This window comes from Protopterus annectens, chromosome 15.part0, assembly GCF_019279795.1.
Source record: "Protopterus annectens isolate FY-2018-M chromosome 15.part0, PAN1.0, whole genome shotgun sequence".
NCBI classification, from domain to species: domain Eukaryota; kingdom Metazoa; phylum Chordata; order Ceratodontiformes; family Protopteridae; genus Protopterus; species Protopterus annectens.
Window position 1 is genome coordinate 787,706,302 of NC_056749.1, and position 72,089 is coordinate 787,778,390.

The window sequence follows — 72,089 nt, forward strand, 5'->3', positions numbered from 1 at the left end:
AAAAATACATCTCAGGTTTTTGATATCAGGATATTTGCTAATTGCAGTTCTGATTGGGCCATATATTTGGCCACTTGTAATTGCTCTGCATTTTACATTGGACAGACCTCTAGGTCTGTCAAACTGAGAATATGTGAACATATGAGTGCCATTAGGAACAGACGTACCACCAATGCTTTATATAAACACACTCTGGAACACCCTTCAGCCATTTTTACATTTGTTATTATAGATAGAATCATTTTACATCGCAAATTTAAAGCAGGTTGGCATCAGAAACTCAATGATATGGAGAACAAATGGATTATCAGGTTAGGGGGTCTTTTCAGGCCAGGACTAAACACATTAGAACCAATATATTGAGTTAAACATATTCATTGTATTTTATTTTATTTTTTGAAATTATGTTGATAACCATGCAAATATCTAAGATAAAATTATTCATTATGGCTAGTACTATTTATATTATAAAATAATACATGCCAACTATATATGTATTTATGTTAGTATTACATTTGAGGGGTATGGTATCCATATTGTTATTGTTTCACATCATCTGCACATGATAATATACATATGCAGTTATGTGTTTACATCTCTACATTTGTAATATGACATAATCTTGTAGGAGATATATATTTTTTTGTCCAACATGAGTATTGGTCTTATAATGTGTATTTTGTAATCCTAACATTAGTATTCTGCTTACAAATGGGTCATATCTCTTTAAGAGATAGACTATATAAAGGTTTCAATATGGTGGAAGTTTTAATTTACTTTATACCAAGCATTGATAAAGGCTAACATTAGCCGAAACCGGTTTGCTTCAGCAGAGCTTTTTACCGCTGCTGATATGGTGGTTTGTACAATTATGGAGCAATAAATATTATTTTATCATCCTGCAAGTGCTGGTCCGTTTTTGGGTTTTACACTTCTGCCTGTACCTTTGAGACATATATTCCAAACAGTAGGACTCCTAGGACTGAGTCCTGTGGGACACCAGTCGTGACTGGTCAAGAGTTGGACATGGAGACCACTAGTCGTACCATGTGGGTTCTGTGTGTAAGCCCGCTGGCAACCCAACTTTTGATGTATGGGTGTATTTACAGGCTTGTGTGTTTAGTAATAATAAGACACCAGTGGCCAGCATTTGCAGCATATAAACACTGTGCTGGCCACTGGTGTCTTACTATGTTATGGTATGGCCGAGCACACCGTACTTGCAAGGCGCTTTAGTTTTTAGTGTTTAGCAATAATACCTGAGTGGGGCATGGTGTCAAAAGCCTTGGCGAGGTCCAGGTAGTATGTGTGAACCACCTCCCCCATCATCTAACGTCTTGGTGACTGTATGTAAGACATCAAAGAGGCTCTGTAGGCATGAACTGCACTCAACCAAGCTGACCTGGGTTGGGTCACGTGTTCAGAGGTTACCAATGTCTTTGTTAATGAGTGCCATGAGGATGCAAACCATACCACTGCAGACCAGGCTAGTCAGGCTTATGGGGTGGTAGTTACCATGGTCAGTTGTGATTCCACCTTGATGGAGTGAAATAACCATTGCCATGCGCCATTGTATGGGCATGTAGCCTGTGGAGAGGCTGAGGTAGGAAAGCTTAATTAGGTGGGAGGCAGGTTGTCTTGTACATTTTGCAAGATGCAGTCTGGGACAACATCTGCCTCAATTGATGCTGTGTTCTGCTGTTAGAGAGGGCAATTTCCACCTGTGTGTCTCTGATGTGTGGGATACTGTACCTTTCGGGTAGTGTTGTGGGCTCTTTAGGGGGTGAAGTATGCACTGAATGTATCTGCAAGGATGTTGGTGATATTAGTAGGGTCAGCATATTTTGTGCTATATTTCACCGGCACAGTGCAAACCTGTGTGTCACCACGTAGATCCTTGAAATAGCCAACGAAGGCTTTGTGGTTATCTTTTAAATCCTTGCATATTCTCCTGCTGATGTTAGCCTTGGATGATGTCATGAGGGACCTACGTATCATACTAATAGTGGTCACGGATGTCTGCCCTTCGTGGGATTTGCTGTGTGTCTGGAACACTGTTCTACTTCTGTAGTATAGCCTGTTTATTGCAGACGTCCACCAGACTGGTGTCCTTGTCTAGGAGAAGTGAGTCTTGGTTTACCAGTGATGGCATGATTTATTCATCCATGTATGTGCTTATAGACTGTATTTGTAAATCTGTCTGTATCTTGAGTAGTGTTTCCCCTTTGCATGGGGGCTATGAAACCCCCCACCCTGTCACTAGTAGTGTAAATTTAGCTGCTGGAAAGGTATACACTGTGGTATCCGTGAGTGGGGGTGATGCTTGGGTGTGGAAACAGTGAATAGCTCATGGTCAGATCTAACCAGTGACCGGTTAACCTCTGCTGTGGTGCACCTGTTGCCCATGTTGATGATGACCACTTCTAGTAGTTTCCACCCCATGTTAGGGAGGTTACCACCTGATACAGGGCATATGAGGTGATAAATTCCAGGAAGCGCTGGGCCTGGAAGTGAGTACCGGAGTAAGTTTCCCAGTTAATGGTATGGTAGTTGACATTGACCAATGCCAGGATGTGTGTTAGGACTGTCATGTTCTCCACTGTCTCCAGGTAGGTGGAGGTCCTGGGTCATGGAGGGTGATCCGTAGCAGACCACAGTTTACATTGCACTTGTGGCTGATGATAGCTGCACATGGATGATTTCAGAGGTCTCATGCTGCCCCACTAACCTGGAGGTGTAGGTATCCCTGATGAATATGGATACAGCCCCTCCATGTCTGTCAGTCCATGTGCTGTGGCTGAAATGTGTGGTACGATTTGTAGTCCAGTAGTGCTGGTGTGCTCTCAGGAGCCTTAACACAGATTTCAGTTACTGCACAGATGTTGAAGTTGTCCATCCTGAGGAGTGCTGTGAGTGCATGCATGTTGTGATCACAACTCCTGGTACTGAGTAGCATAACTCTCATTGAATCTGCTATTGTGCTGTTTATAGAGCTGGTATTCACCTTCAAGAATCTACTAAATAAGGCCCCATGGGGGTGCCAATAGCCTTGGCCAGTATTCCAAAGCCTAAGGCTGACACATAGGCCAGTATGGTATCATTGCATGCATGTTCCCCATCTGTGCTTGTTTTTCATCTCCCCTGTAGGTAACCTACTGGTAAGCAATAGAAAGCCTTAAAGTTATACAAGTCTTCTAGCTTCCAAGATAGGCATTTGGAGTGAATAAGTACCAGTGTTCTCTATGTTCTTGCTGTACTTAACTGTTTCCTGACTACATGGTGATTTGTCACTGTATATTGTGATCTGAAGTTCTGTTTATTCACATATTATGGCTGTGATGGCCTGCATATTACAGTTTCACAGATAGCCTACTACCTATCTGCCCAAAGGCAATTAGAAGCATAGCTACAGTGTGTTGGCTTTCCCCGCACCATTGATGAAGTAACTGAGCCTCTGTCAAGCATAGCCAATGAAGCAATTCCAGGCAGAGGTGCTGGAAGCTGTTGAAGACTGGGGTTGTGGAGGGTGATAGGGGCACTTAGTGATCTAAAGAGGGCATGTTAATGTGACAATTCAACACCATTAAATTCCCCCAACAGGTCTCGCAGCTATCAAACTGGACAGGCTCCCTCCACCCTCTGGCTGTATGGTTCTGGGACACATGATCTCAGGGGTGTATACCCATTCACACAACAAGGTTTTCCTTGAAGTGTGTCAGTGAGGGGCTATGTCTAATGTAGTTAGAAATGTAATGCATTGTCTCACAGTACATTTGTTATATGTTGTTATTTCAAGACTACGTGAAGATCAGTGAGTTTGGGGGCCTCCGCCCTTTGCTTAGCCTAGCTTACACATAGAAATCATCTAAATAGGAAATAGGCGGAAGCAACATTAATGTCAACAGTGTAATGGTTACAGCATCTGCAAAGTATCTGTGCATTCGAGGTTACAATCCCGATAAAGGCAGAGATGTTTATCATGTGCAAAATTATACCTTAACCACAGCTTGCATATATAGGTAGTAATCATCTGTATAATAAACATTCAAAACACCCATTATAAACCCATGTGTGCTGGAGAGTACAGTCAACAGAGAATGTAATGTTATGCCAGCACATAGCATAGAGAGATGTTACTTCACTGCCATGTATATATCCTGAGTAGTTAGCGGATGTGGCCGTGTTTGCGCGCACAGGGTATACATTACAAAGTTTGTTTAACTGTGTTTAACCGCTGCTATAATGTCACACAAACACTTTAAACATGCTTACAACTGTTTAAATGAGCCTTATTCTGCAGTAAAAAACATTTGCAAAGCATTGCAGGTGTCAAACCCTGGACCATGCACACTATAGTCATGGGATTTACCACTAAGCCATCCGAGGTGTATATATATTTCATGGTCTTGAGACTATATTTTATACCATATGCATTTCACTGTAATGATCACAAATGGGACAGTCACTTTGTGTACATATGTACAGTACATTGTAATGCACTGTAGTTTGTGAACCAACACATTCCAGTCTACATATGTATTACCGTTGCAAACTTACAAACTAATACGAAATATATATATATATATATATATATATATATATATATATATATATACATGTCAGTGATGTCTGCACATACACACACACACACACACACACACACACACACACACACACACACACACACACACACACACACACACACACACACACACACATATATATATATATATATATATATTATACAGTTACATCAATAGCCATATATATCAACATCTATGAACATACTTCGTGACACAGAAGCACTCCAAAGGAATTGGAGTGCACACAAAACACATGCAGCTCTGGTATTATAACAATTAATATTAATCTAATTCACCATAGAAGGGGTGGTTGTTGTGTATGTGAAGATTGGGGTGGGGGAGGAATGATGGGTAATGCAATCATGCCTCATGGAGGGCCTGGGTCGGATGTCCAATAAGTGAACTGGAGGGGTATACATGGAGTATGGGGACAATATAAAAAGGACACAAAGCAAGAACCTTTCTCATTCATAATACACAATGTCATGTCACATTGCAACACCTAATTTCACAAACATATGAACATTAACATGTATCAGACATATGTACACCAACTGACGGTCACATTTGTTTTCAGTAGTGAGGAATGTCTGTAGTACAATGTATATTCTAAACACCATAACATTTGTACATATGTCAGATACCTTAGTGGTAAAACCAGTGACTGTGGTGTTCTTGGTCCCGGGTTCAAGACCTGCAAGGGCTGTTAGGTTAGTTTGAGGGCCAGAATAAGGGCTGTTGGATGCAGGTGGATTAAAGCACTCTTAAAGCAGTTGTAAGCGGGTTTGCATGATGGTAAGCAGTGCTGAAACACGGTAAACAGAGAAGCTCTTCACAGGTTTAACATTTGCTTAACGTCGCGCAGACCACAGGCAAACCTGCTTACAACCGCATACATGTGCATTATTCACACTTTCCCTACCAGTGCCTATTCTGAGAGGTAAAATAATGACACCTTCCAGGAGTAGAACCCACAACCATGTACTCCATCCTCAGAGTAACCTAACACTAAGCTACCTGAGATGTACCTATCCCAGTTGTGTATGCAGACAAGTTAAAACACAAAAGGGAGGAATGTGTTGAAATAGGACAACCCGCCATGTACCCAATTAAAAGTGTATTCTCATATATAGATATATATAGAGAGAGATACATAGAAACATGTCGATATATACAGATCTACATATAAATGTAGATATATAGATAGGTTAAAAACATTTACACGTCTATAGAGGTACAGATAAACATATGCAATGATATATATATATATATATATATATATATATATATATATATATATATATATATATATATATATATATACATATATATATATATATATATATATATATATATATATATATATATATATATATATATATATATATGTATATCTATCTATCTATCTATATATATATATATATATATATATATATATATATATATATATATATATATATATATATATATATATATACATGCACATACATACATGTCTGTAGACAGCATCCGAAGTGGTCTAAGGGATAGGTGTTCACATAGGGAAAGAACACCCACACACATATAGACGTTGTATAAAAGGGGTTCCTACACACCTGCCTGTGCTATGTACACCCACCAACATCTACCCCACAACCAAAATAATTACATCAATACATACTGTCGTACCATAACCAATTATTCAACTACAGTACAACATCTGCTGAAACCTTAACATACCTGGACACAGACACACTAACATGGCCCTATCTGAAATGGTTGCCATTATACAATTGAACAGCTGCTGATTTAACAGACTTTGTATGAACTAATCCCGTTTCAGAGGGGTGAATGGTTCGTACACCAGAAAGTGTTACCGAGTACTGATTATCAGCACAGTATGATACACAGTAACATCAAACTACATATGTCTGGTAAGCACACTGTAAACCCCCTAACATTATATGCATAGCTATGCAGCCTTGAGCTGGTCAAACAACCTGGCCAGTCTGAAACATATGCAGAAGTATTAGGTACAGACAAACCCTGCACATGTAGCAATGTTCAGAAATATAACAGCAGTACTCACATTTAGACCAAATCCTCTAGGCATTACACACAATATATTACTGTTTGTCTCCATACAGCTGTTGCAATAGATTCCAAACAACACTTCCACACTGTCTTCCTCACAAGTAAGGCAAAGGGACAACGCCCAGGTAGAGTACTCAATTATACTCCACTGTAGCCATGGTATTGGCTAAGGCAGTAGCAGCGCAGCTGATGTGCATGTAATTAGCTACTTAAGAACACCAATTGGTCATCAGGATAGCACATGTTACTGATCTGTAACTATAAAAGGTTGCCTTGTCACACATTCAAACCATCTGTATCTACCTGTAGGACAGTACAAAACACTGAAAGACGAACTGAAAATGAGTATTATACTAGTCAATAACACCTCCAATTACTAAGAAGGTATGTATAACATGTAGTATGTCTGTGTATGTACTACCTCTACTGGAAGAATTACAGTGTAATCAATGCATATAGTGGAAATAGCTATCTTGTAGTGATGTATTGTTGAGCAGTAGTAATGCTTGTAGTATTCTGTGTGTACTGCTGTAGGTCACATGGCAAACTCCGCATTCACCCCAAGGGATGATATGAGCTTGGAACCCACCAATTCGCTTCCAGCCATTGTCAGTGTCAGGATTGGTCCAACAAGTATGTGCTATAACAGGGGATAGTATATGTCGATATATTGTAACAGTCGACATATGTATGGGTGTATAAGTAAGATGAACATGTTAAAGGTGGGCTTACCATGCAAATATGGTGTGCATTGTGGGATATTGTGCCATTAACTGTGTAATGTACAGTATTCTAGGCAGAGCTGCATTCTATTCTGCATAGCAGTTCTGTTATGTTATGCAAACAGTAGTTATGTCTATTGGCAATTACAATACTCAATGACAGGATACATATCATTTATATTTGTCTAACAGTTTAGCAGCATGATAGCAAAGATAATCGGAAGAGCCAGGTAACTATCCATGCACATAACACATGTAATATCCACCTCTCTAGTATCGCTTGCAAGCAATAACAGCTGTGCATGTGTACATGTTATGCAAATGTGTAGTGACCCTTGTGACAGGGCTGGACCTCTCTAGTATTGTTTGTAAGCAATAACAGCTGTGCATGTGTACATGTTATGCAAATGTGTAGTGACCCTTGTTACAGGGCTGGACCCCTCTAGTATTGTTTGCAAGCAATAATAGTTGTGCATGTGTACATGTTATGCAAATTGTAGTGACCCTTGTTACAGGGCTGGACCTCTCTAGTATAATTTGCAAGCAATAACAGCTGTGCATGTTTACATGTTATGCAAATGTGTAGTGACCTTTGTTACAGGGCTGGACCTCTCTAGTATTGTTTGCAAGCAATAACAGCTGTGCATGTGTACATGTTATGTAAATGTGTAGTGACCCTTGTTACAAGGCTGGGCCAAATGGCTATGGGCACACCTACATAGAGTGGATATTGAGAGTACAGACACACTGGTTGAACTACCAGGTATGTGTAGCCCAGCCTCTCATTGCCAACCTAACAGCCACTTGCACATACTGCCTGTAAGGTAGTGCACAGCACTGGTAATGAAACAGGTTGCATATAATCTTTAACTCCAGTGTAACATCTGCAGTAGGAGTGTAAGATGTAGGAGACAGCTGCCCATGTGTAATAGCTGCTTCATAGATGATGGCTCACACTATTTGATTATATCCTGATCATGTTGATAGTGGCATCAGAGTCTATTGATACATGACTCTATTTGGAGAGTGGTTGTCTGTGCCCAATAGAGCTCATGGTTCTGATGGATATGTGAGTATATACCCAGGGAAGGAAACAGACCTGTAGACACTTGCATCATCTGTAATCAACTAACAGGATGTGATGTGCTCCTCAGAGGAGGATTGCTGCTAAAGGTAGCTACAATGTTTCCGTAATAGCCAGTGTTGTCACATCCATAACACAAATATTTACATGTGAGCATCACTGTCTAAAACATCTTCATAAGCAATACATAACATGAAAACACCACATAACATGTCTTGAACATCTTGAGTGTGTCACGACATGGAAGCATTCACCTATACAGTATCCAAATACATGCATGTTTTGCACAACATACACATACAACCACATGAAGCCACAGATACAGTACATTCACCTTGCTGGTGTCAGACATCACTGTCATGCCTGCTCCTTATGTGTGTGAGGTACACAGATGGCATGTGGGACATAGAGTACTGCTAACTTAGCCATGTGTGCACATAGTTGCCAGGCATCAGTAATATGGTTGCAGATGTGCAGGGGTGTCATCCGTATACCCTTTTGTGACCTATGTGTCACATTCCACATTAGGGTTTAGTGTGTATACACCTCAGTGACATGGGTCACATCCACATTAGATATGTATTTTATGTGAACATAGTCATGGGTATGAACTGTGTCAGTAGCTCACAATGTTAGCTCACACTGTATAGCAATTGTGAAGCTACATGATGCCCTGCAATGGCTATGCACATTAGCTCAATGTGCAGTATGTCCCTGCATATTTGTAGGGTGGACAGACAACATTGCATCAGCTGAAGGCCCATGTTAGTATAACATGTCCCTGCATTGGGACACCATTACCGTACTGTAGATTGGAAAGGATATCCTTGTGTTACACATGTATGCATGTCATTCAATACGTCAGCAGAAGACGTGTCATACTACATGTGATTGGCAAGGTCATATGCCACACAGCAGGCCGGGGTTCGGTAAACCTGTGCTGGTCTGTGGCACCATTGCAAAAGTAGGGACAGCCATGGCAAATATGTGAGTACAGCCTCATGCACAATGTCTAGACTCAGCTCAGTGGTAAGCAGAATAATGTTGAACAGACATGCACTGCTTTGGGGGAGATATGCAAGCTAGGGCTCAGGCAAGCATAGTATGCAGTTGACACACCCTACTGCTCATGTCCTCACACATAGGGGTGGTGGCCAACACAAAGCATCAGTGGCAGATGTACAAAGGTCATTGATGGTCTGTTAATATGTGGTGCATGTTGCACACACCATGGCAGTGCGGTGCAATGGTGCAAAGTGCATGCATTGTGTTGTAGGTATGGGGCATAGGCTACTAACACAAATGGTGCACAGGTATGTATGCTAACCACCACTATAATTGTGAAAGATGCATGCCGTCTGCTATAACACATGCATGCTGTTGTGTGCAACAGGGATGTATAACTACCACTATAATTGTCTAAGCTGAAACTATAATTGTCTAAGCTGAATAGCATCTGCCATATCGCCTGCATGTAGCATGTGTGTCTGTGTCTGTGTGTCTGATTGTGTGTCTCTGTGTGTGTCTATGTGTCTCTGTCTGTCTGTCTGTCTGTCTCTGTCTGTCTGTCTCTGTCTGGTCTAACTTGTAATGTACAGTTCTTGTCTTCCCCTCACAGGTGTTGATGTAGGTGCATTGCCCTCCTGTGGTCCACCTGATGTTAGTGTCCCCACAGACTCTAGCAGTGATGATGATAGTATGATTGAGGCACTGGCAGGGTTGTCAGGGACTGAATCTGTGCCATTGGCTGCCATTACATCTGTCTCCCCCTCATCTTCGCACACAGTTCCCCTGCCTGCACATACCCCATCACCACTGGCCATAGAAGAAGGACAGTTGGTGGGTGGTAGCATGGAACAGGGAAGTGTGGAGACTATGGAAGGTGTGCCTGCACACCATGATCCCAGTCAACAGACTGGTGATGTCCCACACAGGCATGTGCCCAGCGCTGCTCGTAGGAAGACCACTGGCCAACATGCCCCTGTGAGACAAAGCACATCTTCTGGAGTCACCAGATGCATATTTTGGGCTTTAATGGAGGCACAGGCATGTGCTGAATGGCACAACAGGGAAGGTCTGAGGCTTCAGAGCGCTGATGTCCGTTCATTAACTGACAACATCCAGGCACTTGCAAATGCTCACCGTCATCTTGTAGATGTTTTGGATAGATGATTGGGTGACATGGTGGGAGCCCTTGTCCGTGGCATGTCAATCCTCGAGCGTGGAATGTCTGTGCTGGAACATCTGGTGGGAGTGAGGCATTGGGCACATGGACATAGGTCAGCTACATCACCTGTTGAAGGTCTACATGAACATGCTATTGCACATGCCTGCTCCCATAGTGGTGGTAGCAGCAGCAGTGCAGATGGTGCTGTGCAGTCCACACCAGAACACAGCAGGCCATGTGCACATGGTCCTGGATGGTCCCAACAGGGACACGATTCCAGTGGACATGTGTCATCAGACACTACCCAATCTGGACCTCTGCCTGGTAGTGCCCATGCAACCCCTGGCAGGTGCAGGTCATGTGGCCGTGGCCGGACACCATGAACTGTGAAAGCTGCCTTGCACAGTCTGCAGCTATCAATAATACCCCTGTGTAGGCCAGCCACATGCCAGACCTGTGTGCATGCATACACACACACTTTAAACAAATGTAGGGCACCTCAACACACACACGCATAACATCCACACACGTCCAATGATATCACAGGCCCAAACACACACACGTGATGTCATCCAATGGTGCAGCCTAGGCCTCTGGCAAACACTATCACACTGTGCATATGATGATGCCTGTGCCTCATCCCTGTCATCCACACCATCGGTGCAGGGACATGTTCATATGGTCTGAAGCACAGGGTGAGCATACTAGGCAGACAATTGTAGATTAATATTGTTGAGTAGTATTGACAAGCAGCAGGCATACCATGTATTACAGTTTTAGAATACATTTTGTATGTTTGACAGTATGTATCATGTGTAACAACACTAACAGCATTCTGATCTTGACGTTCTGCCTTCCTCTTTCAGGTGTAGTTGCATGTGCCGGGGGATGTCGGTGTTTGTGGTTAGTGTCCCATATGTACATGTTGACTACCCACAGGTCAGTATGACAATACCTGCATGCACTTTGTAGCTTCCACATCACAGTTATATTCTCTCATGTTTCGGTTATGTTTACTGTTCTAATGATCCAAGAGCTTGATAGCTGTGTAGTAAGCTACTGTGTTTAGAGCCATCACATCAATAGTGTGTGACATCACAGGTATAGTTACCTAGAGCACGGAGGAGGTAAAAGAGTGGCATGCCGGATGACAAGGGTAAAGGCCAGTGGCTTCTCATTGGGAAGCAGTAATACCCACTGCCATGACAGCATGCAAACACAGACACACCCACACACTCAGGGATTCGCAGACACAGTAACACACACTCTGACACACACACACACAGTTGCCAATGTTCGGATGGGAACCCCTGCCTATGTGCATATCATCATTATAGTACTACGCAATTACAAGGCGCGCCACATAGATTACACATGTACAAGTAGTTGGAATGGCCTAAGATCGAGGCCATCGATAGGGATACTACAGTGCAGTGAGTGTATGTGGGGAGGGGTGGTCCATCAGTAGGCTATGTAACAACAGGTCACACCCCAGGGTGTACATGTTCACAGGCGGTTAGAATGCCCATCTATGATTGATGGTATCAACAGGGATGCTTGATTGCATTGAGTGGATGGGGGAGGGGGCATTAACATTTCACTAAAATACTGCCTCACTCCAGGGACCAGACAACCATACACATGGACAGCCACACACACACTCACACACACACACACACACACACACACACACACACACACACACACACACACACACTGTGGCATTCACAAAGATATACACCTATGTCACACACATACAGACACTTTACATGTGTGAGGTTTAACCACCTTCCTATGCCTTTCTTTCTACACTTCACTCTGTACTGGTGTCAAAAACAGTGTTCAGGAGAGTGATAACATGTGGGATGTATTCCCAACTATACGTGACATATACGGACACACACACCCACATGTACCAGTACTGTGAATCAAACACCTGCCTCTCTCATGATAAGTACTACAGATGTACGGCACTATCGCATCTGGTACAATGCTTACTGACTCTTTCCTTTGCCAACTGTGCTGATATATGCACAATATATGTACAGGAGAGGCATTACTGTTACAGGTGTCATGAGGTTTGCCTTCAGTGTCACCCTTACAGCATTCTACATTGTCTGTCTTCCACTTCAATTAACAAAACCTGACCTTAGCAGTTACACAGGTTATTGTAGGACTGGTTGTAACACACCAGTGAGCTGTCCTCAGTAATCATTCATCTGCAAATAAGCCCCACCACTTAGTGGTCATGTCCAAACATATGTCCGTACCTCATGTACGGCTTACTGTACTTAGAGCATATCACCATATACAGTTGGCAATGTTGAGGCTGTATTGCAACAACATGATGTACTAAGACAACAGCCACCTTCAGGCATCAGACACTGCACACACATGGAATCTATACAAACATCAATACATGTACACATATGTGGTCTACATCAGTAAGTGCACTAGCAGGTCAAGAGGATACATTCCACACCTTCCCCACACCATGTGTGAAACATAGCGAGCATTACACCATAATGGATGTTGTATTCATGTACTGGTAGGACACCACCCCTTTATCGAGTAGCCAAGTGTACATATATGACAACAGCACATATCAGTGAGACACAAACACAGCATTATTCCATGTCATGATCCTACAAACTGTTACTTGACAATGCCATGGTGAAGCCAGGGCACTGTAATGGTCAACAGTGAGCACATCATATTTGCACACACACCTCATGTTTACTGGAAGAATGCCAGCAATGTGCTCTGTTAGAGCTAAGCAGTACACTCATTCAAGCATGTGCGAGGTCTGTTGCTTATAAACATATCACCGCAGCATGTACTGGCTTTTGTGGTACTAAGGCTAATGTCCAGACAGCACACAGCATGCATGGATTGCAATTGTTGACATGGGGTATATGTAGGTGCTGTGGCCACAAATGGCTGTACATGTCATGAATATATCACCTGTGACTACTCAGGAACATACAGAGCAGAGCTGGATTTCCCTGAGTCTGTCAATACAGGCCTTGTGTAGGTCCTATGATCCTGTTATTTGGGTATGTTTGCAGGCATTGCATTAGGTGGACATGTCTAAAGGGTTCCCATTCAGAAGCCTGAAACATCATAAGCCTGAAAATCAAAATCCTGAAACCAAAAGCCTGAAAATTCAGAATCCTGAAATCTCAAAATCCTGAAAGCCCAAAATCCTGAAAGACCAAAATCCTGAAACTCAAAATCCTGAAAACACAAATAATGCTAATATGTCACTATAAAGACACTAATATCTACCAACTGACCTGACCCTAACCCTAACCCTAAGGTCCGTCACTATCGCACTCACCTGACCCGCGCCCTAAACCTAACTCACTTAAACGCCCCTAACCCCAATATTTGTCACTATTGCATACATGCCTAACCTGCGCCCTAACCCTAACTCACTTAAACCGCCTCTAACCCTAAAATAAAACCAACGCACACTTACCTGACCCCAACGCATGACCTAACACCACAGGGCTAACAATAGCAAAGCCACAATGACATCAGTATGTCTATTTTGTGTTTTCAGGATTTTGAGTTTCAGGATTTTGGTCTTTCAGGATTTTGGGCTTTCAGTATTTTGAGCTTGTTGGAACTTAACCCAAAAGGTAAAAAAAGGTATGACTTTAGAATACATTTTGTATGTTTGACAGTATGTATCATGTGTAACAACACTAACAGCATTCTGATCTTGACGTTCTGCCTTCCTCTTTCAGGTGTAGTTGCATGTGCCGGGGATATCGGTGTTTGCAGGTAGTGTCCAATATGTACATGTTGACTACCCACAGGTCAGTATGACAATACCTGCATGCACTTTGTAGCTTCCACATCACAGTTATATTCTCTCATGTTTCGGTTATGTTTACTGTTCTAATGATCCAAGAGCATGATAGCTGTGTAGTAAGCTACTGTGTTCAGAGCCATCACATCCATAGTGGGTGGCATCACAGATATAGTTACCTGGAGCACGGAGGAGGTAAAAGAGTGGTATGCCAGATGACAAGGGTAAAGGCCAGTGGCTTCTCATTGAGAGGCAGTAATACCCACTGCCATGACAACATGCAAACACAGAGACACCCACACACTCAGGGATTCACAGACACAGTAACACACACTCTTTCACACACACACACACACAGTTGCCAGTGTTCGATGGGAACCCTGCCTATGTGCATATCATCATTATAGTACTACGCAATTACAAGGCCACATAGATTACACATGTACAAGTAGTTGGAATGGCCTAAGATCGAGGCCATCGATAGGGATACTACAGTGCAGTGAGTGTATGTGGGGAGGGGTGGTCCATCAGTAGGCTATGTAACAACAGGTCACACCCCAGGGTGTACATGTTCACAGGCGGTTAGAATGCCCATCTATGATTGATGGTATCAACAGGGATGCTTGATTGCATTGAGTGGATGGGGGAGGGGGCATTAACATTTCACTAAAATACTGCCTCACCCAGGGACCAGACAACCATACACATGGACAGCCACACACACACTCACACACACACACACACACACACACACACACACACACACACACACACACACACACACACACACACTGTGGCATTCACAAAGATATACACCTATGTCACACACATACAGACACTTTACATGTGTGAGGTTTAACCACCTTCCTATGCCTTTCTTTCTACACTTCACTCTGTACTGGTGTCAAAAACAGTGTTCAGGAGAGTGATAACATGTGGGATGTATTCCCAACTATAATGACATATAATGGACACACACACCCACATGTACCAGTACTGTGAATCAAACACCTGCCTCTCTCATGATAAGTACTACAGATGTACGGCACTATCGCATCTGGTACAATGCTTACTGACTCTTTCCTTTGCCAACTGTGCTGATATATGCACAATATATGTACAGGAGAGGCATTACTGTTACAGGTGTCATGAGGTTTGCCTTCAGTGTCACCCTTACAGCATTCTACATTGTCTGTCTTCCACTTCAATTAACAAAACCTGACCTTAGCAGTTACACAGGTTATTGTAGGACTGGTTGTAACACACCAGTGAGCTGTCCTCAGTAATCATTCATCTGCAAATAAGCCCCACCACTTAGTGGTCATGTCCAAACATATGTCCGTACCTCATGTACGGCTTACTGTACTTAGAGCATATCACCATATACAGTTGGCAATGTTGAGGCTGTATTGCAACAACATGATGTACTAAGACAACAGCCACCTTCAGGCATCAGACACTGCACACACATGGAATCTATACAAACATCAATACATGTACACATATGTGGTCTACATCAGTAAGTGCACTAGCAGGTCAAGAGGATACATTCCACACCTTCCCCACACCATGTGTGAAACATAGCCGAGCATTACACCATAATGGATGTTGTATTCATGTACTGGTAGGACACCACCCCCTTTATCGAGTAGCCAAGTGTACATATATGACAACAGCACATATCAGTGAGACACAAACACAGCATTATTCCATGTCATGATCCTACAAACTGTTACTTGACAATGCCATGGTGAAGCCAGGGCACTGTAATGGTCAACAGTGAGCACATCATATTTGCACACACACCTCATGTTTACTGGAAGAATGCCAGCAATGTGCTCTGTTAGAGCTAAGCAGTACACTCATTCAAGCATGTGCGAGGTCTGTTGCTTATAAACATATCACCGCAGCATGTACTGGCTTTTGTGGTACTAAGGCTAATGTCCAGACAGCACACAGCATGCATGGATTGCAATTGTTGACATGGGGTATATGTAGGTGCTGTGGCCACAAATGGCTGTACATGTCATGAATATATCACCTGTGACTACTCAGGAACATACAGAGCAGAGCTGGATTTCCTGAGTCTGTCAATACAGGCCTTGTGTAGGTCCTATGATCCTGTTATTTGGGTATGTTTGCAGGCATTGCATTAGGTGGACATGTCTAAAGGGTTCCCATTCAGAAGCCTGAAACATCATAAGCCTGAAAATCAAAATCCTGAAACCAAAAGCCTGAAAATTCAGAATCCTGAAATCTCAAAATCCTGAAAGCCCAAAATCCTGAAAGACCAAAATCCTGAAACTCAAAATCCTGAAAACACAAATAATGCTAATATGTCACTATAAAGACACTAATATCTACCAACTGACCCTGACCCTAACCCTAACCCTAAGGTCCGTCACTATCGCACACTCACCTGACCCCGCCTCTAAACCTAACTCACTTAAACCGCCCCTAACCCCAATATTTGTCACTATTGCATACATGCCTAACCTGCTCTAACCCTAACTCACTTAAACCGCCTCTAACCCTAAAATAAAACCAACCGCACACTTACCTGACCCCAACGCATGACCTAACACCACAGGGCTAACAATAGCAAAGCCACAATGACATCAGTATGTCTATTTTGTGTTTTCAGGATTTTGAGTTTCAGGATTTTGGTCTTTCAGGATTTTGGGCTTTCAGTATTTTGAGTTTTCAGGATTCTGAATTTTCAGGCTTTTGGTTTCAGGATTTTGATTTTCAGGCTTATGATGTTTCAGGCTTCTGAATGGGAACCGTCTAAAGACATACATGCCACATGGGGTGTTATATGATATGATAAGTGTCATAAGTGACCAGTAGAGAGGGAATATTACCTCTGATAACATAGATATCAAACCTTATGTACTGTTAGCATGCTATCTGCCATGTGCATGTGTGTAATCACTGTAGCCACCTATATGTAGAAAGGATAATGACAGCTTTGGTAATGTCATTTATGTTGTATGAGTGTGGGATGTACATATCCAGGGCAGGTGCAGTTAGGTCATATCCAACCATGAGGGTGTTGTTTACTGGTGTACAGCAACAGTCAACCGTGTTAATACTGACAACATCTGAGGGACCCTAGTATGTGTACAACTGAGCTGGTTACAAACAGTGGTATTATTGAATTGCATAACACATTATGCAGCTGTGTCTGTACATGGGTAATTTGCACAGTTGATGTAGGCCTAGGTACAGTCCACCAATTGAGGGTTACCTGGTGGTCTACCATACTATGTCATACCACATATGGATGTGTGTTTGTAGTCTGGGGACAAGGTGGTAGATGTATATGAGGATATAACCTAGAATGCAGCATTTGCCACTGTCACCTGTACCTGACTCATCTGTGATGCGTTATGTCAGAGTAGTGGTCTTTACATGTGAGTAGCCTTTATGAATATGTGTACACCACCACCTGGAATAGTCCATACCACTGTTATGGCCCACATGTCTGGATCTGAGTTATATGGTGGTAGTGCAATTGTGCACTACAGAGCCTTCAGCCAGGTGTTCCTCACTGCACAGATGTCAGTATTCCCCATTGTAGGTTCTACATTGAGCAAATGGATTACTAAAGCCACACATCTAGCACTGGTTAGCATAAGCATCCAATGCAATTGCCTTGTAGGTGTCAGGGTGTTACTTCTGGGTGTAGGACATTTGCCTTGGAATGCAGCTATATGGGTAAATGCGACCTAGGTATTATCCATGCATATGTGGAACATGGACGCATGTGCTCTGTGTTGAAGGCTCGTCATTCAGTCATGACAGCCTGGAATGACAGACACTGAACAACCTCATAATAACAGCAGGACATTGGCTCATTGTTTTGGTCTAGCAGTTGCCACTCATACCATGACATCACTGCGAGTGGCATTAATGTGCTTGGTAGCAAATACCTCATGTAAGATGACGAACAGCAGCAGAACTTGTGTATATGACCAATGTGAGATATACTTAGGGTAGCAGTCCTGCTAATAATGATAACTACTAACACAGTCGGGAGAGGCCATCTTGACAACTGCACCTCAGTACCATTACACAAGGTGGCTCACACATTATGCTTGCACCAGTCACTGTTTTACGTATAATGCCACTGTCCACAACCTGCTATCACTGTATGCCTTTCAAGGCAGCAAGGTGTGTGACACATGCTGTAGGTAGCATCTGCCTGTGCGACCCAGGTATCCTATTGTCTGTCACATCCACACATGCATAAATGTGTATATTTAACATATATATGTCAGTACTTCATGTACATGTATGCATGTGTATCACACAGCACAGGCACAGATATATCATTTACGGGCCACATACAGGTATCAGGTAGTAAACCAGTATGATGTACATATATACTGACAGGTAAGATGTACCTAGCTGTAAACCTGTGGGTTTACAATAGGAGTCCATTACAATGTGTTCTGTACATGTAAGTGTATGAGCATGCACACTGTGACCTTCAGTGGTTAGAATCAGAGTGCATCTCAAACAGCCCTCTGCTACTAAGTGTATGAGTGTACCCACTGCCACCTTGTGTAATATGAGTCAGTGCATCCAACAAGCCCCTTTGTTACAAAGTGTATGAGCATGCCCAGTATAACCTCTTGTAGTTGTAGTCATAGTGCATCCCAAACGGCCCTGTGCTACTAAGTGTATGAGCATGCCTACTGTAACCCTGTATATTGATAGTAGTTGTCCATTACACAGATGGCCATACTCTAGTTCAGGTTCCTGTTGTGCTGCAATTATACTTCTCAGGCCTACCTGCAGATGATGTGTCTTGTTTGTGCATACAGGTTGTAATGGACACCTACTTTAAACACACAGGTTTACAGCTATGTACTTCATGACTTTCAGTCTCCCTGTTGTTGTCCTCAATCTTAGAAGGGCAGTCTGACTACTTTGGAATGTGTAATCTCTGTGGCGTGTCTTGTAACTGTGCACTACTGTAATAGTGATCTGTAGACAGGCAGGAGTTCTGATCCCACCACTGGTAACTGTGTGTGTGTGTGTGTGTGTGTGTGTGTGTGTGTGTGTGTGTGTGTGTGTGTGTGTGTGTGTGTGTGTGTGTGTCAACAAATGCCTGAGTGTGTGTATCAGCAAATGGGTGGGTGTGTGTATTTGTGTCTGCATCCTGCCATGAGTGCGGGTTTTGCTGCATTCCAAAGAGATACCTCCTTTTGCACTGGCCTTTATCCTTGTCAGCTGCTAAACCTCTCTCTTCCCCCCTCCCCACTGCAAGCAATCGGTCTTGTGATGTCACCCAGCTCAGAAGTGGAATCAGAGTAAGTGTAATTGTATGTGTTCTGTGGCACATACCCCAACTGCATACCACTGTACTAGTTACATTTACATAGGCAAGATGTGTATACACAATACTGACAAGTGTGTGCGTGTTTGTGTGTGTGACTACCCTGTAGCCAGGCATACACATGTGTAATGTCTTTTAGCACACCATGGTAGCCATTTGTGGTGACTGGTGTCTACAAAGTATTACATAGTTAGGAATGGTAAAGAATACACAGTCAAGCACAACTACAGTTGGGTATGTTATTTTCCTGTGCCACTGTCGAGCAGTGACACAGAAGTGGTCGCTGGGGTGTAGGTCCATACTCATAATTCCTCCATCCTAACTCCACAATCCCAAGGGTAGATTACATTACCCATCATTCCCCACCCCAAACTCCACATACACAACAACCATCCCTTCTCTGGTGAACTGCTTAAGATCTAAATGTTATAACACATGAGATGCCTCTGTTTTTTGTACACACCAGTTCCTTTGGAACCCTTCTGTGTCACAAAGGGTGTTCAGAAGTGTATATATATATATATATATATATATATATATATATATATATATATATATACATATATATTTATGGCTATGGCTGTGTCTGTGTACATGCATATATATATATGTGTGTGTGTACACATCCCATAGGTGTATATATCTATATATATATATATATATATATATATATATATATATATATAAATATGTGTGTGTGTGTGTGTGTGTGTGTGTGTGTGTGTGTAGTTATGACAGTTGTACAGATATAGACTTGTCTTTGTTGTTTCACAGAGTACAGTGCATTCAAGGGTACCGTACATATATACACAAAGTGACTGTCCCATTTGTTTTCAGTACTGTGGAATACCTGTAGTAAGATGTGCATTATAGACTCCATGCAACATGTATACAACCCAGATGGCTTAGTGGTATGTCCAGTGACATCAGTGTGTATGGCCCAGGGTTCAAGACCTACAAGCCTTGTTGATACTGTCAATTAGGACTGCATAACACACTTTTAAGCAGGTGTAAATGTGTTTTTTTGACAGTAAGCAGTGGGTACATGCAGGTAACAGACATGTACAACTCACAGTACACTTGAAATGCCTATCTTTGGCAATCCTGCTGATGTCACCCACCTACGAATACACCTCTGGGACTGTTGTAACCCAGTAATCTCCATGGTGCATGCCGTAACTGCATAATGCTGCAGGGTGTTAAGCTAGTTTGGTAGGTGTTTTAATCCCAAACAGGTCAACTGTGTGTGTGTGTGTGTGTGTGTGTGTGTGTGTGTGTGTGTGTGTGTGTGTGCGTGTGTGTGTCTGCCTGCCTGTGAAAGAAATGATGCTTTTAGAGTATGCACACTCCTTACAATTCACATACCCACCTTTGGCAATCCTGCTGATGTCACCCACCTAGAAATGCATCTCTGGGATTGCTGTAACCCACTATTCTCTGTAGTGTGTCCTGTAACTGCATATTGCTGTAGTGTGATAAACTAGTTAGGTAGGGGTTCTATTCCAAGAGAGGCCAACTGTGTGTGTGTCTGCCTGAGAAAGTAACAATGCCTTTTAGAGTATGCACACTCTTTACAATTCACATAACCACATTTGGCAATCCTGCTGTTGTCACCCACCTAGTAATACAACTCTGGGACTGCTGTAATCCAGTAATCTCCGTTGCGCGTGCTGTAATGCTGTAGTATGATACACTAGTTAGCTAGGGATTCTATTCCAAGACATGGCGTGTGTGTGTGTGTGTGTGTGTGTGTGTGTGTGTGTGTGTGTGTGTTTGACAGTCAGAGCCTGTATGAAGGTGGCTGTGAGTGTCTAACCACTGGACATGTTGGGGAGCGGATTTTGTAGTTTTACTATATGGTGTCCGTATGTCTGTATTATATGTCACAATGTCCACCTCAAGAGGAGTACAGATGTCAGTCAGCCAAGGGAGTGTGTTGGCAAGCCAAACCCCTACATCTGGCAAAAGGCCTGGTGAACAAAGTATGCGACCCTACTATTAACCAGAATATGTTCTGAACCCATGTGTCATACACAAACATACTAGCCTAGAATATCCCGCTATGTTGCTAGTACCCTGCACATTGATGACAGATAGTAGGCATGGTGGGATTGCAGTGGGCTGCAGAGGGCATGGCACCCTGTAACAGCAGTAAAATAGGCACATAATTGCGGACAATGTGCCTTCAGTATGTTCCCCAGTGGATGCCTGCAACATATGTGGTGCCATCAAATGTGATCCACAGAGGCCATACCTTGCCTTACACATGTGCCCTGTATGGACCGATGCCATTGACACCAGGGAATACCTGTATCATGCTATCAATGCAGGTGCAGGGTCAACTTGCTGTCTATAAGCAGGTCCTGCCACACCAGGCCAGTATGGCATGTCTGAGGATAACAGTCTGTGTACACAACATGTGCCAGCCAAACCAGGTACACTTGTACATGCCACTGTACATTATTGTAGGACATGCACATCCCAGGCAATGTCCATGTCAAGGACTATCAAAGACAGACACAGCATGCATTGCAAAGCTATGGCCATACACAATGGTAACCAGGATGCCAGGTTAGTTCATACAATACCTGTATGTGTTGGAAATTGCAAACACTACACCCCTGTACCACACTGCACACCATTGTTGGGTGGCATGATGCCAAGGATTACCCATCACCCAGACTTGTAAAGCCATCTTGCACAGCCAACCACTACACACCCGTGAAGCAATGCACACAGGCATGTCAGTACTGGCACCTTGTGTCTGCGTGTGGGGTATGATGCTCCCAACCACAGTCACTCCCAGTATAATTCCTATTGGCATACTGACAGATGTCAAACACGTTCACATGCCCTAGCCCATAGAACCTCCGGATATCCCCTGTGGTGCATGTAGTACCTGTGCATTACTGCAGTGTGGCAAGCTAAGTAGTTAGGAAGTGTATTTGTGGGCCTGGCAAAGTGTGTCAATGTGAGTCCATAAGAGAGTGTGGTTGTGTTGATAATGCCATTCGTTCATGTGGACAGCTCTGTGTGCAACACCTAATGTATGTCTACTATATCTCTGTTGCAGATGTCGCTAACCAGAGCACATATATGTTCTTACAGCACACCAACATGTCAGCTTTGTGGCACATGGAGTAACTGCATGCACTTGTAATAGTAATGACTAATCAGTCCGGGGTTTGAACCCCTCTACTGGTAGGTGTGTGACATACAATGCTTAGGTTTTAGTCTCCATGCCCTTCTCTGATGTACTTTGCCTCTGTCTGTCCCTCTGGCACATTCTCTGGTGGATGTGGAGATGTACACCTGCTCAGCAGCAGCTTGTGTTTTGTAAGTGATATTCATGATCAGGTGATGGCCTCTGCACCTATTGCAGTCCTTCTCTAGCTGATTGCATGTGGAACAGCTGTGATGATGTTCCCATAGCCAATCGCATGGAAACACAGTACAATATCTAGGAACATTGTGTTGGTGTTTGCCCGTGACAGTCGCTGTGAGTAGTACCTGGATCTGGTGTTTGGTAAACGGCATCACAGATGATATCTGGGTGTTCCTCAAACAACATACACAGTGGGAAATAGCCTAAAGACAGGAGGGTGATATGCCAGACATGACTACAGCATGTAAGTGTAGCTATGCTTCATTGAGACTACTGCCTGTTTAACAAGTTGTGTGCGGTAATAGCTATTCTGCATGTTTTAAAACTGACAAGACAGTGATCTGTTTGTGAGGGACCCCCATCTGTAGGGCCATCTGTGGACTGGTCAGTGTGTGGAACCATTTGTTTCCTGTGTTAACCACTGAACACACATCTGTGAACTGCAGGAGCATAGTGTGAGGATTGCAGTCAGTACATGGTGATAATGATGAGTTACTGCCATCACATCCCTGACTGGACATATGTCACATGAAACAGTGGTATGACAGACACTGTCTGGGGTTCTCAGTGACATGCCAATAATGGGCCACTGTTCATAGCTGCAGTCACAAGTCTTCTACACTTTGTACAGATGCCATGCAGTATATATGCATGTGTTGTGCTCCCTCTGCAAATGTATACCATCTGTTGTGTTGGGTTGATGGTCATATCTATGCATGCTGTTATAAGTAATCCTGAATGCTGTAGACTATTACTAAGCCATATCTGTGTTTAAACTGCAACACCAAAGGCTGTATGGGTTTGGAGGTCCCGGCAGAACCTCCTGTCCTATTTCAGTTGGCCATGGCACCGGGCACCAGCACATCTGGGGCCCAGCCTTGGACCTCCATCTCTGTTGGCTCTGCACCACCTTCTGGTGGAACCATCACTGAGGATGGGGCTTGTCCCCCCTGGGAACAGGTCCAGACAGGAACATGTCCGCTGTCATACAGTCCCGGACGTTGTGTGTAGGGAGCTCAATAAGGGGTTTTGAGGCCAGAAATGCCAGCTTGAGGGCAGAGTGTCATATTTACAGGGTGAGCCTGCCCCTCCTAGACAACCCCCAGCACTGCCACCTTTGCGGTTGTTTTGGTGCAGTGGTGGCTGCCCATGGCTGGGGACCTCCGTCCTACTATTTCCATCTGGGGGATCATGGGCTTGTGACTGCCAAACACCCCTCCCCGTCTGAGGTGTATCCCCCCACATGTGTCATATACCAACCCTGTATGCCATCTTGTCTGTCATCCTAACCAACCTATACTCCACGAGCATACCTACTCTCCTTCCCCCACATCCCACTCTCACCCTACGGAAACAAAACGTCAATCGGTTCCTAGAGCAATATTTGCCCCATACATAGCTGTCCATTTCACACACGTGTCCACTGGACACATGTAACCCTTGTAATATGCAACACAACATACTGCAGTTCTCCTCACCCCTGTCTCTCAGGCACACAATCCTGGTATGCACATGACTCCTAAAGGTTCCAGGTAAATGTGATGCAGATGACCCCATTGTACACACAACACTACTGGTCCCTGTATGGTTACCCCATTTACCTTTATCATGATGATGATGTCGCACACATCACCTTGCAAGAGTAATGTTCTCACATAATGATTGGACAGGAACTGTTGTGTTAATGTAAATAAAATGCACAGAGTGATTTATTTGACCAATGTACAAATGTTTGCGTGTATTAATGACACATGTCTGTCTGAGGGAGTCCTGATATTACATAGGACAACACCACTACATAATACAGGCTTTGCTGGTGTTTCCCTTTTCATTTATTTGTAATGCATTGTTGTCACATGGGATGTTCTTGATATATCTATATATATGTATGTATCTATATGCGGGACATAAACACTCACACATACATCTACATGATGGAATACATTTCCTATACTGTTGAATGACTGTGCTGGATGATATGCTTGTGATAAGATCCAATGTCTTTATATCTGCCATGGCTTAGTAGTAAATCACATTAGCTGTGTGTGCAGAGTCCTGGTTTCGAGCCTTGCAGAGGCCGTTTATTTTGTCGCTGGGCAGAACAAGGCTGTTGGATACGGAGTGATTAAGGCACATTAAAGCAGTTGTGAGCGGATGTGCATGGATTTGCATGGAGCTAAGCAATGCTAACCTCCGGTTACAGTTTCTTACACTCAGTTAGCCTCTACATTGCTTTATCAGTGTAATACTCGCATACTGGCGGCCAAACAGGCTTACACCTGCATGCTCCCGCACTTGCAAATGCACTGCATTTGGTGTTTGCATCTGACACTCAAACCCCTGGGTGAGAGCGAGGACTACGATATTACCTTGTGATGCCTATTACATCAGATTACATGCCTACAGTATCGGGAATGGTCCACCCATTAGGCAAAAGCATGCCATTCGACTGTATGGAATCCGCAGCCTGTCCAGAGTTTGATTCATATTATTGGTGTGCTCCTCTTATAATTTGCACCTATCTGGTTAATACATGGGAACTGACACTCTTCAATACAAACAAGTAACTGGGTTTTGGAACCCACATCCTTCAGCCGAGTCATACTATTGCATACCTAATATTCTATCATTTTTTAAGGTTGTCAGTGGAATATGTGCTTTCTGTCCCTATCACACCTCTCATACGATTGGGGAAAAATACCAGCTGAATCAGGGACATGTCACAACAACATCAGGGACACATTTAAATTATTAGTGCTATTAACCTGACACACTGGCAGACTCAGAGCATATGAATTCATACACATTTTCTGAGGTGAATGATGTTTATAACTCTTAATTGTTGTCATTATCATTATGTGTAATTCACCACCTTTCCTCCAAAAGTCACTCGTTTTAGAAGGGATTAAGTGGGACAGAGTTAGAATATGAGTCAAAATCAGGGATGTCCCTGGAAATCGGGGACAGTTCAGAAGTATGGTCCCTAATTGTTCCCCCAATGGTTTATGTCCTGTCCAGTGGATTTGCTCTTAGGAGTTGAGAGGTATGGGCATCAGCTATGCCCATTTTCGAATATTACTTACATCCCCGGGGCAGTCCTAATATGACTGCGCCAGCCAACCCCTGCACGCCTTGGCCCATAATTGCATGCCCATAGTTCCCCCACCTACCACTCCTCTATAGCACTCATCCTTACTGTGGGTGCAGGTGGGGTATAAACACACCACTACACACTGCCCACTCTCCCTGTGTCGGGACGCATGCCGTACATTGCGTCGACCCATGGGTTATCAGGCTTGCACAACCTACTGGTCCGTGTACATCTACAGCCTGGTTTGATGAATCATTACCGGGACTGCCTCCGATGATCATTAATTTTTGGTATCCCACAAGGGACATCGATGTCTATGTTTCAAGATTAGACCTGGCAGGTCTTTCCCACTGGTAGTATCTTACCAGTGGTCTGGGAAGCAGTGGTGTGTTTACTTTTATTGTGTGTCTGTATGTCACACCGGCCTAGCTGGGGGGGTGGGGGGTTGATGCTACGTGTTACACGTTTGTTTATTGGACCCCTCACCCCCACACGCATGGTCTGTGAACATGTGTAACTTGTAACTGCTGTATCATATCCTTGCTATATACATGTGTATATTTACAGTCACACACACACATATATATAAATAAATAAATAAATATATATATATATATATATATATATATATATATATATATATATATATATATGTATATACATTACTATATACAGATATATTTGTATATGTATGCATACATGTATATATTTATATATTGCTCTCCCTCTCTCTCTCTCTCTCTCTCTCTATATATATATATATATATATATATATATACATATATATAACAACATATGGGTCTATGGGTGTCTGCATATGTATATATTTATATGTGGGTACGTATCTGTATTCTGGCTCTGTGTGTATACATTTGTACTATGGAGAAGGAGAGGCTTATCTCTATGTTGCTATGGGTAGATATACACACACATACCTCTACATATATACATCTACATCTGGTTATTCCGTTCCTTGCCATATAGATTACACTTTGCTGCAGTGGGACTCGTAGTGGGTTTGGCTGCTTGTTGGGCGACACCTCTGCCCAATGAACACATTCACATACATCCTTAGGGCTGTCCATATAGGCCCACATCAGCCAACACCTGCACACCTAGACCCATAAGTAGCTACTCATAGTTCCCCCACCCACACCTCCTCTACAGCACCCATCCTTACTCTGGGTCCTGGTCAGTTCTGGACACACTACTACATGCTGCCCACTCTCCACTTCATGGGACCCATTTCATACAACTGTCATGACCCATGGGTCATCAGGTTTTCTCGCCCTTGTATTCCGAGTATGTATACACCCCAGCCAGAATGTTCGGTCTATCACTTTCTTTTGGTCTTGCCCATTTTTAGGGTTTCCTGCAAGGAACGCTCCAGTCTGTGTTCCAAGATTAAAATTCACAGGTGCACTGTGTATATTTCATTGTTTGAAAAAAAAAACTTATTATGGAAGCAATTCATATATCATCTTATCTGAACCTTGTGATACAGCATATCTGTGAAATGGATTGAAAGAGCAAGGATGACAACTGACATCCTAAGCATACCCTAAGGTCCGTGAAGTCTTTTTGTTCAGCTGACTGACGAATGAGAATAGCCGAAGATACAATGGTGTCCTTTGGGGTGAGAAACACGAGACTACTGCAGAAGCATGTACAATACATGGAGATTTGGGGTACAACACAGGACTTGAGAATGTTCAAGTTCTAGTTTATTATGGTGCTTATTTCAAAAGCACTTTATAGTGAAATATCACTCAGTGTAAAATAACAAGCTGCTTATAAATACAAAGTAAGAAATATGAATTAATTTGCTATAATAATTCCCACTAGTTCAAACACTGTTACAAAAAATTAACAATGTAATACAAATATCTGTACAAACAGGTGAACAGAAAGGTAACAAGCATAAAAAATCCCCAGCCAAGGTAGGTTTAGCCACAAAAGCACTGGTTCCAAACCTAAAATAAAAACTTCACCAGGTTAAACATTGACTCATAATTTCCTCTTTTATAAACTTGTCCATTGCTACCATGTGCCCAAAAAGTTAATTATATAAATGTACAAATATTTCCTCTCAAACTACACAACACATAAATACGCTATAACTATTTTTTTTAAATTCAAACGTTAAATTACCTGCATATCAAAATTACCCGTTTTGTATAAAAAATCAAAGTAGTAAACAAATCATAATTGATAGCCCTTTGGAGTGTTAAGGGGCTATTTTTTTAACTCTTATCATTTATGCCTGAGGAGTTAGAGCCTTTCAGTTCAGTTTTCCAATGAAGCTCTCTGGCTTTAAGCCTGATGTGCCAATCCCACCATTAAATCTGGTATTACTGTTTCCAAAACAATAAATAAAAACTTTTTATACTAGAATACTCACGCAAAGGGTTGGTCAAATTACCCTTTTTACAGCACATAGATATGGAAAAACTCTTTCTCTCAATATTTGCTCAGTCTTACCCATTGCGAGTGCTGTGAGGAGCACTTTTGGCTGACATCAACGATTGACACAATACTAATTTCATGAAGTTTAATCGTACTTTGAATTAGGAATGGGGTCCATTCCTGTCATAGTATTAGAAACACAGAAGATTTGGAGAAATTAAAAAAATGTAAAAACAAGTGCAAGAGCAGCATTGCACCAAATGTACTACCCCCCCCCCCCCCCTTGACACTGCAATCAAAATGACCACTGTGGGAAATAATATGTGGATGTTCATGTTCTCCTTGTCAAAAATGAACATACACTGTTTGCTGGATAAACATCTGTACATACTCCTAGTGGCAATTTCCTTAATGTTTTTATTAATCTCAAACAAGACTTTTATACTTTTTTCTTTCTTATAAGTAAATGTTGACACATTGCCAAGTTTACCAGTTAACCCATAGGTACCAAAACAAAGAACCAATTCCTTGTAAAAAACTACTTAACATCCATGTTTCTACTGTTGAATTCAAACACCATGTTTATAGAAAACTATTTTTCATCTTTCATATGACTGGGTAAGTTAGAAGGCTTTCTAATCAAGCATGGATATTTCATAAGCTTAAATTGAATCACCTCTTTGTAACAACTATCAGACAGAGCCTGAGTATCCCCTGTCTAAAAACATTGTTTTCAAAAATTCACTCCTCCAGAAATCTGTGTTCTTCAGAGACCAACCTGGACAATCTTACCAGCTGCCCTTTTACAATGTTACACAATGCTTCCTCTGCAAAGCACAATGCACATAATAACTCATGCACCACAGTCTTACCTGTCAAGCCCTTAAAGCAAAATACAAAATCAAACATATTAGTCATAGGTGATTGTGAGACACAATGTCCCTCTCACCAGGCTGGATAAGGAAAACGTCACAGTCAGCTGTCTGTTAGGTGTGAGGATACACTATATCACACATGCACTCAAGTCTCTCAGCAACAGGTACCATTATGACTCCATCATAGTCTATTGTGGTGTGAATGACTTGAGACGTACATCTCTGGACTATATGAAGATCGACATGACTAAGCTCTTGGCTATGTGTCTCAGGTAGGTATTTCCCTAGCCTTAAGCAGAATTTTACCTTCACCTAAGATTATGCCTCAATACAAACAGACAATTATTGACTTCAATAATTGGCTTACTTTCTGGTGTCATTTTAAGGGGATCCAGTATCTGTCATCCTGGAATGATATGACTGACATACCTCGATGCTTTGCCAGGGATGGTCTTCATCTGTCACCCCTGGGACTTTGGCTACTGGCTAAGGCTGTTGCCACACCCACACTCCCTTTTTAGGCAGTGTCTCAAGTACAACATTTCTGATGTCAAAACTCCATCTAAAACAACCTCAGGGTTATGCTGCTAAATGCTAGGAGTCTTAACATGAAACCACACTCACTGGAAGCAGTCCTCACCTTGGAAGATGCAGACGTGTGCAGCCATGGAGACCTGGTTCAAGGCTGTGGACAGCACCCCAGCCATACTGGGTTACACCTCCTTCCACATGTTCAGACCACAAACTGAAGGAGTGAAAACTAAAGGAGGTGGTGTATCAATATTCATTTAATATAAATACACCTCCAGATTAGTTAAACAGTATGACTCCCTGGAGATACATCAGGTGCAATTAACTGTTGGTGGACACCTATCAGGACACCCACTCTGCCTGTTTGGATCTCCTTCAGTCTATCAAGATACATCCGAACACGATGGTTTTGGGCAACTTTACCTATGCATCTGTTGACTAGGTAAATTACTCGTGCTCAAACTCACTTGCCCAAAGGTTCCTTGACTTCATTAACTCCAATGCCCTGGACCAGCTAGTTGACACCGCCACTAGGGATGCCAACATCCTGGATGTGGTGCTGACCAATATGTGGGACCATTGTAGCACACCCACTTGAGATCTTCCTTTGTGAGATCTGAGCACAACTCAGTTTCATTTAAAGTAACTATCACACTTGACCCCCTATATCAGCAACTAAGCTAAAAAACTTTTCCAAAGCAGATTATAATCTCTTACGAGATGGTATAATCTGCACATCCCCCCTCAGATGGAAATGGGAACTATGCTGAGTTGTACACCAATGCTTTATACAAACACCTGTATAACTGCATTGACTCAGCCATACCAGATAGGACCAAAACAAGATCCTCAAGTAAGAGCAAACCTTCCTGGTGGACAACTGCCATTAACAGACTTTACAATAAAAGGAAGAAATTGTTGTCTAAGAGTAAGAGGGAGTGATCCATAAATTGGAAACACTACCTCCTCAGCTTAAACAAAAGAATAAGACTTCTTGTGAAGTCCTCCAAAGCAAACTATGAATGCAAATTAGCTTCTTCAACTAAGGACAACCAGAAGGTGTTCTTTAGTTACATCTGTAACCTAAAAGGAAAGGCCCAGATTTGTGCTGAACTGGTCGTTAATGATACCACATATACTGAGTCTGTGGACATAGCTATCCTGTTGACTGACAGTTTCTGTGAAAACTTCACTCCCTTGTCCCTGCCACACGTATCCCATGACATCCTTACGATCTGTCCACTTCCTTGTATCTCTAAAGAGCAAGTCATAAACACCCTCTCTAAGGCCAAAAGCACAGCATCTATGGGACCTGATAACATCCCAAGCTGCGTCCTACATGGGCTCCAACAAGAATTAGTAACATCAATGAGTACCCTTTTCAATCATAGTTTAAGCATCAGCTTCATCCCAGTTGAATGGAAAATGGCCACCATTATTCCCTTGCACAAAGGTGGTGCTTCCTCTGATCCTGGGAACTATATACCTATTAGCCTGCCTAGCCTTATCTTCAAGGCCATGGAGCAAATCATCATGGACCTTATCAACAAAGTTATAGGTAATCCCCAAACACTTGACCATACTCAGTTTGGATTTCACAAACGGAGATCATGCCTGTTAAACCTGGTGGGCTTCTGTGAGACAGTCACCAAGACCCTGGATGAGGGGAAACCTGTGCACTATCCGCCACTTAGGCATTATTGACAAACTTACCCAGCTAGGTGTCAGCCCTTATATCATTAGATAGGTCACTAAGTGGGTCACTGATAGAACTCCTATAGTCAAAATAGAGGAATCTACCTTCAGCAGAAGACCTGTAACCAGTGGTGTTCCACAGGGATCAGTCCTGGGACCTCTACTGTTTGGAATCTATTTCTCTAAAGTACATGCAAAAGCTAAAGGTCTGTGTCTGACAAAGTTTGCTAATGACTGCAAACTGGGAGCAGTCATAAAATCTCCAAATGAGGTAAGCATCCTACAAGAGGGTCTTACACAAACAAATGATTGGTGTCAAAGTCATGGCCTTAAACTCAAGGCAAATAAATGCATTATCATTCCTTTCAGTAAGAGCAGTGTTCTTGCTAACTACCATATCAATAGCAACACCTTAAGTATGCACTCAGTAGTGAGAGATCTAGACACACATGTTGACAATAAGCTTACCTTTGACCACCATGTCTCTACAAAGATATGAAGGGCATTCTATATTGCTCATCTCATAAGTAAGGGCATTGCCTCCAGAAAAAAAGAAGTTATAACCTCCCTGTACTCTTCCCTCATCAGGCCAATAACTGAGTGCAATACCCCTCTTGGTATGCACCTTTCCAAGCACCTAGAACAATTGGAGAGCCCACAAAGGCTCCTCACAAGGAAAATTCGAGGTCTTCAGCATCTGTCCCATGTGGATCATCTGAAATTACTGTCACTTTATTCTGTTTCACACAGACTACTCAGAGGCAATCTCTGCCTTGCATACAAGGCAATCTCTGTCCCTGCTTTATTGGAAATGCTGCATATCTGTAGGACAAATAGTACACGGTTTACTGGCTCTAAAGACCTTAACTTGGTATCTGACATTAATAGAACCTGCTTGAGGGTCAGATTTGTTTCCAGAAGGTTACCACACCTTTGGAGCAGACACCAACTTCATGTCAAACTGAACACTTCATTTGCCTCTTCAAACACAATCTAGATGATTGTATGGGTAACAGTAAATTCATTCTGGGGGGTTCTACCCATGTTCCTCTTGGAGAGGGAAAATAGGTGCTGATCATGGAAATAAGAGTAGACGTTGGTAGATTTGTAAGGGCCCTATGAGCCTATGTTTTTTTTCCTACAGGGGGTAAGAGCTGTTAAAGTGAAGCAAGTTGTTTGAATAAGTTGCTTTACTATGAACAGAGGATTTTAAGGAACCCACACCATAATTCTTGTACAAGAACATGTCTGAAAAGCTCATCTTGTCTTTATCCATCTCATTGACAAAACTCAAGAAGTCTGTAGCCTGGTTTATATACCTCAAAAATTCATTCAACATATCAGGTTTCTCAGTCCATAACATAAAAATGTCATCCAGGAATCTGAAATATTATGAAATGTAGTTCCAAAACTTAGAGTCAAATGCAAAGTTGTGTTCCCACCATCAAAATATAAAAACTGGTGCAGCAGCAGCCCATTGCTACCCTTAACTTGTTTAAAATATCCATTCTCAAAGTATACAAAATTATTTTTTAACACAAGCTCTATACATTCTCAAATGATTCTAATGTCATTTTTCTTAGATTTGCACCACATGGCAAAGGATCATAGAGCCATCCCCAATGTCATGTTCTATTACCAAAAATAAATCTTTGACATCAGTGCATCAGGGTCAAGTACAGTGGCAGAAATAGCTTGCAAAAAGTGCCAGGTGTCTTTTAAAACATGTTACTAAAGAAGTCCTTAAAGTGAAAACCTGCCAATATAGCCCTTGGCTCATCCTTGAGCCCCCTGATGCTGCAATGTAATACAAAAATGGCTGGTAGTTTAACCCAATAATAACTGCTGCTAACTCAAGAACATTAAAGTCCAAAAAGCAGCAGTACAACCCAGAAACACTATATCAAACATTTAATTAAATAATACAACCTTCATAATAACGTAAGATCTGGTTGGAAAAACACCAAAAAAATAACCCCAAAATAGTTTATTTGTAAGCATTAAAACTAAAACACACTGGATAAATACGAAGAGACCATGAAATACAGTCTTCTTACTACAAAATGGTTATGCCTTACAGTTCAGTGCATCAGAAAAATCAATCAATCAATAAATAAAATAAATAAAAAAATAACATTCAGTTCAGACAGAAAACAGTCTGTCTTCTTTTGCCTTTGATCCATTTCTGTAACCACTACTTAAGTCCACATCCATAAAAAAAATTTCCACCAATGTGGACATGGGATACACTAAATGCCTTGTATGTCAGATAATTTCTGATGTAGTAAATGACAAACTTGGCAACTAATGTATTCTACTGAGTCAGACTGATACATGTACAAGGTCAGACAGCAGCACAAATGATCTCAGAGAAAGATACTGAATGTTGAGCCCTCTAAATGTGAAGATTATCAAATTGAAAAGACATATTTATTAGAGTTTCCTAAAGGTCCTGCAAAGAAATGGTGGTGTATTAGAAATGAACACTGTATAGCCTACTTATATACTTACAAAGAGGCAAAAACATTGACATTCTTGGCAACAAGTTACTGATGTCAGCTGTTTCTGTGCATGCACAGAAGCCTGTCTAACCAAAAGCAAAAGAGGCAAATACCACAGAAACAAAGGACACAGAGGCAAATACCACAGAAACAAAGGACACCATAGGTGTTCTGGTCAACATAACAATACTTGCTGTTCTTCTGAGGAGAAAAGCCAGACATTTTTCACAGATGATGTGTACCCACCAAGATAACAGCCCTTATTTAATAATGTCAGTGGTCTGACAAGATAAAATACAATCAGTGATTATATTGTATCATAATCCATTTGAGACGAGCAGTAACATACCATGTCCACAGCACAGCAAACTGTAACTGCACTGATTCTTACAATGCCATTGACAAACACACCTATCGAGTCTGTTAACTGGCTTACCATTCCTTATTCTAAAATATCGGTCGTGTCTGTCATCTGGCTCTCCTTTCTGATTGTAACATATATAATTTATTCATGATTGCTATGTAAGATTGCTATGAAAGAGGACAATACTGCTACTTTAATAATGTGAGGCACAACAAAGGATGTCACTCATCTATCCTTCTTGTTTGCTATAACAAACATATTACTACTTAAATACAGGAGATACAACAATGTAACAACATTTCAGAAAATTGCATGCTGTACTGCAGAACAGTTACTAGTCAGCTTCTCAGGTTAAGAGTACTGACATCTTGTGTGTGAATTTGTAATATTTATAAGCTATATGGCATATCCTTCATTACTGTGTATTGTGCAACTTTTTGGAATAACAAGAATGAAGAATAAATGCTATACATTATATAAATAGTACATAAGTCACACAAGTATTGCTAAGACAAGTGCCAACAGTGCATTCTTGGCATGTTTATAATATTGGGAAGATGGTGATTACATTTTTATTAACATGAATATATAATGTTTAGTAATGTCTGGAAAAATATGGTGCAGCGGCTACTTTGGATCACATCAGACACTTCAGGAAAATCAGTTAGAGAGGAAGGACATGAAGTTATATTAAGCTACAATGCAGTGAATCTGTTAGAAATTGGATCTAAACTGTTAGAAATTGGATATAAAATCTCACAGTGCTGCTTGTTTGATCAGCTGTTTACAGAGAGGCCTACAAGGCCTAACATACTACAGGATCTCTTACAGCTGGGTATTTTGCTGAATCATGGACAGGAATGTAAACATCTGGCTAATAATATGTTCTTGGCTCCTGGCAGACACTTAAAAAGGAAAAGATGCAGCAGATCAAGAAAAAGATGCACCAGAGCAGGAATTTCAGCCAAATTAAAATTTAAGTCTCACAGGCCTGTACTGCCTTCCATTCTGCTGGCAAATGTACGCTCACTGGAAAGCAAAATGCATCACTGGAACTCTCTCAACAAAACAAGGTGAGAGACAGCAGTCTGTGTTTACTGAAACATGACTTAATCCTAATATCAGTGAAAGCATAGTAAATGTAGAGGGCATGACATTATTCAGAGCAGGCAGAATTCAATCACTCTATGGCAAGCCTTGAGGATGGAGAGTGTGTATATATATGTAAATAACAACTGTTGTAGTAACTGTGAAGTGGTTAACTCTTTCTGCTTGAAGAACATTGAATTTCTGTCCTTAAAATGCAGACAATTCTACTTGCCTAGAGAGTCCAGTGGAATATATATTACGGCAGTCTACATTCCACCTAATGCAAACACCAATGAAGCACTGTCTACAGTCTATAACTGATGTTCAAAACAGCAACCCAGAGTTTGCAATAGTAATTGCATGGGACTTAAACCAGGCCAGCTTAAAGTCAGTATTAGCTCATGACCCCCAACATGTAGACTTTGCCACGAGAGGGGTAAATACACTGGATAAGGTATATACCAACATTAAGCATATAAAGCAGCACCTTATCCACATCTAGGTTGCTCTGACCACCTAGCCATCATGCTGGTTCCTGCATATAAATCACTACAGAAAACTGGCAAACCAACTAGGAAACAAATAAGGCTATAGCCTGAGAGAGCAGTCTCAGCTCTGTAAAACTGCTTCGAGTGCACAGACTGGTCAGTGTTCAAAGGGGCAACCATGATAGACAACCACATTCACCTGAATACATGCACAGAGTCAGTAACTGACTACATCTCAAAATGTCCAGATGATTGTAACAACCACCAAGTGCATCACAACACGGGCAACCCAAATGCAATGGCTATCCAGTAAAGTGTACAAGCTCGTAAAAGCAAGGAACGCAGCATTCAGATCAAATGAATGGATGCCCTAAGGGTTGCCAGAGCTAAACTGAACAAAGGTGTTAAGGATGAGAAGAGAACCAATGGCAGGAAGATCCAGGGCCACTTTAGTCACCAGAGGGATACCTGACAACTATGGAAGGGCATACAAACCATCACTGACTGCAACCCTGTGTCAGCCTCATGCGATGACATCACTGAATTTTTGAACCAACTGAACATCTTCTTCAGCAGGTTTGATGCAGATATCAAATGGTGGCAAATAAACTACATCTTGACAAGGATGAAGCAGTGATGAGCCTGAACACAACTAATGTCATCAGAACCTTGAAACGGGTCAACCCAAGGAAAGTAGCTGGCCCAGATAACATCATGGGTAGGGTACTACGGGAATGTGTGGAAGATCTGGCACCAGTACTCATGGACATCTTCAATGCTTCTTTACAACTAGCCAGTATACCAAAATGCTTCAAGAAGATGACCTTCATTCACTTACCCAAGAAACCACAACCAACAAATCTAAATGACTACTAACCAGTGGCTTTAACCTCGACAGTGATTAAATGCTTTGAGATGCTGGTTAAAGATCACATAGCCTCAAGCATAGCAGCAACTCTGGATGCATTGCAATTTGCATACAGGATGAACCGTAGTACAGCGGATGCCATCTCCCTAGCAGTCCATGAAACGTTGACCCACTTGGAAGGCAAGAACTGCTATGCAAGACTACTATTCATAGACTGCAGTTCTGCCTTCAGTAATGTTATTCCTCAGAATATGATAATGAAACTACTACAGTCAGGCATCAACTCCCACTTATGTAATTGGATTCTAAGCTTTCTCACATAAAGTCCTCAGAGGGTATGTGTGGGTGACAACAGTTCCAAAAACATAACCCTGAATACAGGATTATTACAGTGGTGTGTCTTAAGTCCTCTTCTATTCACCTTGCTGACACATGACTATGCGGCCAGACATGAGTCCAGTAATGTCATCAAATTTGCAGATGACACCATGGTCATAGGTCTAATCAGAGATGGAGAGGAGATGGCCTACAGGAATGAGATCAAACATCTGTTGGGCTCGTGTGACAACAACTTAGCGCTGAAATTCAACAAGACTAAGGAAATGATTGTGGATTTCAGAAAGTCTCAAGAACCACACCAACCTCTAGAGATGAAAAGAATGACAGTGGAAAGGGTCAAAAGTACAAAGTTTCTGGGAGTACACATCACTGAGGACTTGTCCTGGTCAGTCCATGTATCTTACATGGTCAAAAAAAGCTCAACAATGCTTGCACTTCCTAAGGAAACTGAGGAAGGCAAAACTATTGAAGATCATCCTCCAAACTTTTACAGGGGTACCATCGAAAGTGTCCTTACCAATTACATCACTGTTTGGCATGGGGGCTGCAACACCTTCAATCACAAGGCTCAGCGAAGCCAGCTAGATATCCATTGATCCTTTGCATCCTGCAAACTGTATGTTTTCCCACCTCTCGTCAGGTAGGAGATACAGACGTATGCACTGTATGGCTTCTAGACTTGACAACAGTTTCTTTCCTCTCTCCATCAGACTACTGAACTCTTGTGAAAAATGAGCTAGGAGACTGTCAATGCATTCTTCCCCTCCTACCACATAGTTATGCTATTTATCTAACTATACAGATCCTTACATATCCAGACTTTGTTACACTATAAGTATTAAGTGAATTCAGTTATTTATTTTAATTATTTATTGACATTTTTTAACCGGATTGGTCCAGCTGGGCTTGTGGCCCATTTTCAGTGGAGACCCGAGGAGGAAAGCTCCAAAAAAAAACAAAAACACAAACAGTTTACAGAGAATCAAATATTTGAGTCAAAAATATGGTCAAAATCAATTATACAAAAACATTAGAGAAACAAAGCAGAAATGCAAACTCATGATATATACATATAAATATTTTACAGACTAAAAAATATATTTACATATTTACAAAAAGAGTTAAGTCCAATAGTATTGACTGTAGAGTTTAATAAGTATCCACAATAGTGGAGTACTTAGCTGTATGCGGAGGGACTGGAAAGGTATATAGTAGGGTTGTGGGGAGCTTAAGTAGGGGCTTGACAAGGAGATATTTTGGAGCTGAGTAGGTGAAGTTTGAGTGTTTCTTTAAAGTGGGATGAGTGAATGATGCAACAAATGTCTCTTGGGAGTTTGTTCCAGGCTTAGGTGATGGAGTGTTTATATAGGAGTTTGCCAGCTATTTTTTTGGGTTGGTAGATTTGTAGTAGTTGCTGATTAGAGGTACGGAGAGTCCGTGGAGGAGTGTAACATTTAAAGTTGTGACAGTAGTAGAAGATGGAGGAATTCTAACCAGTAGAAAGTATTTAGGGCAAGGCAGTGATGTGTATTGTATGGAGAGTTTGTGATAAATCTAGCTATCTTGTGGTAAGTTTGTTGGAGTTTGTTTAAAGTAGTAGTTTGGATGTTAGTGAGTACTGGGGCAGCATATAGAAGGGAGGGGAGGAGAACAGCTTGTGCAAGAGAGAGTCTGGCATTTGTAGTTAGAAATTTTTTGTTGCGATACAGTAAACCAAGTCTTTGGTCAGTCTTTTTTATGCTTTGGAGGATGTGCAAGTTGAATTTGAGTTCATCATCTATGATGACCCCAAGGAGTTTCAGGTTGGATAACAGTGTTATTAGAGGAAGTAATAGTAAAGGCGGGTTTGAGGTGAGAGAGAGAGCAGAGTAAAAATAATAAGATTTTGGTCTTTTGAGGGTTAAGAATGAGCACATTCCTGGACAACCACTGCTCAGTGGATAGGAAGGCCTGTTGAGTAAGAGTGTGGAGACTGGAGATATTGCGTGAGATGGAAATGAGAGTCGAGTTGTCTGCATATTGGATGAGGGATGATTGTTTACAAGAAGTATAGAGATTATTGGTAAAGACATTAAATAGGAGGGGACCCAGGATGGAACCTTGTGGTACCCCACTTGGGACAGGTATGAATGGAGAAGTGGAAGAGAGCCATTTAAAAGATTGCTGCCTGCAGGATAAGTAAGTGGAAAACCAGGCACGGGAGAAAGAAGATAGATGGAGGTCTGCAAGTTTAGATAGCAGTAGGGTATGGGAGACTGTATCAAAGGCTTTAGAAAAGTCAAGGGAGAGGCATGATATGAGTTTCTTATTGTCTAGGGACTCTGCAATGCTATATGTAAAGGATAAGAGAGCAGTAGTTGTGCTGTGGTTGGGACAGAAACCATAGACTAGGAGTAAGGAGGTTATGCTGGAGGAGGTAGTTGAGTAGTTGTGAGTGGATACAATTTTCAAGAATCTTAGAGAAGGGAGATAAAATAACTATAGGTCGGTAGTTAGATGGGCCTGTAGAGTTTCCACCTTTATGCAGGGGAATAGTGAAAAAGGAATTCCATAGGGTAGGGATGCTGGATTCCCTTATAGATCTATTGATTAGTATAGATACTGTGTAGGCAATGGAGTCAGCAGCAAGTTTGAGGAAGGTAGGAGATAGATTGTCAGTGGAGGGAGAGCAGGGTTTGAGTTTGTGCAGAAGAGATCTGATGTAGGAAGTAGGAACCGGATGTAAAGAGAATAGTTGTTTGTTAGGAGGACTGGGAGGGGTAGGCAGAGACGTTGTGTTACAGCTGGAAGGTATGAGTGTTTGAATGCTTTCAATTAAGTGTTTATTGAGAAGAGTATCAGTTTCCAGAGGAGGTGTATTTTGGTAGGGACAGGGAGTTGAGGGGCAGCCTGGAGAGGGAATTTTGTTAATAGTATACCAGAACTTGCGAGGGTTGGATTTGTTATTGAATTGGGCAGAGTTATAAAAGGACATTTTGTCATTATTGGTTTGTTTTTTTGTAAGATTTCTGAGGTGTCTATGATTATGTAGCAGAGGCTTGGTGTGTATAATTATGTAGCAGAGGTAATTCCTTTGTTTGATCCAGGCTTGGTGTGTATAATTATGTAACAGAGGTAATTCCTTTGTTTGATCCAGGCCTGGTGTGTATAATTATGTAACAGAGGTAATTCCTTTGTTTGATCCAAGCTTGGTGTGTATAATTATGTAGCAGAGGTAATTCCTTTGTTTGATCCAGGCTTGGTGTGTATAATTATGTAGCAGAGGTAATTCCTTTGTTTGATCCAGGCTTGGTGTGTATAATTATGTAACAGAAGTAATTCCTTTGTTTGATCCAGGCTTGGTGTGTATAATTATGTAGCAGAGGTAATTCCTTTGTTTGATCCAGGCTTGGTGTGTATAATTATGTAGCAGAGGTAATTCCTTTGTTTGATCCAGGCTTGGTGTGTATAATTATGTAGCTGAGGTAATTCCTTTGTTTGATCCAGGCTTGGTGTGTATACTTATGTAACAGAGGTAATTCCTTTGTTTGATCCAGGCTTGGTGTGTATAATTATGTAGCAGAGGTAATTCCTTTGTTTGATCCAGGCTTGCTGTGTATACTTATGTAACAGAGGTAATTCCTTTGTTTGATCCAGGCGTGCTGTAATTATGTAGCAGAGGTAATTCCTTTGCTTGATCCAGGCTTGGTGTGTATAATCATGTAGCAGAGGTAATTCCTTTGTTTGATCCAGGCTTGGTGTGTATAATTATGTAACAGAGGTAAATCCTTTGTTTGATCCAGGCTTGGTGTGTATAATTATGTAACAGAGATAATTCCTTTGTTTGATCCAGGCTTGGTGTGTATAATTATGTAACAGAGGTAATTCCTTTGTTTGATCCAGGCGTGCTGTAATTATGTAGCAGAGGTAATTCCTTTGCTTGATCCAGGCTTGGTGTGTATAATCATGTAGCAGAGGTAATTCCTTTGTTTGATCCAGGCTTGGTGTGTATAATTATGTAACAGAGGTAAATCCTTTGTTTGATCCAGGCTTGGTGTGTATAATTATGTAACAGAGGTAAATCCTTTGTTTGATCCAGGCTTGGTGTGTATAATTATGTAACAGAGGTAATTCCTTTGTTTGATCCAGGCGTGCTGTAATTATGTAGCAGAGGTAATTCCTTTGCTTGATCCAGGCTTGGTGTGTATAATCATGTAGCAGAGGTAATTCCTTTGTTTGATCCAGGCTTGGTGTGTATAATTATGTAACAGAGGTAAATCCTTTGTTTGATCCAGGCTTGGTGTGTATAATTATGTAACAGAGGTAATTCCTTTGTTTGATCCAGGCTTGGTGTGTATAATTATGTAACAGAGGTAAATCCTTTGTTTGATCCAGGCTTGGTGTGTATAATTATGTAACAGAGATAATTCCTTTGTTTGATCCAGGCTTGGTGTGTATAATTATGTAGCAGAGGTAATTCCTTTGTTTGATCCAGGCTTGGTGTGTATAATTATGTAGCAGAGGTAATTCCTTTGTTTGATCCAGGCTTGCTGTGTATACTTATGTAACAGAGGTAATTCCTTTGTTTGATCCAGGCGTGCTGTAATTATGTAACACAGGTAATTCCTTTGCTTGATCCAGGCTTGGTGTGTATAATCATGTATCAGAGGTAAATCCTTTGTTTGATCCAGGCTTGGTGTGTATAATTATGTAACAGAGGTAATTCCTTTGTTTGATCCAGGCTTGGTGTGTATAATTATGTAGCAGAGGTAATACCTTTGCTTGATCCAGGCTTGGTGTGTATACTTATGTAACAGAGGTAAATCCTTTGTTTGATCCAGGCTTGCTGTGTATACTTATGTAACAGAGGTAATTCCTTTGTTTGATCCAGGTGTGCGGTAATTATGTAACACAGGTAATTCCTTTGCTTGATCCAGGCTTGGTGTGTATAATCATGTATCAGAGGTAAATCCTTTGTTTGATCCAGGCTTGGTGTGTATAATTATGTAACAGAGGTAAATCCTTTGTTTGATCCAGGCTTGGTGTGTATAATTATGTAGCAGAGGTAATTCCTTTGTTTGATCCAGGCTTGGTGTGTATAATTATGTAGCAGAGGTAATTCCTTTGTTTGATCCAGGCTTGCTGTGTATAGTTATGTAACAGAGGTAATTCCTTTGTTTGATCCAGGCGTGCTGTAATTATGTAACACAGGTAATTCCTTTGCTTGATCCAGGCTTGGTGTGTATAATCATGTATCAGAGGTAAATCCTTTGTTTGATCCAGGCTTGGTGTGTATAATTATGTAACAGAGGTAAATCCTTTGTTTGATCCAGGCTTGGTGTGTATAATTATGTAACAGAGGTAAATCCTTTGTTTGATCCAGGCTTGGTGTGTATAATTATGTAACAGAGGTAATTCCTTTGTTTGATCCAGGCTTGGTGTGTATAATTATGTAGCAGAGGTAATTCCTTTGCTTGATCCAGGCTTGGTGTGTATAATTATGTAACAGAGGTAATTCCTTTGTTTGATCCAGGCTTGGTGTTTATAATTATGTAACAGAGGTAATTCCTTTGTTTGATCCAGGCTTGGTGTGTATAATTATGTAGCAGAGGTAATTCCTTTGTTTGATCCAGGCTTGGTGTGTATAATTATGTAGTAGAGGTAATTCCTTTGTTTGATCCAGGCTTGGTGTGTATAATTATGTAGCAGAGGTAATTCCTTTGTTTGATCCAGGCTTGGTGTGTATAATTTTGTAGCAGAGGTAATTCCTTTGCTTGATCCAGGCTTGGTGTGTATAATTATGTAACAGAGGTAATTCCTTTGTTTGATTCAGGCTTGGTGTTTATAATTATGTAACAGAGGTAATTCCTTTGTTTGATCCAGGCTTGGTGTGTATAATTATGTAGCAGAGGTAATTCCTTTGTTTAATCCAGGCTTGGTGTGTATAATTATGTAGCTGAGGTAATTCCTTTGTTTGATCCAGGCTTGGTGTGTATACTTATGTAACAGAGGTAATTCCTTTGTTTGATCCAGGCGTGCTGTAATTATGTAGCAGAGGTAATTCCTTTGCTTGATCCAGGCTTGGTGTGTATAATTATGTAGCAGAGGTAATTCCTTTGCTTGATCCAGGCTTGGTGTGTTTAATTATGTAACAGAGGTAAATCCTTTGTTTGATCCAGGCTTGCTGTGTATAATTATGTAACAGAGGTAATTCCTTTGTTTTGATCCAGGCTTGGTGTGTTTAATTATGTAACAGAGGTAATTCCTTTGTTTGATCCAGGCTTGGTGTGTATAATTATGTAACAGAAGTAATTCCTTTGTTTGATCCAGGCTTGGTGTGTATAATTATGTAGCAGAGGTAATTCCTTTGTTTGATCCAGGCTTGGTGTGTATAATTATGTAGCAGAGGTAATTCCTTTGTTTTGATCCAGGCTTGGTGTGCATAATTAGGTAGGTAATTCCTTTGTTTGATCCAGGCTTGGTGTGTATAATTATGTAGCAGAGGTAATTCCTTTGTTTGATCCAGGCTTGGTGTGTATAATTATGTAACAGAGGTAATTCCTTTGTTTGATCCAGGCTTGGTGTGTATAATTATGTAACAGAGGTAATTCCTTTGTTTGATCCAGGCTTGCTGTGTATAATTATGTAACAGAGGTAATTCCTTTGTTTTGATCCAGGCTTGGTGTGTATAATTATGTAACAGAGGTAATTCCTTTGTTTGATCCAGGCTTGGTGTGTATAATTATGTAACAGAAGTAATTCCTTTGTTTGATCCAGGCTTGGTGTGTATAATTATGTAGCAGAGGTAATTCCTTTGTTTGATCCAGGCTTGGTGTGTATAATTATGTAACAGAGGTAATTCCTTTGTTTGATCCAGGCTTGGTGTGTATAATTATGTAACAGAGGTAATTCCTTTGTTTGATCCAGGCTTGGTGTGTATAATTATGTAACAGAGGTAATTCCTTTGTTTGATCCAGGCTTGGTGTGTATAATTATGTAACAGAGGTAATTCCTTTGTTTGATCCAGGCTTGGTGTGTATAATTATGTAACAGAGGTAATTCCTTTGTTTGATCCAGGCTTGGTGTGTATAATTATGTAACAGAAGTAATTCCTTTGTTTGATCCAGGCTTGGTGTGTATAATTATGTAGCAGAGGTAATTCCTTTGTTTGATCCAGGCTTGGTGTGTATAATTATGTAGCAGAGGTAATTCCTTTGTTTGATCCAGGCTTGGTGTGTATAATTATGTAGCAGAGGTAATTCCTTTGTTTGATCCAGGCTTGGTGTGTATAATTATGTAACAGAGGTAATTCCTTTGTTTGATCCAGGCTTGGTGTGTATAATTATGTAACAGAGGTAATTCCTTTGTTTGATCCAGGCTTGCTGTGTATAATTATGTAACAGAGGTAATTCCTTTGTTTGATCCAGGCTTGGTGTGTATAATTATGTAACAGAGGTAATTCCTTTGTTTGATCCAGGCTTGGTGTGTATAATTATGTAACAGAGGTAATTCCTTTGTTTGATCCAGGCTTGGTGTGTATAATTATGTAACAGAGGTAATTCCTTTGTTTGATCCAGGCTTGGTGTGTATAATTATGTAGCAGAGGTAATTCCTTTGTTTGATCCAGGCTTGGTGTGTTTAATTATGTAACAGAGGTAATTCCTTTGTTTTGATCTAGGCTTTCCAAGCTCTCTCTCTTTTTAGCATAAGGGACTGAGTTTCTTATGAGAACCAGGGAGCATAATTGGGTTTTATTCTAACCTTCCTAGAGGGAGCAAGGGCGTTCTGGGTATTTAGGAAGATGCTATTGAACCTAGTAACTGCATCATTGAGAGGGATTTGTTTAAGGATGGACCAGTCAATGGTGGATAGAATAGAGTTGAATTGGACTACATTAAAATTAGAGAGTTTTCAGCAATCTCTATAAAGGTGGGATTTGGGGGATTGGATGGTGTATCTAAGGACTGAGGTGGGGAGGTGGTGACTAAGTTGGTCAGGTAGGGTAGTGGGTTGTGGTAGTGGTGTGGGGAGTTGGTGAGTATCCAGTAAATTATGGAGGTGGAAGATGAGTTTTTATTTAGGTGGGTGGGCGAAGATATCATTTGATGGAAACCATGCATATTGATGCTGAGCTGTGGAGAGTCAGTTTTATGTTTATACCAATCTAGGTTAACATCGCCTAAGATGAGGGTTTCATAGGGAATATTGTGGGAAAACCAGGATAAGATATTCTCTAAAGTGGATGAATTGTTTCCAGGAGGGATATAGATAGTGGCAACAGCTAATTTTTTGTGATGTTTAAGGCGGCAGTTAAGGATGATGAGTTCAGCTGGGTGAAAGTCATTGATGGGTGTGGGAAAGGTGAGAGATTTAGGCTATTGGAGTGGAGGATGACTACACCACCCCTTTTTTTGGTAATCTATCAACACTATAGATATTATAGCCTGGTGGGAGGATTTCATTGTTAGTGATATGTGGCTTAAATCAGGTTTCAGATAAGGAAAGGATGTGAGGGTTTGTAAGCATTATCCAGGCATGGAAATTGGTGATTTTGTTGGTTTGGCTTTGAATATTTAGAGAGTATATTGCCAGGTGCTTGGATATGGATGAGTTTAGTGTAAGAGGCCAGGTATGGTGAGAGGTGTTTGGGGAAGGAAGGGAGGTAGAAAACAGGGGGGGGTGATTGAGAGGAGAGGGGATGGGCCAGGGTTGGGGTGGACATCTCCAGATATGAGTAAGTTATTTGTGGGAAGAGGGAGTACAGTAGTACATAGATGTAGTTTGTGTAACTTGGGTTTGTATTTGTAGGTAGGAGGATGGATTTGCAATATAGACAGTTTGTGAAGAGAAGAGGTGGAAAGGTTGAAAAAGGCTGGTGAGATATGTAAGTAGGAAGGTGTAGAATGAGTGGCAAAGGTATAGGAGGTAGGAGAGCATAAAAGAGAATAAGGAAGGTGTGAGTGACAAGAGGTTAGAGCAGAGAGAAGAAGGAGGAGTGAAGTGGAAATGATAAGCCCTCAGATTTACGAAGCCCTTTATAGAGTGCAGGATTAATTTAAGAGCTATTTTCGGCAATATGGCCGATGTGCGATCCAGGAATGAGATCCCGGGATGTGTATGTGAGCTCTTAGGTTAATCCTGCATGGACCGAGCTACTGTATGCAAATTACCCCCATTTGCAGGTGAAAACCATGCAAATGAGGGTAATATGCAATCCAGGAAGCTGGCAGACGTCCGTGCAGGACGAGTGCAGTGTGCAGAAATGTACTCGGTTAGTAACCCAGTACAGTTCAGCAATCTACAAAACGGAGCCATGACAGCTCCAAATAAAGGCTGCATATCATTGAGGAAGCATGCCAATGTCCAAGTAGAAGGCCATTGGCATTACAAAATGTAAAAGAAAAAAAATAAACGTTTAATTTTATCTTCACCGATCTTGCCTTGTTAAGCATAGGGCAGCGACGTGCAAATGGGATCGGGGGTAAATTAACAAAATAAACCTAAAGTAAGCATTCTAACTAAAATCAGTATTCTGCCATGCAAGTCAATGGCAGTCAGAAGACAACCTGGCCAGTGCGTAATGGTTCCTAAGGGGGGAGGCTCAGTGTGGGACATGTAACTATGCATTAGCAGGCAATCCTATGCAAATGAGGGAAGGGTTAGTGAATCCCAGCTTCTCCCAGAGTGTGAGGTATAAATAACTGGGTGCAAGACTAAGATATAGGTGACATCATGGGGGGGGTGTCAAACATACTGTAAGTGGATTGGAGACCTGTGGCTTGGGATTGCTCCTAGTGTAGAACAGCTAAGCTAGGGGTGTGTCGCAACCTGCCTAGCACTCTTTACAAAGTGTAAGCGGGTGTGTCCATAAGTGCCACACATACCAGTCAGGAAGGATCACATACCCAGCAACAGTCTCAGCCAGCAGGACAAGTGAAGACAAACACAAACAAATGCTGTACTATGGCATCCGAATGTGCCCTATCGTTAACCCCTCCCCCAGGCCTACACAGACAGACCGCAGCAGGCCAGGCGGCCAGATGTAAGTTGTGAAGGCTAGGACGTCAGACACTAATATATAGCTAAACAAAGCTAGGATCTGTACTACACTGGTAAGCCCTAGCCAGCAGGATAAGCAAGACTACAGACTGAAATGGAGTACCTGGCTTACCAGTACAGTCCTAGCAAATGTGTAAAAGTGTCAGGTGCATCCCCCCATCTAACGTACACATAGTGTAACAGTCAGGTGCGTCCCACAGTCCTGTGTAGAACAGTAGAAACAGTCAGGTGCCCCCCCCCACTATGCAGTAATGTCACAACAGTCAATGGAAAATGACTAATGGATACCCTGCAGACACAGCATGCTACCCATTGGTGTACAACAAAAGGTCAGCACCGCAGAACAAACAACCTGGACGTGGTCCACACATGCATCACAGATGGCCATACTGGGCATGTTAACACACACAAACACATGAAGGCCATGTCTGTAAACACCAGTGGACCAGACATATCTGAAAGTTGCAGTTCTCAGTGTGAACACATGTCAGTATGCACCACTCCTGCCTTGCACACACAGTGGATAGGAATGCAAGCAAATATGTAAGGACAACACACTATAATAAGCCACATGCACATGGGCATAGATGTGAGGAAGAGGGTGACTGTGACAAGGAGCCATGCGGACCTTTCCCAACTGGCACACAGCCTAAGGGCCCCCAACAAATGAGGTGCGGATGTAACCCACTGCGGATACTAGCCACCAGTACCTGTCAGCATGACAGACTATGTAGTGTACATGCCAGCTGTGCAACAAGATTGTACAAGGAAGCAGCCATCTAGTAGCTTATACACGCACCTGTAAAATATGACCCCATGTGTGCCCGCATGTGGCATGTCAATCCCCACATGAATGGGGTATGGCCCATACACACACTGCCCTCCCCATAGCAGTAGTATGACAAGCCTGCTGATGTCATCAAATGTGAATTACACCTTTGGGAGAGCTATAGCTCAGTAAAGTGCATGGTGCATCCCATAACTGTGTACTGCTGTAGTGACAGAGTAGTTAGGTAGTAGTACTAAACCAAGACCTGTCAATTGTGTGAGTGTGTGTTTGTGTGTGTGCCTGTCTGCCTCTGACTGTGTAGAGTGCAATGCTTGTTAGGCCACTCACACTCCATGCAATACATATATTAAACCTTGGCAAGGCTGCTGATGTCACTCACCTAGCTATACACCTCTGGGAACATGATAGTCCCGTAATCGCTGTGGTGTGTCCTGTAACTGCACACTGCTGTAGTGTGATAAATTAGTTAGGTAGGTGTTCGTACCCCAGCCATGGCAACTGTATGTGTGTGTGTGTGTGTGTGTGTGTGTGTGTGTGTGTGTGTGTGTGTGTGTGTGTGTGCGTCTGACTGGGTAGAGAGCAATGCATCTTAGGCTACCCACACTCTATACAATACAAATACACTACTTTGCCAAGGCTGCTGATGTCACTCACCTGGAAGTACACCTCTGAGAACATGATAGCCCAGTATTCACTGTGACATGTCCTGTAACTGTGTATTGTTGTAGTGTGCTAAACTAGGTAGGTGTTTGAACCCCAGCCGTGGCAACTGTGTGTGTGTGTGTGTGTGTGTGTGTGTGTGTGTGTGTGTGTGTGTGTGTGTGTGTGTGTGTGTGTGTGTGTGTGTGTGTGTGTCTGACTGGGTAGAGAGCAATGCATTTTAGACTACCCACACTTCATACAATACAAATACACTACTTTGCCAAGGCTGCTGATTTCAGTCATCTAGAAGTACACCTCTGGGAAGATGATAGCCCAGTAATTGCCATGGTGTGTCCTGGAACTGCGTATTACTGTAGTGTGATACACTAGTTAGGTAGGTGTTCAAATCCCAGCCATGGCAACTGTGTGTGTGTGTGTGTATGTCTGACTGGGTAGAGAGCAATGCTTTTTAGGCTACCCACACGCCATACAATACAAATACACTACTTTGCCAAAACTGCTGATGTCACTCATCTGGAAGTACACCTCTGAGAAAATGATAGCCCAGTAATCACCGTGGTGTGTCCTATAACTGCGTATTGCTGTAGTATGATAAACTAGTTAGGTGTTCAACCCCAGCCATTGCAACTGTGTGCATCTGACTGGATAAAGAGCAATGCTTTTTAGGCTACCCACACTCCATACAATACAAATACACTACTTTTCTAAGGCTGCTTATGTCACTCATCTAGAAGTACACCTCTGGAAACATGATAGCCCAGTAATCGCTGTGGCACATCCTGTAACTGCATAATGCTATAGTGTGATAAACTAGTTAGAAAGGTGTTCCAACCCCAGCCATGGAGGAAACTCTGTGTGTGTGTGTGTGTGTGTGTGTGTGTGTGTGTGTGTGTGTGTGTGTGTGTGTGTGTGTGTGTGTGTGTGTGTGTCTAACTGGGTAGAGAGCAATGCTTTTTAGGCTACCCACACTCCATACAATACAAATAAACTACATTGCCAAGGTTGCTGATATCACTCATCTAGAAGTACACCTCTGGGAACATGATAGCCTAGTAATTACTGTGGCACATCCTGTAACTGTGTACTGCTGTAGTGTGATAAACTAATTAGGTAGGTGTTCAAACCCCAACCACGGCAACTGTTTGTGTCTGTGTGTGTCTGACTGGGTAAAGAACAATGCTTTTTAAGCTACCCACACTCCATACAATACAAATACACTACTTTGCCAAGGCTGCTGATGTCACTCATCTAGAAGTACACCTCTGGGAAATTGATAGCCCAGTAATCACCGTAGTATGTTCTGTAACTGTATACCACTATAGTGTGATTTAGAACGGTGGTAGTGTTCTATCTCCATTCATGTCAGTTCCGGATGTGATGTGTGTGTCTCAGTGTCTGTGTATGGAGCAATGCATAATAGGCTACGCACTCACAGTACATTACAAATGCCCTACTTTGGTTGTCCTGCTAATGTCATTAATTGTGAAATACACCTTTGGGGAAGATGAACTTCAGTAATGTCCATGCTGCATAATATAACTGCGTAGTGCTGTAGTGTAGTACACCAGCTAGTAGAGGTTCTACTCCCAGACATGACATGTGTGTGTGTGTGTGTGTGTGTGTGTGTGTGTGTGTGTGTGTGTGTGTGTGTGTGTGTGTGTATATGTGATTGTAACTGGTGTCCTGTGTAGAGGTGGTTGAGAGTTTGTGACACCTGGGGGCATTGTGGAGAGGTTTTTCTAATTACATTTATGGTGGCTCTACTATATATCGCAATGTCAACCATACAGGGATAACAGATGTAAATGGCTGAGAGGCTGGGGTGCAAAGCCATACCCATACATGTGACATCACGGCCTGCCAATCACAGTTAGCAACCTCACTGTGCTTTCACATGTGACTCAATGGACATACCATGCCTGACAACATGGCCCATATGGACAGATGACACTGACATCAGGAAATGCTGTTAGCATGCTATTAATGTGGGTGCAGAGTAAATCTGCTGACCAGTACAACTCCCTGCCACATGTGGGCAAGACTGGGACATCTGATGATAAGTTGTGTTCACAGTATGGGCCAGACACCCCATGTACAGTTCCACATGTCATTGTACATGCATGTGGGATGTGTGCACATCGTATACACCATCCAAGTCATGGACTAGGGAACACATACATGGCAAATGATGCACAGCATTGGCCACACACAATGGTTGCCCAGGTGCCTGGAAGGTGGATGCAATACCCACCTGTGCAGGCAAATGCAGAAGCTAAAGGTGTGTGCCACAATGCAGACCATTGTCATGTGGGCTGATGCCAAGGTATACCCATTTCCTACCCTTGTATAGCCTGTTGGCACTGTTGGCCACCACACACCCATACAGACATGCACCCATGAATGTCCGAACTGGACCCTGTGTGTACATGCGTGTGTTATATTGTGCATATGTCCACATCCACATGCACTACTCCTGCCAGGGTACAGTGAAGCATGCCGTCTTATGTCTAACACCCCCTCATATTCACTACCATATGACCTCTGCATCACCCGTGTGGTGCATGTGTTTCCTGTACATTGATGTGTTGTGGCAATCCCACTAGTGACTGGTCGCACTCCTGGCCCTACCAAGTGTGTTAATGTGTGTGCGTCCCTGTTTGCCTGTGCCTGTGCTGATGCTGGCACCTGTTCATGCAGACAGGCATGTGTACATCACCTACTGTATATCTACCATATCCTTGTAACAGATGGCACTCACCATCACATATATGTTCTGAGTGCTCCCCACCAGACAATGCATGTGGTGCATCCAATGACAGCATCAGACTGTGATAGCACTACATAGCTGTCGGGTGTGTGATACCCTGTGTTGGTAGGTGTGCGACACAAACATGCATCGGTTTTACCCTCACACCTCCCTGACATGTATTCGCCTCTGTCTACCTCCCACACACCCTCTCTGGCAGATGTGTAGGCCCACACCTGCATTGCTTAGGCAGCAGCATGTGTATGTAATGTGATGCTCATGATCAGCTGATGGCCTCTGCATGTATTGCAGCCCTTCCCTATCCGATTGCATGTGGAACAGGTGTGGTAACATTCCCATAGCCAACTGCATGGAAATGCACTCCACTACCTGGGAACATCCTGGTGGTGTTGGCCCTTGTCTGTCACTGTGAGCAGGAGCTAGAACTGTCATTTTGCAAACATCTTTTTAGATGGGCTGGGGATTTACCTCTAACAACATACACTATGGGAAGAAGGCAACAAACAGGAGGGGGATGTGCCTGACCTGCCTAAGAACTGTAAGTGCTGCCATACTGCATGTGGAGTAAGGTTGGTTTAACAGTTTTTGGATATGCCTGTCATACATGTTGCAATACCTGCCATGTCAGTTCCATGTATATCAGGAATCCCCCATCTGCAGGCTCATCTGCAGACTGGGCAGTGTCGTGCCTTTGGTGTCATGTGTTAGCCTTGATGCATCTATCTGTGGAATGCAGATGGTACTGTGAGGATTGCAGTCTGTTGATGGTGAAGGCCATGACAGTTACTGACTACATATCCCTCATTGGACATATGTTGCAACATACCCCATTACAATGCTAGATTAATGAGGGTATCACAGCAACATGTCTATACTGGCCCTGTGTATGTGCTGTCAGCCACATCTCTGTCAACCTTTGTACATATGGTGTGCATGAAGTGGTGCATATGTGCTGTACACCATAAACAGAGTCAACATATGTGATAACACGCCAGTGATATATCAGAGTGCTACACATGTCACGTACAGTACTGGTAACACTTAATGCCATACCCTGGAACTCCTGTGGATGTTTGTACATTAATGAGGGCTGTGTAGTGATGGTGAATGTCGGCAGTATGTGTATTGTTCATATGTACTGTGGCCTGTGTACAGACTGTGGTAGATGTCATTGTCCTAGTTCCCCTTCTATCTGTTGTTACATGCTGCCCCACTGTATGGTACCATATTATCTTACATGTGTGTAGGGCCATACATACACATGTCCCATACCACAGACAACTATCAGACCGGACTGTGTAGCAGCCCAGTATATGTAGGGTCATGCTGTGAGTGGCACATATGAGGATGGTGTAGGACAGATAGTCCATATACCATACTAGTATGCTAGTGTACCATATGTGGCAGTTGCTGTGTTCACATTGGTTATGGTTATGCACTGTCACACAGGTGTGGCCTACCCTGTGCTGTGACATGGTTGTCAAGCCTGCTATATATGCAGGTACTGTACCATGATAACCTTAGAATGTCTGTCAGTAGCCAATGGCACACATGTTATGAGCATATGTCACCTTCCACGCACACCGTGTCTGTGACAACAATCCCATTGACAGTAGCAAATGTCTACTAATATACCAGCTATACATACCAGACATCCCCCTGCACTGCTACATTGGGACTATAGGGGCTGGGGTAGGGCTACACTCCATGTCCTGGCCATATGGTGGGACGATATGGACATGTAAGTATCCAGATAGCTATCTATCTATCTATATATATATATATATGGTTCCCATTCAGAAGCCTGAAACATCATAAGCCTGAAAATCAAAATCCTGAAACCAAAAGCCTGAAAATTCAGAATCCTGAAAACTCAAAATCCTGAAAGCCCAAAATCCTGAAAGACCAAAATCCTGAAACTCAAAATCCTGAAAACACAAAATAGACATACTGATGTCATTGTGGCTTTGCTATTGTTAGCCCTGTGGTGTTAGGTCATGCGTTGGGGTCAGGTAAGTGTGCGGTTGGTTTTATTTTAGGGTTAGGGGCGGTTTAAGTGAGTTAGGGTTAGGGCGCAAGTTAGGCATGTATGCAATAGTGACAAATATTGGGGTTAGGGGTGGTTTAAGTGAGTTAGGTTTAGGGCGCGGGTCAGGTGAGTGTGCGATAGTGACGGACCTTAGGGTTAGGGTTAGGGTAAGGGTCAGTTGGTAGATATTAGTGTCTTTATAGTGACATATTGGCATTATTTGTGTTTTCAGGATTTTGAGTTTCAGGATTTTGGTCTTTCAGGATTTTGGTCTTTCAGGATTTTGAGTTTTCAGGATTCTGAATTTTCAGGCTTTTGGTTTCAGGATTTTGATTTTCAGGCTTATGATGTTTCAGGCTTCTGAATGGGAACTATATATATATATATATATATATATATATATATATATACATATATATATATATATATATATATATATATATATATATATATATATATGACTACACATGTGTAGTACTTTCAATTACCACTGACATGGCATCCACCCACTATGAATCTCTATATCATGTGGGCGTATTCCCTGTACATTCCCTGTGTGATGGACATCCCTCCTGTGTGTGGGCATCAATGTTACAGACAGCAGATAGCAATACCACTTATAAGAGTATCTGCACACTCAGGGCAGCCACGTATATGTAGGTGGATCAGGACATACAGACAGACTTTGAGTAGTGTGATGTAATGCTATGCATAGTACTGGTGTTACAGGGTGTGTGTGTGTGTGTGTGTGTGTGTGTGTGTGTGTGTGTGTGTGTGTGTGTGTGTGTGTGTGTGTGTGTGTGTGTGTGTGTGTGTGTGTGTGTGTGTGTGTGTGTACTAGTTTACCTTGGACTGCAGTCTGTCTGCATAGATCACTACTGTGGGCCATCCTCTAGCTGGACAGATGTGTGCCAGTTATGTGTTGTCTGTCCACCACACAGGTCCTGTGTCAGATATTACACTGGCAGTGTGTGTGTTGCATGCTAGCAGTACAAGGTTATATCCATTTGTGTACCCAATGTTGTATTCCTGCATAAGGGTATGTCGCAACACATCCTGTAAAAGCAGCATGTTTCAGGATGTGTTACTGCAATATTGCAGGTATAGCCCTGTGTTCCTGCATTTGTCCTCCACATATATGGCAGCCTTTGTCCTGCTGTGTTACGGGTATGGATTTGTTAGGTAATGGCCTATCATTCACTACTGCTAGCATTCCTACTATCATCCCAGTCATAGCGTGGACACCCACAACATTTGTTGGCCAGGGACCATAACTGTGACAGATACATTGACATTACTGCAAGTAATGAATGTCACCATAGGCCTTGACTACATGGTGTAATTGGAGGCTGCTGAACTGCATCTGATATTGGTGACTGATATGTATCATGCAGGCAAATCCGTTGTCAAATGCTGTACGAATTGAAGGGCTTAGCCTGGACACCATAGTATGATATATATCCACACTGTCTGCATCGACTGTTATGTGTGGGCCTTGCATACATCACTGGTTATATACATCAACATCCATGTGCATGCAGTAATGGCATACATTATTGTATGGTACACAAATAAAGATTGTCAGTGCATACATACCTGTGTGTTGTTCATAGGTTCATAGGTTCATACAAGGCTATCTGCCCTAGGGCATTTATAAACCTAGCCAGAGTGTGTTTGGCTTTCGCCACCCATTTTAAATGAATTTTGCTATGCCCTTTTTCGAGGTTAGTATACTGTGCTTCTGTCTAACAATGACACCGAAGTGATACCTGGGGTAAACCTACGATCTCACATCCACTCATCAAGATTCCTCTTGAAGAGAGTCAATGAGGGACTCTGCCTAACCTGGACTGGGATTTTATTCCAGAGTGAAGGGAGCCTCTGGGTTATGAATCTGTCCCTCCAGCATGTCCTATTTATTTCAGTGCTGAGGTTCAAGTCTCTCAAGCGCATAGCTCGATGGGATTTGGATTTTCTGAGGTGCAGCATGTCCATTAATTCCGGGTTAGACATGGCTTTATACGTCAGGCACAGATCGCCTCTGAGCAGGCGGTATGCCACTGAGTAGAGCTGGAGTTTCTTTAACTGGGCAGCATATGGCATCTGTTTGAGCCCTCTGATCCTCTTGGTGAGGTACTTTTGAGGTCTTTCCAGTTGCTGCAGGTGTCTGGTAAGGTACATCCCAAAAGGGGCATTGTACTCAATTATGGGCCTGATGAGGGATGAGTAAAGAGGCACGATGACCTCCCCTGATCTAGATGTGAATCCCTTCATGATTATGTGGGCTATATAAAATGTTTTTCTAACCACTTTGGCCACGTGGTTGTCAAATGAGAGATTGCTATCAACTTGGGTCCCCAGGTCCCTAATTACTTCTTCTGTACTTAATGGATTACCACCTATGTGGTAATTTGTGGGCACTTTGTTTTTGCCAAAGGGGATGACTATACACTTTTTTGCGTTTAGCTTGAGGCCATGGCTCTGGCACTAGTTGTCTGTTTCTATGAGGCCCTTTTGAAGGATGCTTGTGTCGGCTGGAGAGTCGATTATGGTGCCCAGTTTGCAGTCATCTGCAAACTTGGTCAGCAACAGTCCTTCTGTGTTGGCCTGTACCTCTGAGAAATATATACCGAACAAGAGAGGTCCCAGGACTGAGCCTTGTGGGATGCCAACTGTAACTGGTTTGGAGTCTGACATGGCTCCAGCAATTCTAACCATGTGGGTTCTGTCCTTGAGCCAGTTTGCAACCCATCTAGTGACATAGGGTTTACATTTAAGCTGGTGAGCTTATCTATAATGCCCAAGTGGGATATTGTATCGAAGGCTTTTGCGAGGACCACCTTCCCCTTGTCAATAGCCTTGGTGACTGTTTCAAAGAAATCGACCAGGTTTAAGAGGCAGGATCTGCCCTTAACAAAGCCGAATTGGGTAGGATCCAGTGTCTGTAGGTCCCCAATATATTTATTTATGAGGTCCATAATGATCCTTTCCATAGCTTTGCAGACCAAGCTAGTCAGGCTTATGGGGCGATAGTTTCCAGGATCTGTTGAGGCACCACCTTTGTGAAGAGGGACCACTGTTGCTGTACACCACTCTTTGGGTACATATCCTGTAGTAAGGCTGAGATTGAACAGTAGTTTTATGTTTGGGTTTAGCTCTTCTTGGAGTTCATGTAGGGCGCAGCCTGGGACACCGTCTGGTCCCATTGATGCCGTGTTTTTTGCTTTGGAGAGGGCGGCTCTTACCTGAGCATCTGAGATGTCAGGGGGGCAGCACTCTGCTGGGATAGATATTTGCCCTTTTGGTGGGGAGGGGGGAGAAGTTTGCGCTGAACCTGTCAGCTAGGATGTTGGCAATGTCTGTGGGTTCGGTGTATTTTTTGTCATTTTGGACTAATTCTGAGCATATTTGGGAATTCCCACCCAGGTTCCTAACATAACTAAAGAAAGCCTTGTGATTATCCTTAGTGTCCTGTGCAATTTTTCTCTCGAAGCTGGCCTTAGACGATTTTATGAGTGCCCGTAGTTTTTTGCTAATACTGATCAGAGATGCCTTCCCTTTTTGGGATTTTGCTCTATCATGTAGTAGCTTCCTCCTTCTATTGTATAGTTTGGCTGGGGTCCACCAGACAGGACGTCTGCCTTTGGAGGATTGCGTCTTGGTTTTATTTGTGATTGCATGATCCATGCATTCCTGAAGGTGTTCATAGAATGCGTTTATAAAGGATTCTGCGGTCTGGGCCGTATTTTCCACAGGCCCGGGGGCTTTGAAGGATTCCACCTCGGTTTTGAGGAGTGTGAAATTTGCTTTAGAGAAGTTTTTCACTGTGGTTTTCTGGGCAGGGGTTGGGGCCTGGATGTGAATATCCAGTGAGATTAGTTTATGGTCTGATCTTACCAGTGAGGGATACACTTCTGGTCTGGAGCATAGAGTCCCCATGTTGGTGATGATCAGGTCCAGTATGTTTTCCCCTCTTGTGGGAGTGGTAACAAGTTGTTCCATAGCATTTGAGTTTATAAATTCTAGGAACCTTTGGGCTAGGGTGATGGAGCTAGAGTAATGCTCCCAGTCTATGTTTGGGTAGTTGAAGTTGCCCAATATAATGGTGTTTGGAGAGACCTTCATATTTTCCAGTGTTCTCAGGAAGGCCGAGTGGGGTTCCTGGGTTTGAGAGGGTGGTCTGTAGCAGGCTATAAACTGGAAGGCAGTTTTAACCACTGTTAGTTGCACATGGATAGTCTCTGATGCTTCGTACTGTGCCACCAACCTGGAGGTGTGGGTATCTTTGACGAATATTGATACTCCCCCTTCTTTTGTGGTTCGGTCTAAGTTTTGGGGCCAAAAAGCATGGTATGAGGTATAACCTGGTAGTGCTGGGGTGCTCTCGGGAGCCTTGAACCAGGTTTCTGTTACGGCACAGATATCAATGTTCTCCATTCAAAGGAGAGTTACGAGTGCATGCATCTTGAGGTTTAGACTTCTGGTGTTGAGTAGCATTACTCTTAGTTTCTTATCCCTTATGATACCTATGGAGGTGGGTTTGTCTTTTGAGCCTTGCCTAAAAAAGGCACTATGGGGGTAGAAAGAGCCTTTGCCAATATTCGAAAGCCCAGGGGTGACAGGTGCAAGCCGTCCCTAGCGAAGCATCGTGGCTTGTCGAGCATGTCATCCCAGGCTGACAGGCATTGGATCCCCTTTGAATGACACCAATACTTAAGCCAATTGCTGAAATTGATCATCTTGTCTTCATATTGTGGCATCATTCTTGGTGAGGGTAAGATGCTACTCAAGGTCAGGGTCATACCGGCCTGGGCTACATGCTCAGAGAGCTCCTCTATGTCTCTTTTCATGTACTCCAGGGAGGTACATCTCAGGTCATTCACACCAGCATGGACAATGACTGAGTCATATTTGTACTTGCCTTGGAGTGACCTGAGTGCTTGTGTTATGTGGCGGATCCTAGCACCCGACAGGCAGTTCAGCGTGACCTTCTCCTTGTTCAGCCTGGTGAGCGGGATGTCAGTGTGCCTGACTACAGAGTCACCTATTACAAGTGTATCAGGTGTGTTGTTTAGCCTTAAGGGCTGTGACTGTTCAGCACACTGGCTTTGTGAGCTATGTGTTGCACGTGTTTTGTTTTGGGGTAGCGGTTGCTTGGGTGTCTGCTTTGGAGGTCTCTGCTGCTTAGGCAGATTTTTATTTAGAGCCTCCGAGTATGTTTTTGTGTGTCTATGTGTTTGGTTTGCTGTCATGGTAGGTCTATGTGAGACTGGAATTGTACTGAGTGTGGTTTCCTTCTCCTCCTGACTGGTTACGCCAGTACTGAGTTGAGAGAGCTTAGCCTCCAGTTTGGCTCTATGGTTGCATCTCTCACATGTGTTGGAATTTGTTGGGAGGAGGAGAGGGTTGTCTGTGTACATGAGGCAGTTGTAACATTGCCTCAAGATTCCCAGATTCACCAGCTGGACCGGAGAGGAGATTGACAACTGACCTTTGGACATGCTAGAATAGTATTGGGAATTCCTTTATAATTGAAAAAAGGGCCAATGGGGAACAAGGTACTCAAGGGGAGTTTGTGAGGGTGTAGTGCTTTTAATTTTTTAGTGCTGACTTAGTGAGCAGGTGCCAGGTAACTTAAATGCAATGTGTTGCAGGTAACTTAAATGCAAAAACGACAAACAGTAACTTTCTTTCAAGTGAAACAAGGAAATAAGTACAGTAAGCAATGCAGATATCAATAGGGATCCACAGAAGCACTGAAAAGCCATGTTTTAGGTGGAATTAGCGTTTCAGGGAAATAACAGGCAAAAAAACAACAAGCATACAAACAAAGCTAGATTCAGCAGGCCTGGATCTAGTCTATGCTACAGCAAACAAGGTGTACCAATTTCAGTAAGAAACAGTTCAAATATGCAGGCACTATAAGCCTTTAACCAGAAATTCCGAGCTCAGAAGGTCAGAGTCCAGCCTCTCCTCCCACAAGAGTGCAGACCACTAACTTCTTAATGTAAAATAACTGGCCTGAAGCCCAAGTGCTTAAACAAGAATGAATACACTTTTAGAATAACAGACACTGAGCCCTCAATCAGCAGTTCCCAACTTAGAAGGATGTAAGCTACCTGTCCTGCCACCACAGTGCATGTCCTTTGAACTGTGAGTGGGTATATGTGCAATGTACGTATCCTCTTTGTGTGGCTGGTTGCCACACCACATGTCACAGGTACCGGTTACAGGGCTTGTGGCTGGGGATATACATTTCACCCAGTATGTCCACACTACTGCTACACATGTATGGCTACTAATACCCTTTGTCTGTGTATATATGTGTATGTACCCATTTATCCCATATATAGTATATACAAATATATACCTGCACATGATCGTCAATGTATGGATGTGTGTGCATATCTGTACCATTGTAATGTGTAGTCATTCAACATAGTACATTCCCTACGATACAATGGTGTATCTGCATGGTATGTTACAGATATTGGCCTGACATGTACAGGTGACATGGATAACTGTTGGAGCATTGTAGCTGTGTTGTGGTGGGTCCTGCTGTCAAGTACTGCATGTGCTGGATATTGGTTTAAACAGCATATTTGTTATGGCTGGGGGGGGGGTTACATTGCAGTAATTACCAGGTGTCCCTCATGTGTGCCCCCACCCACATTAACTGTGCTCATGGTCAGTTATGTAGTACTGAGTGGGCCAGGAGTCCACTCCCATGTGGAAATCATATACACATGTCTATATGTATATACATACATATATATATATATATATATATATATATATATATATATATATATATATATATATTTTTTTTATGCATATCTGCATAAGTACATATGTTACTCCCCCGTATATCTATATATCCATATATATATATATATATATATATATATATATATATATATATATATATGTATGTATGTAGATATACATATATGTGTATGTATGTAGATATATACACTGAACATATTAATCTATCTCTGCATGATTGCTGTTATATGGTTATTTGTGAGTCATACATACACATATATATACCTATAGCTGTCTATCTCTCTATATTAACAGATGTGTAGCTGTCCGTATGTGCATGCATGTTCGGCTTATATGTGTGGCCTGTACCTCATTCTCTTAGCAATTGTCATGGATGACCTTAGGTCAGTCACTCATGCAGACACGTACGTGTTTCAGAAGTATCATCTCCAGATATATATGTGTTCTACCACATATAACTGTAACTTGCAACGTTTGAAGTGTATAACAGCAGGATATGACAGATATCCCTATATGTACCCAAATTATGGTGCACTATGTCTGGGATTCATGCATTAAGAGGTTCTGTGGTGTGTTATTACTACATTCCCTGTGTTGTTGACTGATTGTGCTGGATGATATGTATGTGGAATGAGTGGTCATGTACATCTGTCACAGTTTAATGGTACATCACGTAGAGTATGATGTGCAGCATCCCGCTGGATGATATGTATGTGGAATGAGTGGTCATGTACATCTGTCATGGTTTAATGCTAAATCACATAGTGTATGATGTGCAGCATCCTGGATGTGGCCCATCCACAGGCTGTATATTGTGTTTCAGTGCAAAACACTAGCTGTCAGATACAGAGTGAGTTAGAGACATTTAAGTGGTTGCACGTGGGTGTGCTCATGTATGCGCAGAGCTAAGCAATGCTAAGCTCGGGTTGCATTACCTTAAACACAGCTAGCATCTACTTAGCTCAATCTATGTAGGCAATGCTTACCCCTGTGCGAATACACGTACACACACTTACAACTGCATATCCATGTGTACAACTGCTGTTATGCACTTACATATGCATACTAATGCCTTCATCAGTATGACACTTCACATGTGCATTTAAGCAGTACTCCTGTGCAAATATAAATGTTGCTTAGTAGGTTATACAGCACAACAAAGGTAACATATGAATATCACATGGAAAATAGGATGTGCTGCAGTGGGACTCGACCCGGGAATGCGTGCACGTTAGGCAGTTGCTCTGGCCACTACACTATTGCTGTTTTGCTTCATTTGCATATGTCTACCATAATGACATACACATGTTCCTTTCCCCAGCCCCTGAGCTCCACGTACACAACATCCATCCATTCCCAGGTTGCTGGCCCTGCCATACTACACCTCCACACATTTGCCTCTCTGCACGTCTCGGTACACCTCAAGTATCCTGCCCCCCCAAGCGTCTGCAGGCTCCTCATCCATTTAGTCCACATATGTACCAGTCTTCCACTGATCCTCCTCTGATACTGGTGGTGACATCGATGTGACCCACAACTGTTGGTTCATCTTGTTTTGTCAAGAGTAGACCTAGCTGGTCTACAGTGTTTCCCCCACTGGTAGCATCCTGCCAGGGTATTGTGTAGCAGCAGTTTGCTCACACACCTCGCCAGCCTCATCTCCCTGTCCCATGGTACGAATGCCCCAGGTGTGATATACTGTGCATGAAGCACATTCACATGCCCCCACGGTGTGCACCGTATATCATTATTCCCTTTGGTATTATGCAGGACTACTGTTCTCACAGTATGATTGGACAGGCACTGTTCTGTGCTGCACATAGACTGCTCATAATGCTGTGGTTGTGCAATAGACACGTGTTCTGGTATTAATCTACACACTTATATACATTTCCTATATTGTTGGATGCCTGTGCTGGATGATATGTTTGTGATCACAGCAGCTGAATGTGTATCCACCATGGCTTAATGGAACTCATGTCTACTATAGTGTGCGGGGTTGGTGGTTTGCAACCTGGCAGTGCATATTATTTTGTTAATGGCCACAACAACAGCTGTTGGCTACAGAGTGACTGAGGCACTGTAGAATATTTGTAGGTGGGTATGCGCTTGTTTGCACATAGTACAGCATTACTGACCTCTGGTTGTGGCGTCTTGCCCTCAGTTAGCCTCTACATTGCTTCACCAGTGTGGTACTCGCATACCAGTGACCAAACAGGCTTACACCCACTTGCTTCCACATACACACGTGCAACGTCATGCATTTCGTTCACATCTGTCAACCGGGACATTCAGACTGTATGCTTATCCATTGTCAGTAGTGGCCCAGGGTGTAGAGCTCCACATTGACCCGAGCTACATATCCCAATTAATGCTGGGGTGATCACATTCATAGAGGGTAACAGACATAACATAGCTATGTCCCCCATTATTCATGCTTAGTTTATGTTGAACTGTCGGTATTATCCATGCTTAGGTCAGGTTTACATGTCAGGTATGACTGTTGACAAAGGTCAGTTTAAGGTGAGGTTAGATTCCTGTTTCACAGGTCAGGATAGGTTACATGCAGGTATTCGGGGTAGGTGTACATATTCCATACCTGTGTGGTACAGTAGAGGCGAATAGCTCGGGAGTAGGTAGGTGGGTAGTGGGAGTGACATTGTAACTGTATAGTAGCCCATAGGTATAATTGGATGCGGAGAAATAGGGAAGGTATGTCGGATGATGGGATGTGTATGCGAGGCAGGACAAGAGGTGTTGGTTACACTAGTTGATGTTGTGGTATAGAGCGTGAGGTGGGGGGGGGGGCTTGCAAGGTGGTGAGCCTGTGCTGCTCCAGGTGTTCTTGTGGTGTACCTTCATGTGTTAGTCACATGTGTCCTGTGGGACAGCTGTGATACTACATGTGGGTTGGGGTTCCAGATACTGGCAATATAGTGGGGGAAGAGGGTGTCACCTACGAGTACCCATAGACATTAAGAGGAATGGAACAGGGTCTGATAGGTATGTGGTGTGCATGGGGCACAAAGTGGGGTGTTAGTAGGGGGATTATCCAGGGATGTGCAGGATGGCTGCAAGGAAGGTCCACAGCTGGCCATGTGTTCTACGACAACAGCTGTGCATATACACTGCATTTGGTGTTTTCGGTGGACACTCACACCCCTGGGTGTGGGTGGGGACTTCAATAATACCTTGTGATGCCTATTGCATCGTCTTACATGTCTTCAGTGGGGTGTTGTGACCATGTGTTCGTAGGTGTTGTGTAGTGGGTAATGCAACAACACATATGGTTATACAGTACTTTGCCATGTACACTGGACTGTGCTGCAGTGGAACCCATATCGGGAATGGCTGCCCATTAGGTGTAAGTATGTCTGTCAACTGTACAGAATCTGCGACCTGTCAAGCATTTGCTTCATAATATTGGTGTGTTCATCTTACGATCCACACCTGTCTGGCAAATACCTGGGAAATGACACCATTAAATATAGACAAGTGATTGGGTTTACGACTCCACATCCTTCAGACGTGTCATACTAAGGCATAACCTATTATTCTATCAGTTTTTTTTAGGTTTTAAGTGGCATATGTGCTTCCTGTCCCTACTTCTCCCCCCAAACGTTTAGGTTCTATCCAGTGGTTTAGCTCTTAGAGGTTGAGAGGTATGGGTGTAAACTCTGCCCAATTCACAATATTACTGACATCCCCAGGGTGGTTCAAATACAACTGCGCCAACCAACACCTGCGCCCCTAGGCCCTAATTGCATACCCATAGTTCCCCCACCTGGCCCTCCTCTACAGCACTCATCCTTACTGTGGATGCAGGTGGGGTTTAACTACACCACTACACACTACCCACTCTCCACGTGCCGGGACCCATGTTGTAAATCATCTCAACACATGGGTCATCAGGCTTGCACAACCTACTGGTCCATGTACGCATATAGCCTGGTTGGATAAATAGTTACAGGGACTGACTCCGATTATCATTAATTTTTCGAGTGCCCCACAAGGGACATTGATGTCTTTGTTTCAAGATTAGACGTGGCAGGTCTCTCCCACTGGTAGTATCCTGCCTGTGGTCTGGGAAGCGGTGGTGTGTGTTTGTATGTTTCACTCATCTAGGTGGGAGGGGGGTTGCCGTTGCTACTTGTTACATGTTTGTTGATTGGACCCCCACCCCCAATGGCATGGCCTGTGAACATATGTGATCCTTAACTGGTGTATCAAATCTATAAATATCTATATATCTCGATCTAGATATATATATATATATATATATATATATATATATATATATATATATATACATACATATATATATTATATATATTTTTTTATATAACTATAACTATATATATATATATATATATATATATATATATATATATATATATATATATATATATATACTACTATTTAACAAACTGTTTACTAGTCCTGAGGAGATTTTCTCCTTGGGTCTCTGCTGTACATGAGCCAGAAGCTCAGCCAGACTTACTCAGTTAACAGAAGTGATTTAAATGCATAATCCAATTAATATCCTAGCTATATACATGTGTATGTTTACACACATATAAACATATATATTTCTACATATCTATATACATATATATGTATATATCTGTATTTGTATGCTTACTTTACCTGAAAACGCCGAAATTGCAGATCGCCAACAACGAGAACACTGACATTGGAAGATCGACAACGGAGAAGACCGACAGTTGAGAATCCTGACACTGAGAACACCGACATAGGTTCATAGGTTCATAGGTTCATAGGTTCGTACTAGGCTATCTGCCCTAGGGCATTTATAAGCCTAGCCAGAGTGTGTGTGGCTTTCACCACCCCTTAGGATGAGAATACTACGCCCTTTTAGGGTTTAGTTTACTATGCCTCTGTCTAGTAGTGACACAGAGATGACCCCCGGGGTAAACCTACGATATCCCATCCACTCGTCAAGATTTCTCTTGAATAGAGTCAGTGAGGGGCTCTGCCTAACATGGACTGGGATTCTGTTCCAGAGTGTAGGGAGCCTTTGGGTTATGAATCTGTCCCTCCAGCACGTCCTATTTATTTCTGTGTTGAGGTTTAAGTCTCTTGCTCTCGTGGCTCTGATGGATTTGGATTTTCTGAGGTGGAGCATGTCCATTAATTCCGGATTGGACATGGCCTTGTACGTCAGGCACAGATCACCTCTGAGTAGGCAGTATGCGACTGAATAGAGCTGGAGTTTTTTCAGTCGGGCAGCATATGACATATGTTTAAGACCCTTTATCCTCTTGGTGAGGAACTTTTGGGGTCTTTCCAACTGCTGCAGGTGTCGGGTAAGATACATCCCAAATGGGGCATTGTACTGAATCATTGGCCTGATAAGAGAAGAGTACAGGGGCACAATGACCTCTCTTGATCTAGATGTGAAACCCTTCATGATAAGGTGGGCAATATAGAAGGTCTTCCTAACCACTTTGGCAATGTGAGTGTCAAATGAGAGGTTACTGTCAACCTGGGTCCCTAGGTCCCTGATTACCTCTTCCGTACTTAATGGATTACCACCTATGTGGTAATTTGTGGGTACCTTGTTTTTCCCAAAGGGTATGACTATACATTTTTGGCGTTCAGCTTAAGGCCATGGCTCTGGCACCAATTATCCATTTCTATGAGGCCTCTCTGAAGGATGTTTGTGTCCGCTGGAGTATCAATTATGGTGCCCAGTTTGCAGTCATCTGTGAACTTTGTCAGCCACAATCCTCCTATGTTTGCCTGTACCTCGGAAAAATAAATGCCGAACAAGAGGGGTCCCAGGACTGAGCCCTGTGGGACACCGCTTGTGACTGGCTTAGAGTCTGACATAGCTCCAGCAACTCTAACCCTGTGGGTTCTGTCCTTGAGCCAGTTTGCAACCCATCTTGTGACATATGGGTTTACATTTAAGCTGGTGAGTTTGTCTATGATGCCCGAGTGGGGTATTGTGTCAAAGGCTTTTGCAAGGTCAAGGTAGGCTGTGTGAACTGCCTTACCCTCATCAATGGCCTTAGTGACTGTTTCAAAAAAGTCGACCAAGTTCAAAAGGCAGGATCTGCCCTTGACAAAGCCAAATTGGGTAGGATCCAATGTCTGTAGGTCCCCAATGTCTTTGTTTATGAGTTCCATAATGATCCTCTCCATAGCTTTGCAGACCAGGCTCGTCAAGCTTATGGGGCGGTAATTTCCAGGGTCCATAGAAGCACTGCCTTTGTGAAGTGGGACCACTGTTGCCGTACGCCACTCTTTGGGTACGTATCCTGTAGTAAGGCTAAGATTAAACAGCAGCCTTATGTGTGGGTTTAGTTCCTCTTGGAGTTCATGTAGCACACAGCCCGGGACACCGTCCGGTCCCATTGATGCTGTGTTTTTGGCTTTAGAGAGGGCGGATCTCACCTGGGCATCTGAGATGTTAGGGAGGCTACACTCTGCTGGGATAGTTATTTCTCCTTTTGGGGGGGGGGGAGAAATTTGCACTGAACCTGTCTGCCAGAATGTTGGCAATGTCAGTGGGTTCAGTGTATTTTGTGTCATTTTGGACTAACTCTGAGCATATCTGGGAGTTTCCACCCAGGTTTCTAACATAGCTAAAGAAGGCCTTGTGATTGTCTTTTGTGTCTTTTGCGATTTTTCTCTCAAAGTTTGCCTTGGATGATTTTATGAGTGATCGTAGTTTTTTGCTAGTACTGATCAGAGATGCCTTCCATTTTAGGGATTTTGCTCTGTCATGTAGTAGCTTCCTCCTCCTGTTGTAAAGTTTGTTTATGGCTGGGGTCCACCAGACAGGGCGCCTGCCTTTGGAGGAATGGGTCTTGGTTTTATTTGGGATTGCATGATCCATGCATTCTTGAAGGTGCCCGTAGAAGGCATTTGCAAAGGATTCAGCAGTGTGGGTTGTGGTTTCCACTGGCCCAGGGGCCTTGAAGGATACCACTTCAGTCTTAAGAAGTGTGAAGTTGGCTTTTGAGAAGTTCTTCACTGTGGTCTTTTGTGCAGGGGGTGAGGGCGGGATGTGGATTTCCAGTGAGATTAATTTATGGTCTGATCTTACCAAAGAGGGATATACTTCCAGTGTGGAGCATTTTGTCCCCATGTTTGTGATGATCAGGTCTAGTATATTGTCTCCTCTTGTGGGAAAGGTGACTAGTTGTTCCATTGCATTTGAGTTTATGAATTCTAGGAACCTTTGGGCTAGGGTATTGTGGCTTGAGTAATGTTCCCAGTTTATGTTTGGGTAGTTGAAGTCTCCCAAAATGATGGTATTTGGAGAGACATTCGTACTCTCCAGTGTCTTCAGGAAGGCTGTGTGGGGTTCCTGAGTTTGAGAGGGTGGTCTGTAGCATGCTACAAACTGTAAGGCAGTTTTGCCTATGGTTAGTTGCACCTGGATGGTCTCCGATGCTTCGTGTGTTGCCACTAACCTGGAGGTGTGGGTATCTTTGATGAATATGGATACTCCCCCTCCTTTTGTGGTTCAGTCCAAGTTTTGGGGCCGGAAAGCATGATATGAGGTAAAACCTGATAGTGCTGGGGTGCTCTCATGAGCCTTGAACCAGGTTTCAGTCACTGCACAGACATCGATGTTCTCCATACTGAGGAGGGCTTCGAGGGCGTGCATCTTGAGGTTTAGACTTCTGGCATTGAGCAGCATTACCCTTAGTTTTTCCACTTGTGTTTTCTAGGGAGGTAGGTTTGTCATTTGAGCCTTGCCTAAAAGGCACTATGGGGTGGCAAGAGCCTTGGCCAATATCCGGAAGCCCAGGGGTGACAGGTGCAAGCCATCCCTTGCGAAGCAGCATGGTTTGTCAAGCATGTCATCCCAAGCAGACAGACATTGGATCCCCTTAGAATGACACCAGTAATTAAGCCAATTGTTAAAACTGATCATTTTGTCTTTGTACTGTGGCATCATTTTTGGTGAGGGTAAGATGCTGCTCAGGGTCAGGGTCATACCGGCCTGAGCTACATAATCAGAGAGCTCCTCTATGTCTCTTTTCATGTAGTCCAGGGAGGTACGTCTCAGGTCGTTCACACCGGCATGTACAATGACTGAGTCATATTTGTACTTGCTGTGGAGTGACCTGAGTGCTTGTGTTATGTGGGGGATTCTAGCTCCCGACAGTAGCTTACTGTGACCTTTTCCTTGTTCAGTGTGGTGAGCAGGACGTCAGTGTGTCTGACTATGGAGTCACCTATTACAAGTGTGTCTGGCATGTTGTTTGGCCTTAAGGGCTGTGACTGTTTAGCACACTGACTTTGTGAAATATGTGTTGCATGTGCTATGTCTTGAGGTGGCGGTTGCTTGGGTGTCTGCTTTGGAGGCCTCTGTTGTTTTGGTAGGTTTTTAGTCAGCGCCTCCGAGTATGTTTTTGTGTGTTTATGTGTTTGGTTTGCAGTTGTGATAGTTCTATGTGAGACTGGGTTTGTGGTGTGTGTGGTTACCTTCTCCTCCTGACTGGTCTTGCCAGTACTGAATTGAGAGAGCTCAGCCTCCAGTTTGGCTATATAGTTGCATCTCTCGCATATATTTGTATTTGTTGGGAGGAGGAGAGGGTTGTCTGTGTACATGAGGCAATTGTAACATTGCCTCAAGATTCCCAGATTCACCAGCTGAACAGGAGAGGACGCCAGCAACTGACCCTTCGACATGCTAGAAATAGTGAAAAAGATTGCTGTGTAACTGAGTCAGAAAGGACCTATAGGGAAATGGGTACTCAAGGGAATTTAGGTGAATGAAGTACTTGCTTTTGTTTAAGAGTGCTTTACCTGTATAAAAAATGCTTTAGGTGCAAGTGCTGAGCTTTTCAGATAGAGTATAGGCTGTTTAGATTGCAAGTAGAACAGTTCTAAGGGAAAAATTGAAGAGCAGACTTTACAGAGCCAGAAATAGTTTAAACTTGATTAACCGGCGTTGCCCGATGCTGCTCTATGGGCAACTTCGCGCTAAAACGAGCTAAGCACGCAAAAGCGGGCTTTATAGCAGGGGGTTGAAAAGAGCCAGGAATTGACCCAAAATGGCCAATAAACTACAAGTTGCTGGGCTGGAACCAATCCTCTAGAGACAAATAGGTTGCTCAGTGCTCCCCACTCCCACTGGTGAACAAAGAAGCTTCCTCTTATCCAAATAAGGATATGGATAGCACAGGAACTAAGACAAAGCCCAGAGATCAGCAAAATCTGAAGACTGGACTATTCTAGTTCAGAAAAGCAGGAAAACAAGGATATTTTTTTTTTCTTTTTTTACAGAGAAAGGAGAAAAAGATACAGTAACAAACAGTAAATGCTATAAAACAGCTAGCGCACTTGAGTGTGTTAGCCTAACAATTAAATTAAACAAAAAATAACTTTTTAAAGTGCTAACAGTATAAATTCAACACAAGTACAGTAAAAACAATATGCAGAGCTGTTTTTTAAGCAAAATGCAGTCGAGATGCAGTAATTTAAGCGAAAGCCAGAAAAAATACTTATAAATCCAGGAAAGTCACTCTTTCACTCTCTGCTGCTTGTAGAACTCTGCAGGACACCACGAGGAGCTGTGCTGAGTCTTTTACAAGTAAAAAAGCACGCAAAAGCGGGCTTTATATCAGGGGGTTGAAAAGAGCCAGGAATTGACCCAAAATGGCCAATAAACTACAAGTTGCTGGGCTGGAACCAATCCTCTAGGGACAAATAGGTTGCTCAGTGCTCCCCACTCCCACTGGTGAACAAAGAAGCTTCCTCTTATCCAAATAAGAATATGGATAGCACAGGAACTAAAACAAAGCCCAGAGATCAGCAAAATCTGAAGACTGGACTATTCTAGTTCAGAAAAGCGGGAAAACAAGGATATTTTTTTGTTAAGGTAAGTGTGTGATAGGGATGGACGTTAGGGTCAGGGTGTGGGTAAGATAAGTGTATGATAGTGACGGACATTAGGGTAGGGTGCGGGTCAGGTAAGTGCATGATAGTGACGGAGTTTAGGTTTAGGGGCAGGTTAAGTGAGTTAGGGTTAGGGTGCGGGTAAGGTAAGTGTGCGATAGTGACGGACCTTAGGGATAGGGTTTGGGTTAAGGAAAGTGCATAGATAGTTGTGTATGTAAGGTTTAGTGTAGGTTTGTAAGGTTTTTGGTGCATTTGTGTTGTGTGTGTGTTTTTCGGGAAACTTATTTGCTTTGTTGATTGTTGGGATTTTGGTTTGTCGGGCATGTGAAGTTTTGTGTTTTTGAACTGTTTTTTTTTTTCATTTATTTCTTGTTGGTTATTTTGTTGTCGGTGTTTTGGCATGTCGGTGTTATCCGGAAGACCCCTGTATATATATGTTTAATGACATATGGATGTATAGGTGTCTGCATATGTATATATCTATATGTGGGTGTTTAATTATAGTCTGTCTCTGTATGTACACATTTGTACTACAGAGAGGGGGAGGTATCACTCTATGTAGGTATGGGTATATACACACACACACACACCTCTACAGTTGTACATCTACATCTGGTTATTCCGTTCTTTGCCATGTACACTAGACTGTGCTGCAGTGGGACTCATAGTGGGAGTGGCTGTCCATTGGGCTGCGGCCCTGCCCAATGCACAGTATTGCTTACATCCCTGAGGCGGTCCACATAGACCCACTCCAGCCAACACTTGCTCAGCTAGGCCCATAATTTCTTACCCATACTTCCCATTCCGCACATCCTCTTTGGCACTCTTCCTTACTCCAGGTGCAGGTCGGGTCTGGCCACACCTGTACATTGTACCCACTCCCCACTTTTCAGGACCCATCACATATGTTGTCCACCCCATGGATCATCAGGCTTTCCCTACCTTGTAAACTGGGAACATGCATGGCCTGCTGTTCAACATCAGTGTAATGGCAGGAAACCCAAATATGTTTGACTTTTTGGGTGTCCCACAAGGGATATACATGTCTTTGTTTCAAGTTTGGACTTGGCGGGTCTCTCCCACTGGTAGTATCCTGCCTGTAGTCCAAGAAGCAGTGGTGTGTTTACTTTTATTGTGTGTCTGTATGTTTCACCGGCCTAGCTGGGGGGGAGGGGGTTGATGTTACATGTTACACATTTGTTGATTGTACCCCTCACCCCCATATGCATGACCTGTGAACATATATAATTTGTAACTGCTGTATCATATCCAAGCTATATACATATGTATAGTTACACACAGACACACACACACGCACACACACACACATATATATATATATATATATATATATATATATATATATATATATATTACTATATACAGATATAACTGTATATGTATGCATACATCTATATATTTATATATTGCTGTCTATATATATCTAATGACATATGGGATGTATGGGTGTCTGCATATGTATATATATATGTGGGTATGTATATATATTCTGTCTCTGTATGTATACATTTGTACTATGGAGAGGGAGAGGTATATCTCCATGTAGCTATGGGAAGATATATACACATACCTCTACATATATACATCTACATCTGGTTATTCCGTTCCTTGCCATGTAAATTAGACTTTGCTGCAGTGGGACTTGTAGCGGGTGTGGCTGCTCGTTGGGCAATGCCTCTGCCCAA